The sequence below is a fragment of the Arvicola amphibius genome, chromosome 1 (genome assembly GCF_903992535.2).
Source record: "Arvicola amphibius chromosome 1, mArvAmp1.2, whole genome shotgun sequence".
NCBI classification, from domain to species: domain Eukaryota; kingdom Metazoa; phylum Chordata; class Mammalia; order Rodentia; family Cricetidae; genus Arvicola; species Arvicola amphibius.
Window position 1 is genome coordinate 110309582 of NC_052047.1, and position 68637 is coordinate 110378218.

Genomic DNA, 68637 nt, shown 5'->3' on the forward strand with positions numbered 1-68637 from the left:
GGGTAGGTGTTTCAAGGTCATTTGAACTTAAGCTTCTAATATTTCATATTGTAATTGACTAATTGTCGGGCCTTAACTATTAATCAGTTGTGAGTTTTATCAGGGTATTTTGGAATGCCTGAATCAACAGCTCTGAGATCAAGACTAAAACTGTCTCTGCATGAAAGACTGAAAACCAGATTGCTGGGAAATGATGAACTCACAGACTGGCTCCTTGAGCCACTATGTCCATTGTCCCAGTGTTCTCTTTTGCCCTTTCCATGGCTCCTAACTAGACAATCAATAAATATGGTTGAAATAGATTTCTGACTTTAAGAATCACGAAGAAGAATACACAAACCCTATGTTCTATGAGGAACAATGTGCTCACCTGTAGTTCCAGTTTCCCTCCTGCTCATGGTGTCTACCATTCGAAAGCTCTAGCATTTCTTCAGGTCCCTTGAACGTGATGAAAGCTCCATGCTTATGAATGAGTTCTAGTACATTTTAAAGTGACATTACTATTATGTTATTCTTTATTGACAGTTTAGGGAGAAAATCAGTTATAGATAAAAAAATATATATATCTTCCTCGGAAATGTGAAAGCATTGTCCTACGATGTTCCAGAGGCTACTGTCCCATTGTTTTGGTATCTTTGTTTCTTTGATTTTATTATTTTTAACTGTGTGTGTGTTTGGAGGGGGGGTATCTGTGGGTCTGTGGCCATGATTCCTGTAGAGCCTGGAAGAGGATGTGGGATCACCTGGAGCTAGAATTACAAATGGTTGTGAGCCAACCAACTGAGGTCCTCTGCAAGAGTGGAGTGCTACTCTTAACCATTGATCCATCCCTCCAGCACTGTTTATTTGCTTTTGAGACAGGAGCTTACTTGTAGACAAGTATGGCTTCAATCTCATGGTTATTCTCTGTCAGCCTCCAGAGTGCTGGGATCACAGACATGAAGTACTATACCAGGCAATGCATGTTCTTTTAAAACATGGGTTTTTTTTCTGTCTATAAATGCAAAATTTTGTTCTATCCTTTGTGTGCTGAAGTTCTATGATTTTATTTTAAAGTGATATATTTAACCTACAAAGATACTTTTAGTTTTCTTTTTAATCTGTAAAGACATTTGCCTAGTATTCCCTCACCACCAGTTCATTTCTAGCATTTGTTTGAAATGACTCCCCTAGTAAACAACTTACGATTGCATTTTGCTTTTGGTGAAACTATAGAATATTTAACTTTAATAATGAAAATCATTCACATACATTTTGATAATTATAGAATTTGGACAACATTATTTTTTTCTGGCGGTATGTTTTTATTTCCATAATTTCATACTTTTCCTTTTCCATTGTTTTACACTAGTGATCAAATTACAAGCACACACAATAAGTAAATAATAAATAGCAGTAGCAAGGTGGCTCAGCTACCTGGTGATGCATCAGATGAACTAAGTTTGATCCCCTAACCTATATTAGAGTGGGAAGAGAGAACCAACTCCACAAAGTCGTCTTTTAACCTCCATCCACATTCCATAGCATGCATGCCCCTCACACACATACATCATATTCTCATATTCTCATATTCTCATATTCTCATATTCTCTCTCTCTCCCTCCCCCCCCTCTCTCTCTCTCTCACACACACACACACACACACACACTTACACACACATCTCCAAGGCTCAGAACATGTCTACTACTGTTTTATTGCTGTGAAAAGACACCATAACAAAACAAATTTTAAAAAAAGCAAAGCACATAATTTTAGTCTTGTTTACAGTTTCAGAGGGTTAGTCCATGACCATCATGGTAGAAAATATAACAAGCAGGCAGGTATGGCACTGGAGCAATACCAAAGAGCTCACATCTGATCTACAAATGACAGACAGAGACAGAGGGAAAGGTTAGGCCTCGCATGGACTTTTGAGAACTCAAAGCCCACCCCAAGTGACACATTTCCTCCAACAAGGCCACGTCTACTCTAACAAGGCCACACCTCCTAATTCTTTCCAAAAAGTTCTACTGACTGGGGACCAAATGTTCAAATGCATAAGCCTGTGTTATCTGTTTCCATTCAGTCCTCCAAAGCACGCGCTAGAGAATAAGAAGAGTGAAGCAATTAAGAGCTGGAGGAAGAAGTGCTTGTGGAGTATGCTCTTCAAGGCTTAACAAGGCTACCACACTCTTTTTAGTCATTTATTTATTTGCTTGTTTATTTATTTATTTATTAAAAATTTCCACCTCCTCCCATCCTCCCATTTCCCTCGCACTTCCCCCACTCCCCCTCCCCCTCGCTCTCCAGTCCTAAGAGATGTCAGGGTGCCCTGCCCTGTGGGAAGTCCAAGGCCCCATCCCCATGCAGGTCTAGGAAGGTGTATATCCAAACAGACTAGGCTCCCAAAAAGCCAGTACATGCAGTAGGATCAAAACCCGGTGTCATTATCATTGGCTTCTCAGTCCATCCTCATTGTCAGCCACATTCAGAGAGTCCTGTTTGATCACATGCTCATTCAGTCCCAGTCCAGCTGGCCTTGGTGAGCTCCCATTAGATAAGTCCCACCGTTCAAGGCCACCCTGGACTACACATAAGTGATCCAATCTAAAAGAGAAAACAGAGCTCACACCAAGGTGATCCCAGCACTCAGAAGTCACAGGCCTTTAATCCCAGCACTAGGGAGGTGGAGACAGGAGTGACGTGGCTGGGCAGAGAAGGAAATATAAGGCAGGAGGCGACAAGAGCTCACTGCAGTCTGAGCAGCAGTCAGTCTGAAGATACAGTCTAGGAAGTCAGTCTGAGAAGGCAGTCTGCAGACAGGATCTTTTGGTCTGAGTATTGGCAGGGTAAAAACCCTAGTGCCTGGCCATTCTGCTTCTTTGACCCTTCAGCTTTCATCCTTTGATAGCTGACTCCAAGTTTTTATTATTAAGAACAACTAGAATTCATGCTACAGTTGATTTGTTATTCTTTGTTTAGTTTCTTTGTACTTGTGAAAAGTAAAGATTGTGGAAAAATAGATACATATAGTTTCCAAATTCCATGCGCTATAATGTAATCGTGCAGATGTTTACTGTCTAGGTGATCATAGTATGTTTAAATACTATTGGCCATGGGACATCTGGTTAGCTCAATCAGTACAGCATGAGATTCTTAAATACAGTATTCAAATCCAGGTTTCCCAACTGATTCCTACATGCTTAAGCTGTTACTATCAGATTCTGTTCATCATCAAAAGAAATATGCTTTGGATATCTTTTATATTTGCTTATTTACTGGGAAGCCATGCATCCACAGGAAGCATACGGGTCAGAGGACAACCCTAGAATAGAGTCTCTCCTTCCGCCATGTGAGTTACAACAATTGAACTTGAGTATGAGGCTTGACAGCAAACATCTTTTCCCACTGAGCTATCTAAGTGGCCCTGTCCTGCATAATTTTTAATGAAAGTGTGTATGAGAGCATATCTCTTCTCTATCGTTCGAGTCTTTGCTCATGAACACTTCCTAGAAAGTTATCTAAACTTCTTGGAACGACAATTTTTATCTCTTGGGATATTGTATAAATTCACACTCTGTTTCCTTGTGAGTCTCTTCTCACAAATTTTCTGGAAAGCAGGAAACAGTCAATTCTGCACAATTATATTATTTCAGTTTGTAGCTTTTCTTTCTTGTCATTGTTGCCATTAGCTGTTTGTGGGGTTGTTTGTTAGTGTGTTTGTTGTGCTAAGGATTGAACCTACAGCCCAAGTGCTCCACAGCTGAGCTCTGTACCAGTCCTCAGGATTTTCCTAAATCTCTAAGACAGGGTTCAGATTTCTCAGAAGATGACTGCTTCCTCGAAGCCACTCCTGAGTGTGCTGGGTCGCGGAACTCTGTGCTCCTCACCTTTCCTCACCTCTGTCTCTCGTTGCTTTTACTTCCTTGTTACATTCTGTTGTATGGAAGAGTCTCATATGTTTGCATAGCCAGCACTTTTTATCCTTCACTTTCTTGAATACAAAATAAATGTTTAAATTTTAGATTATTTTACTGACACTTTTCTATTTGTCTTTTGTCATTTACTTAGCAGGGTTTTTTTTTCAGATTTTTAGACTAAATGTCACATTTTGCTGGTGGGATTTTTATTTTCTTATAAAAAAGATCAGCATTCATGTTAGTTCATCTTCAATGGTGGACACAGAAATAGACTGTGTGAATCTGTTTCTGTTCTTGCAGCTCTACTCAATGGGTCACGCTAGATATTACTGTCCAATCCAGACTTCCTTTGAAAATCCCTGGGAGCCTTGTCAGTTTGGTTGCTCACCTTCCTGGACTTAGGGGGAGCTGGGAGGACCTTGGACTTAATATAGTGAAGGGAACCCTGATGGCTCTTTGGCTTGGAGAGGGGCAGAGTGGGGGTATGGGTGGAAGGGAGGGGAGGAAGAGGGGAGGAGATGGAAATTTTTAATAAAAAAAATTTAAAAAAAAATTCCTTGGAACAGGTGAGCAAGCTATGAGGCAGGTAAGGCTACAATAATACTAACGGCAGTCACCATGTGTCCAAAGTGTTCCAGGTAGAAGCATATAAGGAGAAGAGAAGAAAGTTATGTTAGCTCAAAGTATATGTTTAAGAAATACGCAAAACTCCAATTCCTCTTTCTCCATGCCTACTGCTGTTTTTCAAAATGGGATGTTACTACACATAGAATAGAATAATTCCACCATGAATACAAAAGTCAAGCAAGTTGCATTTGAACCTTTCTGCCCTTGCTAGTCCCTACTGGAGTAAAGACAGCCATATTATAGAAATGGGAAACAAACAAACATCTCTAACCAGAAGTGTCATTGGGAAAACCTCATGATTGTTAATGCCATTATTATTATACATATTTATTTCAAAACCTATAAAATTAAAAAGCCTTATACATTCCACCAGAAAATTTAGAAAACACAATTAAATATGGGATGTTATAGCCAGGTGTGGTGCATACCTGTACCTAGCACTTGGGAAGCTGAGGCAAAAGAACTGCCATGAGTTCAAGGCTACATACGGAGTAGCAGGCCAGCTATTCCAGAAAGACTCAGTCTCAAAGGAGAAAAATACATGTAGGAAGTTAAACTACAAGAAAGCAGCTAGCTAGAAAATAGGAAATGGTGGAACATATAAATAATCATAAAGTCTTTGATGTGTTTTATTATTCAATAAATAGGAAATTTACCAAAAATTCTAACGGAGGAAAACAACATCTAAAAGCACAATGTTAGGCATAGAAAAGGGATACAGTAGACAGTGACCTTGAAGTTCATAACCTCAATTATGAACACATAGACAAAAGTTTCCAATTTGTTTTGTGTCATTTGAATTCAGTAATTATTCAACAGCCCAGTCCACACCAAATAAGATCAGATATGCATAAGAATGTTCATATGGCTAATTAATTAAGGACATAGAAATCACGATAATTTTAGAATTGAAATACAGTCATTCTCAAAGTGTAAGAAACAGGAAGGGCTACCACAGCTGTCAATCAACTCAGTTCAGGTGAGGCCGCTTATTGCCTGGCATGAGAACATTAGCTTTCTCAGTGTTTGTGGAGTTATAACAGGACATATAAAATTATAGCTTTAAATATGAAAAGTAAACAAGCATAAGAGAGTCCTAAAATGGCATCATTCAAGAAATAACAACCACTGATATTTCTTGCACTTTCCTCAAATTTAGTTATCAAATTGTTTCATTTACATTAATAAGTACATTGATACTAAAACTAAAATATCCTAATGCATTTGGTAAAATTTTAAAACTCTCATCCATATCATTTGCTCTATAGAAAAAGTTCTCCAAGTTTTATATTTCTAAAACTCTTCTATACATTGTACATATATATGATATACAATTTAATATATTTTATAACTAATGTAATCTATATAGGTAGATTTATATAGTCATCATATGTATACATGCATATTTTTCTGCTTTTTATAAGTATATTTTTATTAAGAATTTCATATATTGGTACTGCATTTGCTTTATTCCCTCTCTCGCTTTCTTCCCTCCAACTCCTCCTCTGCCGCCCCTGACACTTCTGAAATTCATGGCCTCCTATAACAATAATAATTAATATTTGCCACATACACATACATATGAATTTCTAAGTACAACTGCTAAATTCATTTAGTGTTGTCCATAACTGTCTAGAGCTAAACTCTTGGAATTAGAGGACCTATCAATCAGGGAACTCATCCCTGGAGAAGACTTCTCCCTCTCTCAAAACCATTAATTCCTTGTAGCTCTTCATCGTGGGTGGAGTCTTGTGTAAATTTCACAAGCATATTGACATGTCAGTTGGAGCTGTCATTTTTCAGGGCTTATTTAGGCAGCCACACTGTTGCATTTCCTGGGTGCGGTCACCCATCATGTGTAGAAAACATTATCCCACAGAAGACTCTGGCTCTTAGAATCTTCTTGCCCCCTCTTCCAAGATGTTCCCTCAGCCTCAGGAATTGGGCTTGTGACTTAGTGTTTTCTTTTTTCTGTGGGGATGCAGTGAACTTTATTGATGTATTCAACAGAGTAGGGCTCCCTAAGCCCCTCCCCTTCTTCTGTTAGTCTGGGATGGAAACTGAGGAGAGATGCTCAGTGTCAGTGACTGAGTTGACACAGGGACTCCTCAATAGCCAATGGCCCCTCTCTTGCTTTTTGTTGTTGGGCCTCAGCCTTCTACGTGGTGGTAAAGACACCGGGAGACTCCACAACATACTCAGCACTAGTATCTCATCTCGCTCCTGAAAGACGGTGGTCACCTTCCTATGGGTGACAAGCTTCCAGTTGTCAGCCTTGACTGTGCTGTGGAACCTGCTATGGGTAGAGTCATAGTGAAACATACTGTAGCTGAGGCCAATGAGGAGGTCACTGATGGCAACAGTAGCCACTTTGCCAGAGTGGAAAGAAGCCCTGGTAACCAGGTGCCCAGTACAGCCAATCCGTCCACTCCAACCTTCACCACTGCATCCCAGAGACAAGGCCGGCACAGCATGAGAAGATGTGGCTGTCTCCCCTGGAACTGGGAGGAGCAAAGACATGACTTACCTTTTTCAGTTAAGTATGCATCTAGATTGCTGATAAGACTAGGTTAGAGATAATGTTACTGAGTCAGAAGATTCTTGCAAGTCTCTCCATCATTGAAGCTCTTTCCCTAGACAAGCGAAAGCATAGACCCAGAATACGACTTTGATTAAAGGAATGAAAAAAGATGAGGCCAGCCTTTTCAGCACCCACCAATCAGGTCAGTCATGGCTTCTGTCCTGTCATATCCAGACAATTCATTGGAGAATAAAGTGAAGTATGAAATTTTTTTCATACTTCTAATTTGCTTGTTTTTGTGATGTTAAGGATCAAACCAAGAGCCTTGTGCATTCTATACAAGCAATCTACTATTAAAGCTGCTTTCCTGGCTTTCTTGTGCCTCTAAAAGAGTGTTTCTGTCCCTTGTGCTCAAAAGGTAAATGGAGAGAAGGGAGGAGGGGGTGACATCAGACAGAGCGTGAAAAACCACACTGTTTGAACATTCCCAGACAGCAACCCTTTCATGGGAAATGCTGCAGCAGCAAATAGAAAATGGTGGGACTAGGGTAAAACTGCAACTACTATGTCAAAAAGTATGCTTAGTTTTTGTTTGTACTTTGTTTGCTTTTTTCTTGCTTTATTGCTTTCTTCTTCTACTCTTCACCACCCCTGTGGGGGTGGGGTGCATGCAGTTTTCTGGAAATTAAACTCAGGGGCAGACCTTTGACATGCTAGACAAATACGCTGCATTTGAGCTATCTCCAACCCTAATTGCATACAATTCCACACTCAGACATGCACTTGCTTAAAGAAGTGCCAAACATACAATAGAGAAGAAAATTGTAAGCACCCCCTTGAATATTTCTACTGCCTACCACAACACCTCTAACATTAATTATCATCCTGATTTATTGATATAAGGCCCCAGCTATTGTCTTTCAATTATGAAAACTAGAAAGGCAGTACACTTGCTTTATAATCCATTTTTGCCACACAAACGCCAAAATCTATCCTCTCTGAAATATACCCAGAGATACATGTCACACTGAAAGGGCAAGGATGTGCTCAATGGTCTAGACCAAAACAGAAGTACATCAAGGTTTATCATGCTGTTTCATCCTATACAAGGGACATGATACAGATTTTGTAAAATTCTTAAGAAGTAATGAGAACAGGATTTATTATAATTATCTCACACCTCTCAATAACTCCACAGAAAGCTAGAAAACAAGAAATAATCCAAAACAAAAGCTATTTTCAACCTAAGATTTCATAATTATCCAAACATCAAGGTAGAATGCAGGCATTTTCAAGCAATTAGTACTTGGAAACTTCTAAACTTCTACTATTCACACAACCTTCTTAAGAAAGCCAAATTAAAATGTCCTTTGAAATGAGACAGCAAACCACAATAGGCAAAGGCAGAAGATACAGGAAACATGAATCTAATGGAGAGAACATTCCCAAGATGAAAACAAAGGAGATTATAAAATGTCCAATGTAGCAGACTTTCTTGGACCGCCAGTCCCCAAATCATGACACAGAGACTCATTAATTATAAAAGCTCAGCCTCAGTAATTTAGGCTTGTTTCTAACTAACTCTTACAACTGAAATTAACCCATTTCTGTTCATTTATGATCTGTCACATGGCTTGTGGCTTTTAACTCTCATCCTGCAAGTCCTGCCTCTTCTCCATCTCCTCTGGCATCTCCCCTGTGCCTAGATTCATTTCTTCTTCTTTTCTCTCTTTCTGGAAATCCCACCTAACCTCTCCCTGCCTACCTTTGGGCACTCAGCTCTTTATAAACCAATCAGAAGGAGCCTTAGTGCATCTTCACAGAGTACAATGGGTTGGGCCCTCCCTCATCAATCGCTAATTGTGACAGTTTGAATGTAATTGGCCCCCATAAGCTCATAGAGGGTGACACTATTAAGAGATGTGGCTTTGTTGGAGTAGGCATGGCCTTGTTGGAGGAACTATGTCACTGGGGGTGTGGGTTTGAGGTCTCATATGTGCCCAAGGCACACCCAGTGCTTCTTCACCTCCTGTTGTTTTATGATCAAGATGGAACCAGTACTATGTCAGCCTACACATCGCCATGCTCCCTGCCATGATAATAGACTGAACCTCTGAACTATAAGTGAGCCACCCCAACTAAATGTTTTTCTTATAAGAGTTGCCATGGTCATGGTGTCTCTTCACACCAATAGAAACCCTACTAAGACACTAATTAAGAAAATACATAAAAGGATCTTACAGAGCCATTTTCTCCATTGGGGTTCCCTCGTATTACATAACTCTAGCTTGTGTTGAGTTGATGCAAAACTCGACAGCACACACATCTAATAAATAAATATTTTTGCAAAAGAAAGACAAATATTGCATGTTCTCTGTGAGGAGAGGAGGGGCTCTGAAGATATGGGAGGAAGAAAAATGCATTGTTTGAAGGAAGGCGGTGGCCAGAAGGAAGGAAGCAGCAGGGCTGGTGGAGGGAGTGAGGAAAGGAGACAAGAATAAAGTATGTTGGGAAAACCCATAATGAAACCTATTACTTTGTATACAAGCTTTTTAAACTAAAAAAAAAAAAAAAAAAAGGCAGAGGAGGCCATGTTGGTCCCACAGGCAATGTGTACCGCCTGGAGCACAAAGCCGAGAGCCTCTGCGGCGTTACAGAACCCACCACTCAACCTAGTGTTTGAGTTGCCGCTGAGAGCCGCTGTCTTCTGGGTATGAGAGTGGAGGCTGAACCAGGCCTCCTGCTCCGACTCTATAAAGCTTGGAGCCTGAGGTAGAGTTTCATGCATGTTGGGCAGACAGCTCCAGGGATGCATCTTTTGTGAGTCCTCACCCACGCTGGGTTGGGCTGTTCAGTGTTGCAGCTGCCTTTGGGTTGCCTATGCTCCTATTATGTAAGCCTTTACCCATTGCCCCATAGGTAACCCCAACAAACTCATTCATTTGCAAGTCTAGTCTCACACCCTTGGTCTGCTATGAGTGGCCCATCTTGGCTGAGCAGATATTTGTTCAATCTCTTCCAGAAAATGTCAAAGAAGCCCCCAAATCTTGAGATTTGTGTGAGGTTTTTGTTATAAAGCAGCCTAATCCTTTAAGATACAAACATGAAATGCCTTTAAAACAGCTGCAGATACTTTCCCATCTGCAACTCTCCCATCCACGTCTGTCCTTTCTTGCTAGTTTTCTCCCTCCCTCCCTTCCCCCCCCCCTCTCTCTCTCTCTCTGTGTGTGTGTGTGTGTGTGTGTGTGAATTTGCATGTCAGAATGAAGGTGCCCATAAAGAGAAGGAGGCCCCTGGATCTGGAGTTACCTGCTCTTCTCATCCACCAGACTTAGTTACTAGGATCTGAACTCAGGTCCTCTCAAGAACAGCAAGAGTTATTAAGTGTTGTGCCAACCCAAGACTAATATTTAAGAAGTTTTTCATCAGGATGAGGGTCATGTTTTCTTTTTTATTTAAATTTATTTATTTTTAACTAAAAATTTCCACCTCCTCCCCTCCCCCCATCCCCCTCCCCATCTCGAATTTTGCATGCAAATGGATGGAAATAGAAAACACCATCCTGAGTGAGGTAACCCAGGCCCAAAAAGATGAACATGGGATGTACTCACTCATAATTGGGTTCTAGCCATAAATAAAGGACATCGAGCCTATAATTCGTGATCCTAGAGAAGCTAAATAAGAAGGTGAATCCAAAGAAAAACATAGTTATCCTCCTGGATATTGGAAGTAGACAAGATTGCCGGACAAAAAATGGGAACTTGGAGGTGGGGTGGGATGGGGTGATGGGGGGATGAGGAGAGAAAAGCGTGAAGTGGAGGATGGGGAGAGCTTGGGGGAATAGGATGGTTGGGATATAAGAAGGGTGGATATGGGAACAAGGAATTATATATCTTAATTAAGGGATCCATTCTAGGGTTGGCAGAGACTTGACTCTAGAGGGGTTCCCAGGTGTCCAGGAAGATGCCCCCAGCTAGTTCCTTGGGCAGCTGAGGAGAGAGAGCCAGAAAAAAAATTAAAAAAAAATTTCCACCTCCTCCCCTCCCTCCATTCCCCTCCCCCTCCCTCCATTCCCCTCCCCCTCCCTCTCCAGTCCGAAAATCAGGTTTTCTTCAAAGTATCATCTAGTCATTTATTTAAGTCTGATAGTTTAAATACATTACAGTGGGTGAAATACAGTATAATGTATATTTTAAAACCCAAGTGTACATCAATTAAACAACACATAATCACAATGCATTGTGTCCATATGATGGGTTATTCAAATGTAAAGCAGTATGAAATACTGCCACAACATAGATAACCTTTGAAAACACTACACTAAATGTAAACACACACACATACTGGCTAATCTTACTTTCTCAGAAATCTAAGTCAGGAAGATTACACGTTTGAAGACAGCAAGGACTACACAGCAAGATCTTATCTCAAAACAAACAAAATACATTGTTTGATTCCCTTTATATGAAAATTTGTAGAAGGAGGAAAAGAACCTGAAGTTGGGAAGAGGAACAAATGAAGAGTTGGCTTTCTTTTAGAGTAATTAAAAAAAAATTCCAGACTTGATTGGGGTGATGATTGGTAGCTTGTGGATATACTAACAAAATCACTGAACTGTAAACCATAAAAGCATACTGTAATGGAAGGTAAATTATACTCTAATTGAAAGGAATCCAAATGGTACAGTCTACAATACTTATTATAAAAACATCAATGTAGCAGACAGTTGGGTATTTAAATCTCAACAAATAATGCCTTATTTACAACTAAACAAATAATAATTAACAAGGATTATCCAAATGTATAGTATTATCCTAGATACAGAAAAATGAGTAAATAAAACAAAATAGACCCAATCTACAAACTAATGCATATTTGGGAAATTAATATAAGTAAAGAACATACTTGAAAATATTGCAGAAAATAAGCATTATTTAGAAGTATCACAAGACTAGTGTTTGTTCATTTAGAAAAAATCTCTATCTTAACGATAGCCAAATATGAATGAGTCTATAGAGAAAACTAGAAACTATGTTCAAGAAGCTGTATGTTACAAATATTTCTCTTAAAATGATGCCAAAACTGAAATTTCATATGGAAAAACTACGGCATACACTGTTCAAATACATGAGATGTTGAAAAAACACTAAAAACATACAAAAAGAAATACTTTAAATCTGTGTAACTCTGTATTCATTTTTCGTTAGAATACTCACAAACATACAAAATAGACATCCAACAATATATATTACAAAGAATGTAGATATGTAAATTTTATATTACATTTATGTACTATATGCATAAAATATAAAAATATAATGCATATGTGATAAGGGGCTTATCTTTATTACTAACCAACACAATACAAACAAAATCAAAATAAGGTATTATTTTCACCATTCAAGTTAGCCAATATTTAAATTTTAGACTGGAAAACCACAGGAGCTGTAGATGGCAAAGGGAAGGGTATTGTCAGACACAGGAATTTGAATTTTTTGAAGTTATCTGGCATCCTTTATCAAAGTTAAAATATTATTTCTTTTCACAGAAAAATGAACTTCTTTTTCTGAGGAAATGATTCTACAATTGAAAGGATATTCATTTCACTATTCCTTTAAACAATGGGGGAAAACTAAAAACCACTCATTGCTCATCAAAAGAAAGGTATATAAATAAATGAAGGGATATCATATACAGGAATTTTTCTGTGTTTGTGTGAAAAAGTGTCCAAGGTTTTTTATTAAAGTATAAAGAAAGGATTCAGAGCAGCACGCATGAGAAAATTTTTCAAGCAGAAATCATGCATAAAATTTAATAATAAGGACAAAATAAACATGATCACTACTTGTCTTGGTTGAGGGAAATATGGGTACTACCAATGTGTTTGCTACTAGTCTTTACATCATAGCTTTTAAAAATAATTTACACATATTTCTCTGTTAACTTTACAAGCTACAATTTTAAGCAGAAAAAGGGACAATGGAATAATTCTCATTATTACAATCAGAATACATCATAATAGCAATGAGGCAGTTAAAATAACATATTACAATGATACTACATGAGTGAAAAATATAAACATATGCTTTATATACAAATTATATATATATATAGTTGTATTAGAGTTCTCCAGAGGAACATAACTAATAAAACGAATATATGTATAAATACACACACATCTATGTATGTATGTATGTATGTATGTATGTATGTATGTAGAAAAGAGATTTGTTAGAATGGCTTACAGGCTGTGGGGTCCAGTTAGTCCAACAATGGCTGTCTACGAGTGGAAAGTTCAATAATCCATAGATGTTCAGTCTATGAGCCTGGGTGTCTCAGCTGGTCTTCAGTATATGCCAGAATCCAAACGTAAGCTCTAATGTCAGTGAAGGAATGATTTGTCATTGAGAGTGAGGCAAGCAGGTAAAAAGCAAAAACTTTCTTCTTCCATGTCCTTTATGTAGGCTGTCACCAGAAGGTGTGGCCCAGACTAATAGTGGATCTTCCCACCTCTGAAAATGTGGATAAAAGCTATGTCTTCCCACTTCAAATGATTTAATTAAGAAAATTCCCTCATGGTAATAGGTATACACAGCTATTTGGGTTTTAGTAGCCAAATGATAGCAACGAATAGCCATCAAAAGTCCACTCCTTATCCACCCCAACTTTACACAATCAATTCTCCTTATGTCATGCTTAATTTCAAAGTGAAAAAATAACCAGGACATAATTACCTCTAACATGATATAACTATCACATGTACTATTACAAACACTATAAATTTTGAAATAGATGTGAATGTCCTTTGAGGGACGTTCTTTTAGTGTCTCAAAACTTAAATGATATTCTCCAAATTGATGTTTGGTGTGGGAGGTCCTTCTGTCTATGTGTTTCTTTTATTGGTTAATGAATAAAGAAACTGGCTTGGCCTATAGATGGCCAATCTATATGGGAGGAGGAAGGCAGAGTTAGAGAGAAGCCATGTAACCTTGGGGGAGACAGACACCAGAACTTTAGCCAGTAAGCCACAGTCATGTGGTGATACACAGATTAAGAGAAATGGGTTAAATTATAAGAGTTAGTCAATAAGAAGCTAGAGCTAATGGGCCAAGCAATGATTTAATTAATACAGTTTTGTGTGGTTATTTTGGGGCTAAGTAGCTGGGAACCAACAAGTAGCCCTCCTCCTACAGATTGGCACCCAATATGTACAAAGAGACATTTCATTGTATGAGCTGCTAAGCTAAACCAGCATGTATATTATAAAGGTATCTTGACTTCCAAATTTGGGTCTAAGGATATATTGCTTTGGAAAAAAAAAAAGCTCTTCTTTTGTTTCCACAGAGGATGAGAACCTGTGGATTCATTCCAGGCTAATATGGTTTGATAGACCACGATCTCCCAAGAAGTTGCCATGAACACCCCTCATAAAAACTACTTCACCCAATAAACAGTAGGAAAAAGTCTAAACAAAACTATGTCCATTTATCAAATATTGTTTGTAAATGATTATTTACATTTAAAGTGGGATGTGCTATAGAGATTTGCATTGGTATAGATTTTGGTTTATTGATACAAATTTAAGATCAATCTTGTTATATATGTATTTCTGCTCTTGATTAAGGTATTGTGATTGTGTAGTTCCCTTAAATATATAATGTATGATTAAGAAATATAAGTTAATAGATCTATAATAGTTAAGCTTGTAGTCATGTTAGTTTTTCTAGATGTATAGAGATATATTTCAGTTAGGTATTCTTCAAAGCTTTTAGAGACCTTCACAATATGGGATTTAAAATGTTTCAAAACTTAAGACTTTTCATGACAGTGAAACACATCTGCTCCTGGCAGCACCAAGCTACTTCAAGAGGATGATGGGCACTGAAGAGGCTCCTTATGGAGTTGGTTGACCATTTGGCAAGAAACTGCTCTTTCCTAGACTGCTTGATAAACTGGACATGCAGCGGGACCCACAGAGAAATGACTGCTAAACTAGCCTAAAGGTGAGACAATCCTTTGGGGTTCCTGTTTCATGAAAGAGTCTGCTAGACATTCTGCAGGACACAGAAAAATGTGACAGACAAACTGCCAGTATAGATAGAACTGTCTTTGAAATTTCTTGCTTTTGTGGAAAAGTCTGCTAGATACTATGGGCATATGGGCTGAAGATGGATGCTCCAACGATGCAAAAGAACTTTGGGTGACTTTCCAGGTAACAAGATGTCTCTATCAATTCAAGAAATTTGAAAGTTGCTTGCAATGCACTTCCTGTTTACTTAAGTAATATTATATTCTTCTGGATTCTTTGATGGAGTTAAAGAATAGATATAGTTTTTCTTAGTTATGCTAAAAGATAAAGTAGATATAAATATTGTAACTGTAATCCTTGCTTGATAACTGTTTTGTTATATGTAATTTTATGGTGTTAAAGTTAAAGCTTTCCTTTTTGCTTAAACAGAAAAGGAGAAATGGTGTGGGAGGTCCTTCTCTCTATGTGTTGCTTTTATTGGTTAATGAATAAAGAAACTAGCTTGGCCTATAGCATGGGAGAAGGAAGGCAGAGTTAGAGAGAAGTCATGTAGCCCTGCCGGAGACAGACGCCAGAACTTTAGACGGTAAGCCTCAGCCACAAGGCAATACACAGATTAATAGAAATGGGTTAAATTAATATGTAAGAGTTAGCCAATAAGAAGCTAGAGCTAATGGGCCAAGCAATGATTTAATTAATAAGTTTCTGTGGATTATTTCGGGGCTAAGTGGCTGGGAAGCAACAAGAGGCCCTCCTCAAGAAAAGAAAACACAAATATCTGCATAAACAAATTCTTAAGAAAATAATGACAGAAACGCTCATAGCAATTATAATCTTAATATCTGCAACTCATCATGTGGCCTTAGCTGATATTCATAACTACCTTCCTCTGCAACCCATTCTATATTTCCTCCAGGCTCAGCAAGCACCTCAGCAGGGTGGGAAAATTGTCCATCTGAATTAGGTTGTTGTAGTTTCCCATTGACTTTAATCACAGGACACAGTAGCGCCAAGAGATGTCCTAAAGGATTTCCTGCACTCCAGACATAACCTTTCTTATCTCCATGGTGGAGAAACAATCCTTGGTAATCTGGACACATCACACTTTCTAACACCTATTTTTTTTTTTCTTACCTTGCTGCCTTAAGGACATCAGAAGGTCAGGGAGACATCTGAGCTTCCATTTCATTGAAATGTTTGTTGTGTACACACAGAGAGAAATACATAGTTATTTCAATAAATAGTGCAGTAAATGTTTTCTTAGAAAAGTCATATAGTACGAGATCACTGGTGAAAACTTAAATCATTAAAGCCAAGAAAATATTTTTGATCATGGCTTCAAGGGAAGAATCAAGAAAGAAAAATTTTACAGATTTAGTACCAAAGTTTAAAAAAATCCATATGCTAAGGAATGAAAAGTGTAAATGCACTCAAACACAGAGTCTTCACAAAATATCAGTACAACTATGATTATACTTCCATTGCCCAGTGTCATTCTTACCCATGGTCCCCATCAGACCAGCTATCTGGTTGATTCGACTGCTTTGACTTTAAAACTCACCTTACACCTGGCTTCAGTTGTGTTGTGTGCTCCTTATTCTCCTGAACTCTAATAAAGCTTTCTTTGCCCTTCCGCCCTCCACTAACCAACTCTACTCTGTCTCAGTGGTTTATGGGAAACACATGCACATACATTCATACGACTCTCACACACATGCATACACACAATGTCACTGAAGCTCCTAAGCCTCTGCTTGCTGGTTGTATCCATCACACTTATAGTACCTACAGAAAATTAGAGGGAAGCAAAGCCTGGGTCAAGGTAGGTGTTCTCTGGCTTCCTGCCTGTCCTTGCACCGTGGTTCTGGCACAGACTGGCTTCTCTACCACTGCTGATCCTGCCAGGCAAGCCCCTGCATTGACCCCAGTGCTCTCAAGAAGCACTTGTTCCTCTTTTCCATGTCAGATCAGATGGATTAGCATTCACTTTTGGTTAACGGCATTTCTAGTTTCTGAGTGCCTCAGTCTCCACTATAGATCCCCCATAGATGAGGGAGGTACCTGTGCCCTGGTAGAAAAGACTTTCTAATATTGTCTCCAAAAGTCCTTCCAGTGTTCCTTCTGTTCCCTGCAGTTCCTGGTTGAGAAGAGTGGAGAAACTGGAAGCTAACAAACATTGAGAAGAGACTGTGCCCTCCCAGGAAGCTTAGCAAGAAATTCTACCTATTCATGGTGATCTTTCTGGGAGGCACCTGTCTGTCTCCCATTTGCATCTCTTTAGAAGTGGTCACTGTACATTAGCCACATCTGGATAATAATGAACAATTTTATTTTCCACAGTCCCAGTGTACAGGAAACTCTAGGACCCAGAAGGGCTAAAATGCCCATAGGGTGCACCCACCCACTGAGACAGTGGGGCTGATCTACTGGGAGCTCACCAAGGCCAGCTGGACCGGGACTGATATAGCATGTGATCAAACCAGACTCTGAACGTGGCAGACAAGGAGGGCTGACTGAGAAGCCAAGGACAACGGCACTGGGTTTTGATCCTACTGCATGTACTGGCTTTGTGGGAACCTAGTCTGTTTGGATGCTCACCTTCCTGGACCTGGATGGAGGGGGGAGGACCTTGGACTTCCCACAGGGCAGGGAACCTTGACTGCTCTTTGGACTGGAGAAGGAGGGGGAGGGGAGGAAAATGGGAGGAGGGAGGAGGTGGAAATTTTTAATTAAAAATAAATAATAAATAACCTCTAGAAATAATATTTTCATGGGTTGTCAGGTTCCATAATAATTGTAAATCATGTATTATCTTTTATTCTTCCCCCCTTCTGAAAGTTCTGTTGCCTACCAAGTACTAAGTCTTAGCAATTTCAATCATGCTTGAATATTTCTATATGACATTTGTTTGTCTGTTTTCAGTAACCAATAACCCAAACTATCCAGGTTCCAGAAACAACCAGACCTCTCTGAGGTGTAAGCAGCCAAAGACAACATCCTGGAATCAGCCAGGAAGAGCAGACAAACTGGATGTCAGCAGCCAACAGAAGCTGGTCGAATGATCAAATGCATTGATTGATTGACACTGTAATAAAACAGAAAGTAGATAAATGAATGAATGCTTCTGTGTGTGCATGTGCTCAGCTTAAGGTACCACACTTGTAGAAATGAATCACATATTGGACTACAGAGGAAAGTACAGTAAATTTCAGATGACAGATCAGTGCTTGCTTAGACGCCAGAGGTTTGTGTGGCCTCTACAGCACAAAGGCTGACACAAAACTTTATGAGGCATCCCATGTTTCTGTGAGATGTAACTACAGGAGGAAACCCCACCCAGAGGTCCTATGCTGAATAGTAACCTTCTGCCAAAAGGAATTCAATTAGGGACCAAACCTGAGAAACATTCCAGGTAGAGAGCAAGCAAAAGAAAAACACCTCACTTTTTTTAAATATTTATTTATTTATTATGTATACAATATTCTGCATGTATGCCTGCACACCAGAAGAGGGCCCCAGACCCCATTACAGATGGTTGTGAGCCACCATGTGGTTGCCGGGAATTGAACTCAGGACCTTTGGAAGAGCAGGCAATGCTCTTAACCTCTGAGCCATCTCTCCAGCCCCGCACCTCACTTTTTTGATGGCACCTTCTTGGTGGTCAGTCACATCAAGATGAAGCTGAATATCTCCTTCCCAGACACCAGCTCTCAAAAATTCATTGAAGTAGACAATGAATGCAAGATTCCTGCTTTCTATGATAAGTCATGCCACAGAAGTAGTTGCTGAAGCTGAGCCATGGTCTATCATGCTTTCTGTTGAATAAGACACCAAGGTAAACTTCTGAGAAAGGAGAAGCGCCAGTCTGTTTGAGGATGCCCTATAGCTGCCCATTTGAATTCTGCCAATCAACTTGGTTGCTGTGGGGAGAAAGAAGAGAACAGTCCTGGACTGACAGAAACTACTGTGTCTCAGCAGTTGGAGCCCAGAAGAGCTAGCAGAATTGAAAGTTTTTCCAGTCTCTTAAGTTGATGTCTGCCAATATGCTGTCAGAATGCCCTTAAACAGAAAAGGTAAGCCCAGAACCAAAACACCCAAGTTTCAGCACCATGTTACTCTCTGTGTTCTGCAACACAAATGCCAAGGAGATGCTCTGAAGAAACAATACATTAAGAAAAACAAGAAGAATGCTGCAGAATATGCTGAATTTTGGTTCAAAAGATTGAAGGAAGCCAAAGAAAAATGACAGAAGATTGCCTAAAGATGTTGCCAGTTCTCTCCATAAACTTCTCGTTCTAAGTCTGGGTTCAATCAAAACTGTTTTAAAGAGTAAAGAACAATCAGACCTTGAGAAATTAGAAAGACAGCCTATTTTCAAATTTTCAAATGAAGAGGTGGCAGAGTATACACACACTTGCCCAAAAAGTAATATCCAAACTTGAAAAAAATAGAAATCACATAGAGTAGTTTTTTACTGAAGTAAATAAAACTGTAAATTAAAATAACAGAAAATAGAAAGAAAAGTGTCTTATCACTTGAAAATCAATATTTCTAAAAAAAAGAAAATCAATTTCTTATGAATATCTTAACTTTATAATATGACCTCCTTTCATGACATAATTGGAAATGAATTAATGTCATCAAAAAGGGCATGTTGAAATGATCTGACTGAAGAGATAAATTAAAAATTTGTAGTCTTGATATTTATTTTTAAATGAGAATTATTTATGTAATTAAACATTTAATCAAAAGTGTAAAATCACCTCCAGTAACAATAGGGTATAACTAGATTAACATAAAAATTATGAATTATAAATGACAGAATATACAGAAATTTAGTCTTTTTTCAAAAGATTTTGTGTGTGTGTGTGTGTGTGTGTGTGTGTGTGTGTGCACACACACGTGCATGTAAAATGTAGGCATTAGACATTGGATCCCCTGGAGCTGGAGGAGCTGGAGTTACAAGTGGTTGTGAGCCATCTGACATGGGTGCTGAGAATTAAACCCCAATCATCTGCAAGAGCGGTACATGCTCTTAACCACTGAGTCATCTCTCCAGGCTCTCAGTGGAACCTTTCCTGTAATTCCCTTAGTGACATACTAAGATCTGATGCATCTGGTTGTAATGTTTCTCTGGTGCCACACACCTATCAAGTTGTTTGCCTGGGGTTTCTTTCTTTTCATTATGGAGCCTTTTGCTTTTTTCCAAGATTCTGATATCTACTCTCCATGAACGTCCTACTCAAACTTTAGATGTTTATATAAATATCACTTTCTTATACATACCTTTCTTAACCTATAAATCATTGGTCAAGATAGATTATACAGATTAGATAGATGGATAGATGATAGATAGATAGATAGATAGATAGATAGATAGATAGATAGATAGATAGATAGATAGATAGGAATACACACAGATGGTACTTAGGGTATATATGTACATAGATAGATCCATTGGTTTGTGATATACCTTCCAACACTTATGCTGCCTTGCGTGCATCTTACAAGGTTGTTTATGTTTTTGCTTTTTAACATAAGAACCATGTTGATTCTGGGACCCTTCTTTTAGGGTGTAACATGAAGCCTTGGCATATGTTAGTTGACTGAAGATGAAAATGAGCCCTGGTGGGCATTGGCTGTGGGGTATAGTTAGTGCCCAGACTATAACACTTAAACAAGCACTGAGTTGGGGCACAAAGTGCTCAATCAAGTGCTCCCTCATAATAGGCACTCAGATATCCAGCTCTTTTATTTCTGTGCTTTTGCATTTTTCTCTTTCTCTTACAGAATTTTCATACTTAAGCGTTTCCTGCACCTGCCTGTGTTCTTCTGGATATAAGCTATTTACCCTTTGGATAGAACTTAAGCTGTTTGTCATTTGAAGTATATAGAAGATGGTGTCATTGCCACCTGTCTGACAGACCCACTACTTTGCAAGGGTTGGGCTTATTCTGCTATGGTTCTGGGGTCCACAGACTACAGCCCTGGGCAGAGAGACCGCCTGTGGCCTGTGTGGATGTCAACATAGTAGAAACTTCTGACTTGACCAATTACTCATTCCTTACTCTATAAGTCCTCGGCATTTCTATTTTAAGAAAAAAATAATACATGATGTGCTTGATTATAGAATTTTTTGTTTTGTATTACTTTAGATTCACATGTTTATATTGGTCAAGTCTTAGAGCAAAATCTATTGCTTTTATTGAATTGAGGCTGATCAAGGTATTAGACATTTCCACCTGGCTGAGACTATGGTAAATCTGGCCCACTTTTCCAGGCTTGACCAAAGACTATGGCCAAAGAAACTCAGTGAAGAAGAACATCTGATTTAACATGGATCTTAATTACACCTCTTGCTCTTATTCTACACCCATGTGAGCCCCAGGGAGAAACTAAGAGTGTGCCTTTGTTAAAAAGTCAGGCATCGTTTTGAGTTAATTGCTCCCACACCATAACTTAAAGATGATGTCTAAACCTTCAAGAATTAACTACTAGTTCCTAATTCCTGACACTATTTGCTTTGGGTAAGTGTTCCCAGAAGACTTGAACACTATTGCTAATTCCAGTAAGTGCTTTCACGATCCTGGTTGTGGAGTTAATATTTAACAAGCTCCAGAGGAACCAATTTCCTGCCTGAGGAAATTTCCTTACCAACTTCCCTAATTACTCCCAGATGCTCATTGCCCTGAGGAATGGCTGGAGCTAAGGAAGATTGTTAATAGGCCACAGGTGTCATCTAAGTTTAGTTACCAAGGAAACAGATGTGCAGGAGCAGTATTCAACACCAGGAGACCAGGGGCCTCATACATATGAACTTCTAGTGTACCTGTTTTCTTTCCCCTATTTTCCTTTGGACAAATATGACCAGGGACACAGGCAAATCAAGATATATACCCTTCCCCTTAAACTCATTGAGAAGCTGTCTACAGTGATTTCTCTAAACCACCATTCTCAAACATGTTGGCCTCAGGACTCCATTATATTTTTATCATTTCTAAGAAACCCAAAGAAGCTTTTTATGCAGATTATAGTAATTAATAATTTTTATGTTAAGAATTTAAATCAGTACTTTTGTAAGTCATTTATTTAATTCACGTGAAAATATCAACATGATTATTTGTTAATAGAAATAACCATTTTAGTAAAAATTAGTTATATTTTTAAAAAGCTTAGAATACTGTTATTGTCACATTTCCATGAATTTATTTAATGGCTTAGTAGATAACTAAATTCTCATCTCTGCTTATGAATTAAATCCCTAATGACATAAGATAGTATGTAGTTTCTGGGAAATTTTACTGTACATTCCTGAAAGAATACAATACATGAATCAGATAATATTTTGATATATAAAATTAATGTTAATATTATAGAACTCCAAAGAGACTCAGGGTCTCCAATGGTATCACCAAAACACAACAGTGAGGAAGGCTAACCATTAAAAAAAAAAAAAACTTAATCTTAATGAAACAAGAAATGGTGCCAAAGACTAAGAGAAAGGTTTGCAAATATTAAGATAAGAGTATCTGTGTTCCCCAAAGTCCAGTTGAAAAGTGGGAGGAGTAAGAATATGAGCAAAAAGGTCAAGACCATGATGGGGACACCAACTGAAACAGTCTACCTGAGCTAATGGGAGCTCACCAACTCCAGTCAGACAGGGAAGGAACAAGCATAGGTTCAAACTAGTCCTTCTGAATGTGGGTGACAGTTGTATGGCTGGGGCGTACTGAGGGTTCACTGGCAGTGGCACCAGGATTTATTCCTATTGATTGTAATTGCTTTTTGGGAACTCTTTCTCTTTGGATGGATACCTTGCTCAGCATAGCAAGCATAGCATGGCCTTGGACCTTCCCCAAAGCAATGTGCCTTACCCTGTCTGAGGAGTGAATGGGGGGTTGAGTGGGGAAGTAAATGGAGGGAATAAGAGGAGGGAAGAAAGTGAGAACTTGGATTGGTTTGTATAATGAAAATTGATTGTTTTTTTAAAAAAAATGTTAAAAATAAAAAAGAGTGCTGTGCTCTGAACTTCAAGTGTCAACTGCATTAAGGCTTCCTGGCTGACAAAGAGCTTCAGTCTGCTACAGAAACATAATTGTAATGACATCAGGAAGGGTCTGCCCTACTGCTGACTAAAATTAGAAAAACAAGTCAAATATGGCCGCATACACCTTTAATCCCAGTCTTGAGAGGCAGAACCAGGTAGATCTGTGAGTTCAAAGTCAACATGGTCTTTCATACTGAGTTTCAGGCCTACATAGCAAGAACCCATCTCAATAGTAATAATAATAATAATTAATAATAATAATAAATAGAAAAACAGAAATAATACATCTGGAGGGCTTAGAATCAGATCTGCTACTGCTTTATTTTGAAACAGTGATTTAGAACTCTGTAAATTACCAAATATCAAAGTCCACAGAATTTATTAGTAAAGAATTTAATGTTAGAAAAAAATTAAGTCAAATTTGACACCAGTAATACCAAATACAGATTGAATTTCCACTTGTGGTAAGCACCTGTCTTCCCTTCCCTTTATTAGAAGAATTATAATTATTGTTTTCCGGAAGGAACTCTACCTTATGTTCAAACTGCATACATGGACAGATGATCATGACACCAGGAAAAGTACATCAGGACATGATATGCTCACAAGGATAAACTATGCCTCTGTCAGAGGTGTGAATATTAGTATTATCTCATCTTTGTAAGGAGATTCGTAAGGTACATAAGTTTCTATATATATGTATATATATATATATATATTGGATATATATAAACTGTTGTTAATGTAGATGTTGCAGAATATTTGTTTGCACTATGAGGATGTGTCTTTTCCAAGGCACCTTCTGATTGGTTTAGTAAAGAGCTGAATCGCACAAGAAGAGGTTAAGCAGGACTTCTGAAGACAGAGAGGATTCTGGGAAGAAGAAAGGCAGAATCACCAACCAGACACAGAGAGGAGACAGGAGGTGCAAGATGAAAGAGAGGTAATGCCACATGGCAGAATGTAGATTTAAAAATATGAAATGTTATTAGAGTTAGTAGTACAAGCTTAAGCTAAGGCTGAGTTTTCATAATTAATAATAAATCTCTGTATCATTATTTGGGAGCTGGCTTGCAGGACAGAGAAAGATTTGTTACATATGACATTCAATGTAGAGGCTTGAATATCCAAACATAGGTCATGAGAAAGGTAAGAAAAGTTCTGAACAAAGTCAGATGTGAATTTCTAGTTCTATAGTCTCTCAAGCAGTCCAGTACTCAGTGTACAGAGATGCAGCTCCCAGAAGTTGCCTATGGGCTTGAGCCAGTCAGTTCCATGTGCCAGTGCCATACACTAAGCAAAGCCCCACAGTAGTTGGTGCTGCTGTTCAAGGTTTGTCTCACAGTCAGAGAATGCTGCAGATGTTCAGAAAGTCAGGTACAGGCAAAGAAAACATCTGAACAGGTAGAGTATGCTTTTAAATGTACTTACATGCTAAAAAAAGAAAAAATGGATATAGACAATAAATAGAAAAATAAATGTTTAAAGATAATAACATCTTTAAAGAGAGAGTAAAGTAATATAAAAATAAGCCACGTAAAGACGGTAAATACACAGGACATCTGGATCCTGTATAGTGCTTTGTTGACTTTGAATTTTTAAATGCTAATAAACAAGACAGTAGCTGCTGAGAGACACTGAATTATGGAAACTGCTCAATTAAACCAATATATCTATTTTTAAGATGTCTTAACTTCAGAATGGAAATCAGAAAAGGTGTTGCACTGGGGGAGAAGTTATCCAATTTTTCCACAGGAAACAAAAACTATAAATTTCTTCAAAATTAATGAAGATCAGTTTGATTAGGGGAAACCTAAAAATCTTAGCTTCAGACATAAAGGAAAAAAACAAGAAAGTCTACAGGACAGGAGACACATATGCTGATCCCTCTACCATGGGAACAGCTCTGAAACTAGATGAAACATGATAAATCTTGTTGGCTACAGAATCCTTATGACATATTATTACATGTCATCCTTTTATATGGAATTGATACAGATTTATATTACAATTTGGATATGAAGTCTGATGTGAACATATAAGGTTGGAAGATGTCTTTTACCTGCTCAAACATAGAACAAAAAAATAATCTTTATCTGGCTTGTACACACCCCACATTCCATATTTGTGTTAGTTAATACAGATACATAGATATAGATATAGAGAAATAGAGATAGAGATGATGATAGAGATAGAGATAGAGATATATATTAAAAGTTTGTGTTTTCAGGAAAAAAAATGACCAGATACCAATAAAGACAAGGTGATCCAGTCTCTCAGAATGCCTCTGTCACAGTTTTCTCAAAATTCAGCACCCAGAACAACTTCAAATCTCCTAGATGAGATGATCTAACCTCACAGACTATCCAGCCAAGACTTCAGATAAACACTATACTTTCCCTTAACACGGAGACTAAACAAAAAATAATACAGCTAGCTCTCCCAGGACTTAATCATTACCCCAATGTTTTCATGGTCTCCTAAAGATGCTGTCACCACAAACAACAGGAATCAATCTAGAAAACATGATGTCCACATTCTCAAGAGATGGAGTGAAAGGTTTTTGGTCATTCGGTAGGTTATGGCTGTTTGTTATTGTTAAGGGGGTTGGTTACAAGTTGTTACTAGTCATGGTAAAGGAAGAAACTAAGCAAGGGAGGTTGGATTCAAGGATCTCTTTCTGAAAAGAGAAGGGATATAGAAATAATATGATAAAAGATTATTAAGCCTACTTTTAACTAAAAAGCAAGTATTAGTCTCAAATATTTTATGTTGGTATGGATTTTTGTTTATTAATATAAATTTAAGGTTATTTTTGTTAGAACATTCTCTATATATGTTTCTTGCTGCAGTCGATAGGAATCATGCAGTGAGATTTCAGATGATAGAGCCGAAGGCTGACCCACCGGAATGAATGCATTCTGATGGAGATAAACCCAGTTCGCAAGGTGCTGGGCCTACCACATTTTTTATATCAGCTGATTCTTACAGTAGATCTCTTATGAAGCCATAAGCACTTTCTCGGTGCAAGATTCAGCAGACTATGGATTATTAGGCACAATTTTTCCCATGTGCTGGTATATTGGGTCATTCCCCAACTCTGTGGGACCTCCAGTGAGAAATTTAGTCATGCAGTCAATAACCTTGGTTCTCACAGTCTAATCTCTGCTTTGTTCCCTGAGATACATTAGAAGCCACCTCCCTGTAACTACCTTCCGTTTGGCAGGTCATGCAGTCAGGAAAGGAGTTTTTCATATAGATCACATTTGGTACCTTCAAAGATAAAAGAACCAACCAAGATCAGAGAATTGCCTTTGTTTTGCATGTGTGTACAAACTGGAAACTTTGCAGAACAAAGAGAACAGCAGGAGAAGAATAAAGAAAGTGGTGCATACAAGTACACAGTAGAGAGTTTATTTGTGCCCTCAGATCCTTCTATACCCCGTGCTTGCTGTGAGTCCTCTTCTGAACCCTGAGGGGACACTGAGGCTGGCACTCAGGGGTTCCCGATAGTTCCTACTCTTGTTTAACATTTTTGCATATTGATACAAATTTAAGGTTATTTTTGTTATACTGTATATATGTTTCTATTTCTGTTAAGGTGTTGTACCTATGCAGTTCAGTTAAAACTGTAATGCGGAGTTCTAGTCCTTGAAAGCTCTTCAGGATAATTGAGAAATACAGGTTAGTAGGTAGTCATCTATAATAATCAAACTTATAATCATGTTAGATTTGTTTTTAAAGTTAAACAGGGATGTATTTTAGATAGATAAGTGGTCATCAAACACTTCAGAGATTTATAGAATATGGTATGTGGCTGTTCTTAGCAGACATTTTACCATCTAGAGTCTCTAACATGCTGAGGTCTTCATTAAAGGTTAGACTTCATCCTCATAGGTTGGCTTATTTCCTTTCAGGGATGACAACCTGGTCCTGTCACTTATTACTGGTTTCTCAATTCTTTCTTTTAAATCTTAAAGAAAGCCTGAATGCATGGCATTAACAATAGCATTATATGGGCAATATCAAGATCTGCCAGCATCTTATGAAGTATCCTAGCTCCCATAGCTATAGCAGCATGAGTGCCTAGATAGCCAAACACATTTTAAAAAATCTTCCTAGATGATCTTCTATAAACAGGAGGCCCCAAATCTCTCTTCTCAAAGTAAAATATTTTAAAAGAATTAAAACCTTTATATTCTTGCTTTTGTTATAAATGAAGTCTGCCAGTTTCTAAGATTCATTCAAAACTTTTCCTTATTGTTGAAAATTTATAGGTGCATTATCCCTGTAATGTCTAGAGGACATAGCAAACCAACAAACATCCTGAACATCTGGCTCTTATAACCTGTCCAGCCATTCTTCCATGACTTTTCCTGAACCTGAGATACAGAAGTTGCATTGCATATGTACAGTTGGAGTTGGTCTCCACACGGCCAATTATTTTCTTCATTTTAGCCAATTGTGAATCTCTGTATTTTTAAACAAGGTCAGTAAAATCTCAATACCAATTGACAAACCAATGCAGGCAGAGGAAATTCTACATGGTTCCACCCCTAGATGAAGAGCTATAAGTGGCTAATGGCTGTTGAGAGAGAAATAGTTGTTCTCTCCAAGGATAAACACACACATAGGTATCCAACCCAAAGTGGGCAACCCTAGACACGTGCACATATAAGCCAAACTAAATGGACTCAGTGGATTACATACTAATATGTGTGTGCACGTGTGTATATGTATAGGTATATACATGTAGCAACAATTAAAGAAGAGATGATGACGTGACGTAGGAGTGAGAGGAAGAGAGAGGAGGGTAGCAATAGCGCAATGATGTGGATGTAGTGCTCACGTGTGAAATTATCAAAAATAAAATAAAACTATCTAAGACGTTTTTAAACTTTCGTATTGTCCCAGTACTTGGTTTGTTTTTTTATTTTCTATAACTTCTGTTGTATCTTTTCGGTATAAATCACACTTTTCAAGTCTCTTTACACTGCTTTTTGCTCTTGATTCTCACTGCAAACCTGTCTTAAAGTAACCAATAGCCATGCCATGTGTTGAAAGGTGAGGGTGAGGTGCACTGAAATTCCTCTGTCAGATTATCTGGTCTTGCACCTCTAAAATCAGCCTGCCATGAAGTCTCAGGTGTGGCTAGAATGCAGCCAGGTTCTTTGTAGGAATGTAATATACACAGGGGGCTTAGTTGCATCAGTAACCTTTCCACCGTCCACATTTCTACACACATGACCTTCTGAGTTTGCACAAGAACATCCTAATGGGAAAGGAGATATCACAATGATGATTACTTTCGCCGTTCTGAATACCTACTAAGATTAACATCTAAATAAATAAATGTTCCTCTAATGTAAGCGGAAACTGCATGTTTGCTTGCCACATTTGTATTAATTAGGGTTCTCTAGAGTCTCAGAACTTGTGGAATTTATTGGAATGACTTACAGGCTACCATCCAGTAGCAGCTGGTTGTTAATGGAAAGTTAAAGAATCTAGTATCTGCTCAGTCCCACAAGACTGGGTGTTTCATCTGGTCTTCTGTATATGCTGGAATCCCAAAAAAAAAAAAAAGTAGGCTTTAGTATCGGTGAACGAATGGATGTGCTGACATGGTCAGGACAAGCAGACAAAGAATGAACCCTTCCTTCTTCTATTACCCTTATATAGGCTTACAGAAGAAGGTATGATCCAGATTAAAGGCAAGTGTCTTCCAGCCTCAAGGTCTGGATTAAAGGCATGTTGTCTTCTTGCCTCAAGATCAAGATCACAAGTGTGCCCTCATTTCTGAATTATAGTTAATTCCAGATATAGTGAAGTTGACAACCAAGAACAGCCATCACACCTGCCAAAATTTGTTGTGCCTAGAGTTAATTCTCTGGACTTTCAACATTTATGTAAAATAGTACGTCAATTACATACTCGGACCACTAGGTGGCAGTAAGAATTCAATCCATCTTTTGCCAAGCCAGATTGGATTGAAACTTTTTCAGTTTTGTTTGTTGTTGGGGATTGCTTGTTTTTTAAACAAAGTCTCTAGTTGCAGTCTTGGCTGGCCTGGAACTCACAAATACCTTCCTGGAGCCAGCATCCCTCCCCAGATTTTGCCCTATAGTTTTGTGCCCCAGAATTCAGATCATGACTCTGAGCCTGACTTATAAATCTCAGACGTCTTGTTTAGCTGGTTTAACACAGGCATCTTAAGTATTGCTCACTCAGAACTGAATTCCAACTCCCCACAAATAGTCTTTTCTGCTAATATTTCATATTTCAATAATTAGAGCTTCCACCTGTTGACCTGAAATATAATCTTGTTCCCGAAACTGCTTTCTCTCCAATCTGATCATACCATACGATTCAGTCAGTTTGATTTCTTATACATAGAAACGTTCTCATTTCTGTTACCTCTCCCACCCTCTTAGCCTGGGCCATCGTCGTTCTTGCCTGGGTGGCAGACATTGCCTCTTCCTTACCTATTACCACCCTCCTCTTTCCTATCAGTTATTCAGCAGCCAGAATGAAATTTCAGAAGTGCAAATATGATCATGTCTCTCCTTGGCATGAAGCCTTCCATTATCCAACTATAGTTACTAGGTGACAAGCAGAGACTTCTCAGTGTCCCTGAGACCTCATGTGTTCTCTTCTGCTCAGGTCTCTGCCCAACTCCTTCCCCTCACCCTTTACAGATCTTTCTTCTTTGCAATGATTCACACGGAGACCTTTAAATGCTCTGTCCCTTCCTCCCAAATCGTTCTGCTCTCATCGTCCCAGCTATCTTCCTAGCTATTCTATTGGCTTTTAAGGCCCCCTGCAAAGGTTTAAAAGCTAACTTTCTCAACAAATCTTTCATTTTCTTGTTAATCCCTCTTCTGTCGTATCCCCCTTCCGCCATGCCTTCCCAGGAGCCAAGTAGACATGACCTTCTCGTTATTGAATCATGGTATCCTCTGCTTCCTTTATATATCATCATCATTGTGAAAATGCTTAAGCACATGTTTAATTTGCTTAAAACAAGTTTCTCTTACTAGACTATCTTTCTTTTCTAGTTATTCCCATTCCTGGCACATGCCTATCCATAGGTGTCATTTTACAAACACTAAAATCTTCCCTTCACAGGACAACCCCATTGTGTTTAGTTTGTTAATCCCAGTGAGTTAATAGTTACTAGAACTCAACAGATACATAGAGATGAAACTTTAGCTGGATGACTTAACGAGTGTTATTTAAGGCACACCACCAATAATGTGATTGCTTCAAGCCTCTACTACTCAGTTAATAGGCTGTAATGGTATAAACATGAGCTAAGATCGGTGGCAAAACCAGCGCATGCTGTATGAGGGATCCTCCCCAAGAAACAGCGCCAATGGGGTGGGAGGCTTGTCGCCATTCTAGAGCAGCAAGGAAGCCGCACTTGTAAGAGGCATTGCATTGTGTCAAAATAATCAGAACAGAAACAGTGATGACAGACACATTCAAAGATGCTTTCCACATAACAGAAAAAGATCACAGTTTCAAATTGTAAAAGCTTGTATTCTCAACTAACTAAGTAGAGATCAAACCTAGACAGATCATATTTTCAATATATATGTTTACAGATTACAAAATAGCAATTGGTCAGTTGACTTTAGGTCATAGATTTTTTTCAATAAGCCTTCTTTAACAAACATTATATATAGTGAGGAATAGAACTGAATACCTCTAAAAATATCTTCACTCTGGCTTCCATGGACTAATGTATTAACACATAGCAGACTGGATGACTTAAAAGAAGTTTTTATTTTATTTTTCTGGAAGTTGGAAACACAAGCATGGGTGCAAAGCATCTATTCATTCTAGGAAAGGTGGCAGGCAGCCATGATTCAAGAATAAAAGAAAATGGATATAATTAAAATCACATTTGCATGCAACAGTGGGGGATGGGGACTACATGCTTTTTTACTACCACATGGATATATTTTCTCTATAAAAGAAATTCAACCAGGTTCTAAAAATTAAAGTCAAAGGATCAGAGACTTAACTGTGAGAGTGTGTCCCTCCCCTATAACCCAAACAGCCTGATAATACAGCTGTTGGGAGATTTAGATGCCCTTATTCAAAATATTAATTGCATTCAAAATTGATAGAGTGGTCCGTGACAATTAAAGGGGACAACGATGACTCCAGAATTGGCTTTTCCTTAAATACCTGTAGCCATCGTCGTAGAAATTGAAAAGTATAAAATCAGGTGAACACAGCCCACAGGACTAACTAAGCAGGGCCAACAGGGGCTCACAGAGACTGAAGCAGCAACCACAGAGCCTTCCTGGGTCTACTCCAGGTCCTCTGCATACATGCCTAGCTTGGGAGTTTTGTTGAACTATCAATGGGAGTGGGGGATGTCTCTGACTCTTTTTGCCTGCTCATGGGACCTATTTCCTACTACGGAATTACCTCTTCCAGCCTTGATTAGAGCATATATGCCTAGCCACTGCATTTCGTTATGTCAAGTTCAGTTGATACTACTGGGAGGCCTGCTTCTTTCTGAAGGGAAACAGAGGAGCAGTGGATCTCGAGAAGGAGGGAGGAGAGAGATGGGAGGAAGGGGGTGCTGCAGTTGGGATATAGTGCATAAGAGAAAATAAATAAAAAAAAATTTTTTTTAAAAAAAGCATGACACCGCCGGGCGGTGGTGGCGCACGCCTTTAATCCCAGCACTCGGGAGGCAGAGGCAGGCGGATCTCTGTGAGTTCGAGACCAGCCTGGTCTACAAGAGCTAGTTCCAGGACAGGCTCTAAAGCTGCAGAGAAACCCTGTCTCAAAAAAAAAAAAAAGCATGACACCAAATAGTTTACTGATTTAGATGCTTCTGCTGTTCTTTTTACAGCACCCTGGTCATCACTAAAGGTTGGAGGAGGAAAATAGACATACTCAAGTCAGAAGGTCACGCTTGGCATCATGGGACTAGAGTAGAGCCTTCTAGTGTTTCTGTGATATTCTGAGAAGAAAAAAAATGACCAGGAAAGATTAGAGAGCCAAGCAGACACACAGACACAGCAAGCTGAAGGTGTATATTATCCATGGTGCAGATCTGCAAAATATCAACAGACAGCAGAGAGTTGAATTCTTATGCACCATGGTCATGTATCCAAGTTCATTGACTTTGTCTAGTCTAATGCATATACATATTTTGGATGCCAAAATATCTCAAAATAGATTAAAATACACACACGCTATTGGACCAAATATTCAAACTAGCTTCTAATGAGAAGAAAAAGAAACAATATGAACTCCATTCTAAGCATATGAATGTGATCAGATTGCACATCCATAGGTGTTTCTCTTGCATAGCCTTAAGTGCACCACATGTGTGCAGTGGCCACAGAAGCCCGGCAGATCCCCTAGAGCTGTATTTACAAATGGTTGTGAGCTACCATGTGGGTGCTGGGAATTGAAGCTAGGTTTTGGAAGAACAATCAATTCTTTTAACCGCTAAGACATCTCTCGAGACTTTTACTGAACATTTTTGTTGTTACTGTAGATATATACATATATATATATACATATTGCATGCATTATATGTTTTTATTATGATGTAAATGATATTTCTTATCATGTATGCATTGTTTAATGACAACAATACAATTAGTATTTCTACTACCTTAGACATTTATTGTTTTGGGTTGGAGGCATTCAAAATCTTATCTATAACTAATTTTGCAGAGTATAATAAGTTGTCAGCAATGACAGTCTACTGTGCTGTTAAAATATACTTTTATGACATTCAAAGTCAGTGGCAAACAACAGCTGTAGAATTGGACTTAAGGCCCAATCAACAAGAAAGAAGTCGTGACTGGTACTGGACGCTTAGTCAACTCCCTGGGACTAGTGAGGTCATGGACCTTAGAAAAGAATCTACTTCTGAAACTTTGCTGGAGCAGCATAATTTCTTACTACATTCCAAAACTCACACACAGAGAAAAGGATAGTTAGCAACCCTCACCAAAGAAGACTATCTTTAAGCAAATAGAAACCGTCAAAGAAATGAGGACTAGTCTGGCCCTCTCCAATAAACTGATTGTTTTTTAACTTGTAGACTTTCATTCCAGAAACAATAAATGTCATCAATACATTTGTTATTTTCTGACATCCTGGGTGTCAGTGAATCTCGGTGGGCCTTCTAAAGCATTTATAATCATTTTTAAAAGTAATTCTGCAATAGTTATTCAAATTGATGAATCCTGGCTGGGGTAGTAGCACAAAAGTAGAGCAACTCCTTAACCAGCATATGACCAGGAACTGAATTCCCAGAAATGGACAACCAAACAAGCAAACACAGAGACACATTCCAGATCAAACTAGATGGAATGGTAAGTAATAGATGATATGTAGATAGATAGATAGATAGATAGATAGATAGATAGATGATAGATAGATGATAGATAGATAGATAGATAGATAGATAGATAGATAGATGATAGATAGATAGATAGATAGATGATAGATAGATAGATGATAGATAGATAGATAGATAGATAGATAGATAGATAGATAGATAGATAGATGATAGATAGATAGATAGATAGATAGATAGATAGATAGAGATAGATAATAGATAGATAGATAGGTAGATAGATAGATAGATAGATAGATAGATAGATAGATAGATAGATAGATAGATAGATAGATAGATAGATAGATAGATGGATGGATAGAGAGAGAGAGAGAGAGAGAGATGATAGATAAACAGATGTGAAACATAGAAAGACACCATCCATTCCATCAGATGCCCAGAAAACAAAGACTCAAACATGAAAATGTGAAATTAGCTTTTATTGAAGCATCATCTCAATGATAACATGGTAAAAAAAAATAACCTGAATATCTAGAATTCACAAATATCTGAAGAGTGTTACATCATAGTATAAAATGTACATATTTTGTAAAAAATAAATGACTAATGAAAGTATTAAGAAAGGGATCCTTTTTCTATGATTTGCTAATCTAAGGTAAAATTCCTTTCGGTGATTTTCAAATACTCAGGGCTTCTCAACAACTCACATGGTATGTAAAGCCACTTTTCTTTGCCATAATTTCACCACGGCCTTTTTCATCTCCTTGTTCCTCAGGCTGTAGATGAGTGGATTCAGCAGAGGTGTGAGCAGAGAGTAAGCCAATGACATCAGTTTCTTGGTGTCTGGTGAGTACCTGGATTTGGGCTGCAAATAGGTCATGCAGGCTGTGCCATAGAAGAGAGTGACAGACGTGAGATGAGAGGCACACGTGGAAAAGGCCTTCTGCCTCCCTGTAGAGGACGGCATCTTCAGGATGGCGAAGAGAATTCGGATGTAAGACAAGAGAATCAACAGGAAAGGGACCATGACAATCAAAATGGTGCCTGTGAAGGCATAAATTTCAAACAGGAATGTGTCTGCACATGCAAGCTCCAGCACGGCTGGGGTTTCACATGATATATGATTAATTTTACTAGGACCACAAAAAGGGAAGCTAAGCACCCATGTGGTCTGCACAGTTGCTACCATGATGCCCAAGACCCATGAGCATATCAGTAGTTTCATGAAGACCCTTTTGTTCATAATGACTGGGTAGGACAGAGGATGGCAGATTGCAACAAATCGGTCATAAGCCATTGCCCCCAGGAGAAAACACTCAGTCCCACCAAAGAGAAGAATGAAATACATCTGTGCAAAACAGTCCCCAAAGGAAATGGTGGCTTTCTCAGCGGTCAGGACTACCAGCATTTTGGGCATAATGGCTGTGCTGAAGCTCGCTTCCACCACTGACAAGTTCTGCAGGAACCGGTACATGGGGATGTGCAGGCTCTGGTCCAGGAAAATGACAGTGACAATAATAGCATTTCCTGTCAGAGTCATCAGATAAATAACCAAGAAAGCTCTAAACAGGTGTGCTTGGAGCCCAGGAAGGTGAGAAAAGCCCAAGAGGATGAACTCAACCACAGAGCTATCATTCTGCCTCCTCATTGCAGGAGTGGAGTCCTCTATTTTCTCAGGAACATAATGTACAACAGATGAAGTCCCAGGCAGATAACTTCCACCTGTCTTGTCTCTAGCGCAGAACGTGAAAACCTGGGACCAACATCACAGTTAGCAACCTGGAGGGTGACTAACCACTTCAATTAATGAGTCCTTGAAATATAAATGAAGAAACTGATAATTCTTTCTAAAAAATATGGTCTGAAATATAAAATCCTGTATTGCAAGTTGTATGTTGTGTGGTTTGAAAGTTAAGCACCATTTTAAAGCTAATAGAAATGATTTCTGATGTCTAGTCTAACTCTATACCATCATTGTAGGAATTGCTTGCTTTATACAATAGTAGGTAAGTATAAAATTTAAGACCATAAAAAACAAACTCAATAAACAAATACTTATGAACTTAACAAAAATTTCATAATAACCTAATAATTCAGTTATAGAAATGTTACATACCTTTTAATTACTTCATGGCCTCTTTTATTATTGATATATATTACATGCATGTGTATATGCATATACATATTATTCTTAAATACAACCTGCTCAGTCTGTATAATGTTGCATATATCTATGTTAGATACATTTTAAAAATTCATTGCATTAAAGAATAACAGAATTGGATGTAATTGTTAAAAGTAAGAACATTGTATATGAACACATCGAGGAGGTTGTATTTTAAATGTGCTTATGTTAGGTGATACCTATAACTTGTTTCAGTTGACTTCAAATTTACTAAATGCTGCCTAGACTGGAACTAGCCACTTCTATTAGAATTTACACAGATGTGACATGCCTCTCCTTGTGACCATGATGGCTTAAGAAAAACCCCTCCACTCTCCTCTCTCTGCCTCTCTCTTCCCTTTCTCGAGCCCCCTCCTAGTCCTCAAGTTCATGAAATCATTAATTACTCAGCAAATTCTGTCAGCAACCAATTATTTATTTTCTAATCTCTGTATGGTCCCAAACACACTGGAGTACAGAAACCGATAAAAACTTCGCATGCTACAAGAGATAAGCATGACTTTTTAACAGGCTACTACTCCAACATGCTTCAGAACTCTGGCTCTCACCCCTTCTTTTTGTTTTAAAAAATTTATTTTCATATGCTAAAATGTAATCCATCATAAGAACATAACTATGAAAAGCAAAAGTTTTGTTTGCTTCTTGGAGACATGCACAATGCCTACAACAGTCCTTGGCCTGTAAGACACAGTAAAACAATATTCCTAGCACAACAGGAGGGCTCACTCACAACAACCTGCTGTTTATTCCAAAACAGGGTTGTAAAAGTTTAGAAAGTCCCCAACACAAAGAAATGAACACCTCAAGTAATAGAAATGCTGTTTTATCTGACCATGCACACTTTATAAGTAAATTGAGATGTAGCACTATAGCTCATAAATATATGTAATTATTATGTGTTAATATACATAGAGAAAGAATAAGCACATATATATTTAAATTCTAAACAAAAATGAAAATATTACCATGAGTGATAAAGAACAACTGAACAACTGTTCTTTCAATAAGTTAAAGATGCTAATGTCTTCGATAACTCAGACAATAGTGCTACAGTGGGCACTTCATTCTGTAGGCTTTGGCCTCCAACTGAAAAGGGTAAGCACTGGACTCAGTAACCAAGTGTTCTGATAAGAAATTCTAAGCTTTGGTTAGTGCACCAAAGTATTAATTTATGAAATTATATCCATTCTTCTCTCTGAAAAAGAAAACAAATGAAATTATCAAATACAAATCTAAAGAGTCAAATGATGCCGGGTGGTGGTGGCGCACGCCTTTAATCCCAGCACTCGGGAGGCAGAGGCAGGCGGATCTCTGAGTTCGAAGCCAGCCTAGTCTACAAGAGCTAGTTCCAGGACAGGCTCTAGGAACTACAGGGAAACCCTGTCTCGAAAAACCAAAAAAAAAAAAAAAAAAGAGTCAAATGATTTGGCTGTGCCTAATGATCACTGAACAAAAAGGTGTCTCTTGCAGAAGGTGTCCTTAGTCAGTGAGAAAAACTTTGAAGAAAAAACATACAACACAACACAAGCAGAGGCTGCTCTTCCTTGCGTTGCTCTTCCATCTCAGTAATTCCCATGCCCTGAAGCCACCTGTTAATAAATATGACTTAGGGCACTGATTTTGTAAAGTTACATGACAATTGTGTGCATTCGTTATTCTCTCTGTAAAGAACTTAAAATCACAGCATGTGGATATTTTTCTACTCTGGGATAACTAAACAGTCTTGAACTTGGTCCCTCAGGTAAGCGAGTTCCAGGGAAGGAGCTCAGAGTAACACTCCTCCCTGTTGCCACTGGGGCCAAGCCTCTTTTACACAAGAGACTTTACTGTAACATATCCCTATGGAAATCAAAACAGAGGCAGAAAGAACATTGTAAGCAGGAAAGTGAGATGTATGGGGTGAGAACGTGATGAAGAGGATTTCATTAGGCAGTATACAGTCTATGAAATGACGGGAAACAACTTTAAAGCAAATAGGTCTAAGCCTGTGCAGTAGAAAGCATAGACATCCCTGACCCGAGAATGTCTACATTTTCCAAAATGCAAATGCAAAATTTGAGGGGAAAAAAATCCTTATAGTTGATCTCATGTATAAAGAGGCTGGAGTCAGAAGCATAGACTTGGCTTTGAGAACCTCACTGAGCAATGCTTCTTTTACTTTCTCTGTAAAATAAAAGTAAGCCCCATATTCTATATAATCGGTATCCAACAGGAATTATACCACATAACCTCAAGGAAAATATTTTCCCTCTTAGACTTCAATCCAATCCTGAATCACACTTGAATGGGACGACATGTCTAGGCATGCAGCGGTAATATGCCTCAGGATGGTATGTGCTGCCACACATGAATTTTCATTTCCTTCCCCAACATGTCTCACAAGGTCCTGTCTCATCCTGTTATAATCTGTGTCACATTGTCGTTGGTGATGTTTGCCACATACAAGCAATCTGTGAGAAGTCATCAAGATGCAGAATGATTTATGCCCTTTCTATGTGTATATAATAAATTTTAATGACGAGGTGCATAAGTTGAATGCATGTAATAGCGGATAAAAAGAAAACAGCAACAATATCAAGACCAAAATATTATTTAGCAGTAGTTCTAAAATGTACTACATTATAATCTAAGTTATTTTGTTAGTTATAACATGGACCTTACATCTAGATTCTATCCCACGGCCTATTCCATGTCTAACCCTGCTGCAGCTCTCTCTGGGACAGAGTTAAGGAGTAATCTGTAGTGTGACTTGACAGCTCTTGCTTGTTCCTGGCTTCTCAATGTTCTTTTCATATAAGCTGTGTTTAACTAAATCACATGGTGAGAAACTTCTCACTACCCATAAAACTTTATACAGAGCAGACTTTTCTTTGGTCTGGAGATTGGTCTAGAGCAATGGCTCTCAACCTTCCCAGTGCTGTGACCCTTTAATACAGCTCCTCACATTGTGATGACCACCAACAGTAAGTTACTTTTGTTGCTACTTCACAACTGTAATTTTGCTAGCGCTGTGAATCATAATATAAATATCTGATATATAGGATATTGGATATGCGACCCTGTGAAAGGATCATTTGACCCCAGCCCCAAAGGGGTCAAGACCCACAAGTAGAGAACCACTGGTCTAGAGACTCCTTGGGGCAGGGGTGAGGGTTGCTTTGGGAAGTGTGCTAAAGGCTTCTTTCTGAAGAGGCCAGATTAGTTAAACTACCTATCATCTATCTATCTATATCTTATTTTCACGTTTAATGCAGTTCCTTTCAAGATTCTAAAGGTTAAGCCTCTCTTTCGTTTTAAGAGCCCATCATGTTTATGTCTCCATAGAGTGCACTGCTTCTTTCTGTCTAATACAAGTCTCCCACTCCAAAGCCCCAGTCCCCAGTCATGGCCCTGAGACCTGTTTATTATAATAAACCTCATTCCTACAGGGAATTATGTGTTAGCTTCCTTTCCAGAGCAGCAGTTCTAATGCTTCTTTCTATTTAACAGGTACCAGAGTTTAGAATCAGACCTTGACAAACCAAAAACCCAGGCTCGTCCATTCACCCTCAATAAGCCACTGTAAATAGTGAAAAGCAGAGAAAGAAAATTAATCCAGCATAGCTACATGAGCAAAATAAAAATAAGTCAAATGAATTCTCAAATCCACCACTCACTGGAGTCTTTACCTGAAGTTTAGAGTTAAAGAGAGAGCAAGAGGTGTGCAAACTCATCTGGGCTGGCATGGATGTGACCTTGTCCATCATCATTATCTACACTGTAGTCTACCCTGCAAAATAAATTCCAAAAGTGTAAGAAGTGATAGAAGTTCTATGAGACAAGTTTCCTTTCTGGCTACCACTATCCTTTTTATTCCCCCAGAATTTTGGGAAATTCAGACTCCTGGAATCCTGTGTTTTGGTAGTCCTGACAACTAGAAAGAGGAATGATATGTGTCTTTTTAAAACAGTCTTAGCTCTTGCTGGGACAGTTACAAGTTCACATTATATAAAATATGTGCCTTGCCTTGGCTCAAACAGCAGTTGACTCCATTTTGAGTGCAAGCAAGGCCCTCTTAGTCCATCTATATGCAATGATGGGCTCCAAGTTGGCATTAGAAGAGGAAGCAAAACAGCTCATAGAGAATAACTATAAATAATAAAGAACTGCATAAAGCCATATCCTTCATCCACAGCTCTGTATCCATGTTGTGCTAACTTTTCTTGGTGAGACATGAAGGAATTTCTACTCACCACAGACAGGGAACTGACAATTAGCCAAGATAACAATTCTACCAAAGTCCAACTTAGTAAATCAATGGGTTTCTTAAGGTTTCTTACTGGTAAGGGTTACTACAGGAGCAGGAATGACTCAAAGGCAGATGCAACAGAATGGGAAACAACAATGAAAACTGAAATCTAGAGATTCTTTGGACAGTGGTTTACAGGCAGCTAACAGGTCAGACAGTCTCCCTCAGCAAGTGCTCCTGTTTATGTGAACCTTATAGGAAGGAGTCTTATGAATCTTGTAACTTCCTGAGACTACTGAGTCGTTGACTTTCTGAGCCTTATAAGTTTCCTTTATTATTGAGCCCTTTCCAAGATGGAGTGTTTCAATTCACAGGAAACGTGGCAAAGTTACCCAACCAATCTCTTCTGAATACAACTGATACAACTAGTAAGATCTCTTCTTACTATTTAGGACGTTGCAAATTTTCATTTACATACCCTTGGCTGCTGAGTTGGAGACCAACTACCATTTGCTTGGAATAAAAGATAGTGAGCATTATAAACAAAAAAAAATCATACAGGGATGATCTCTGAATGTTTTACAGATATGTCTTCTATGAAGATAGGAAAACAAACATAAAGGAACAAAGAATAAAAATGTTCCCACATAGGATGCCCAGGGGCCTAGGAAATACTGTTATGAGACATTCAGACAAAAAAAGAATTCAACCAGGAACTCGGAGAAACCACAGAACTTTATCTGTGTATGGCAGGGCCCTAGCTAATGCTTAAGGGGTATGTCCAGGACTATAAGTATTTCATAGCTTCTGTAGGGTGGGCAGCATTGTAATAATCTTATCTGTACTGATATTTTATTTGTGATTTAACAAATAAAGCTGGCCAGAAGATCAGAATGTGGAACTAAGACATGAATTAGCCATAGAGGCCAGGCATTGGCAGCACACACTTTTAATCCCAGCACGTAGGAGGCAGAGGCAGATGGATCTCTGTGAGTTCAAGGCCACCCTGGGCTACACAAGATTAAGGCGGTCTAAAAGAGAAACTGAGCCAGGTAGTGATCGCTTACACTTTTAATTCCTATATTTGGAAGTTACATGCCTTTAATCCAATCACTAGGAAAGTGAAGACAAGAAGGAATATAGCTGGGCAGAGGAGAGAGGAATGTAAATTGGGAGGAGACAGGAGGTCAGGCATTCAGTCTGAGTACTTGTAGAGACAGGATACCCCATTGGGTCTGATGATTTCGTAGAGGTGAGAACTAGTGACTGGCTGCTTTGCTTCTCTGATCTTCCAGCTTTCACCGCATATTATCTGACTCCGGGTTTTTATTATTAAAATCAATTAGAATTTGAGCTTCACTTATCAATGTGGCCATCCTAAAATGATCTTTCTGTCCCCGCCTAGGAATTTGCCCTGGAGATAAGCAGATCTCACCCAAGCAGTGACTGTGGCTTCTGGTTAGAACAGGTTTTATCTTTAGCCCATAGAATGCTCTGACTAAGCTGTTACCAATGCTGGTCACTTCTCAAGGGAGAGGAGCAGGCATTCGCATCTTTAGGAGAGAGGAAGAGGCTTCAGCAAGCAGGCTTACAAAAGCAGGGTTCAAAAGTTAATGTATTTAAAGAATTTTATTTAAATACTTAAACAAATTATATAACTATGTTAGAAACAAAGCTTTGACTTATATTACTTCTATATAATTGTATATTCTCTAAGAGTAACTTATTAGTTGTTGGTGTCTTATATTAGAGGCAGAGTACCTTAATTTGTTTTCTCATTCCTACATACCTTAATGTTTCCTAAGTAAGCTTGTTAATAAAAATCATCCTGTTTTTATTTTGTTAAAATAATAAATTTTATATTGTTAAAGACTTAATTTAATGGTTTAAAAAAATAATATTTCTTCTCCACATCAATACCTGACAAGGGGGTTGAGAAAATACTATGAAAGTCTGTGCCCAGCTGAGCAGTGGTGGTGCACACCTTTCTTTAATCCCAGAACTCAGGAGGCAGAGACAGGCCAGATATCTGTGAGTTCGAGGCCAGCCATGACAGGCTCCAAAGCTACAGAGAGAGCTTGTCTCAGGAAAAATAAAAAGTCTGTGCCCATAAACATAAAAAGTTAGGGCATTTACACAAGGTAGACCCCCTGCCGGAGTGACAGAAGGCACTCCCAGAGATCGCTAAATGAAAAGTCTGGAACCAGGAGTGGATCACCACTCTATGGAAATTGTGGCCAGGAAGGCCTTTAAGACCTTCTCACACACAGACATCGGAGCCAGGCCTACTTGACCCTCACAGGGCTCCTCCGACACTGCTTCATCCTAGGTGTTTCCAAACCTCATTGCCCCTCTGTGTATGCTTCCTGGAGATAGACTAGCACAGGTGCTGCTGAGAACAGGCGGTGGAAGTGAGCCTGAAATGGGGTTTGGAGCCGGGATATTTAGAATCCTGCAGGTCATGAGAATTTAATCCCAATGGGATGTAAACTCAGCTCCTGGAACAACAGGATAGTTAGGGAATTTCAGGAATGGTAATCTGGAATTGCGTTCCACTGAGGAAAATTATTTGTGTAGATCCGTGAAGAAGCAGTACTCTGCCCCTGCCCAAGAAAATGCTTTTTTTTTTTAACCCTTTTGACAAAACAAATCATCTCTCTAGAAATAAAAATAACCCTGTTGATACCCTGAAACTATCTAGACACATGACTCGCCAGGGCCCAGGACACTGTAGTACCTACAAAGAACAACAGCTCTTCTGAAACGGCACGGCGTATTTGTTGCTTGACCGCTTTGTGATGCTGGGTATTAAACCCAGGACTTTGAGTATGCCAACAAGTTCTCTATATTCAAGCACCATGCTCTGCCCTTGTGTTTTGTCTTATTCTGGAGAAAGCTTGTTTGAGATTACAGTTGTTGAGGGATGAGTCTGTCGTGGTGGGGAAACACGGCAGCAAGGCCGATGTACTGGCAGGAGCAGGGAGCTGAGCATCCACATCGTCAACCACAAGCACAAAGCTAGGATGCTGAACTGGATGTGGTGGTCAGGGGCTTTATACTCTCAAAACCTGTTCCCAGGGACACACCTCCTCAGCAATTCCACATCTCCTGAGCTCCCGCCAAACAAGGCCACCAACTAGGTGAAGTATTCAAACAGTGGAAACTGAGGGGAGCAACTCTCATTGAAACCACCACATGCCACTCCGTGGGGAGCCTATATTATAATGCAAAATGAATTTAGTCCAAATTCATAAGTCCCCACAGTCTCTCACAGCCTCAGCATTGTTTAAAAGTCTAAAGTCTCTTCTAAGACCCAAGGCAATATCTTAATTGTAACTCCTTTAAAATCAAAATGCATGCCACATACTTACAACATAAAATTACACAGAATATACATTTCCATTCCAAAGAGAGGAATGGAGTGTAGTAAGAAATACCGCACTAAAAAGTTGAACCAAGCTGTTAAATTGGGAGCACAGCCCCCAGCCCCTGGCATCCATCCCAGCCAACCTGGCCTGGGAGTTGCATTGCTCTGGACTCCAAACCCCAGCATGCCAGGACCACTTCCACAGGGTGTTTAAATGGGCTTCCAGAGGAGAAACACGTGGTTTTCAGGTCTGCATGGGCTCCCTGCGGTCCAGTCTCCCCGCCATGCGCTCAGCCACCCAAGAGCGTCATTCTTAATAAAACGATGGTCATTTTCATTTGGTTTGGTTTGGCCTAAATGGATTGCCTGCACCAGCAGAGCTGCCCTTTTCTTATTTTTACTTAACACAAGCAAGGAAAACAGCTCCTATCTCTTCATGTCCAATGAATGTCAAGGGGCTTAGGTGGCTCAACCACCCCAGCTTTGCTGCTGACACAGACATCTCTCTCTTGAACTGGTACCATTCTCTTTATTTCTGACTCTGGCATCTCCAGCATCTTGGAATCCCCACTGCAGCCCAGGTTTTATTTTCATAGCTTCACACAAGGGCTTCTCAGGGCTTTCATGCATGACTCTCCTGACACATGCTGCATGAGATCAGTAGCTCTTGGAAATTGTGGAAGAATAATTCTCAACTGCTTCACTCCTGAATCCTCCATGCAGTTCTCCATGAGCCTAGATGGACCCTCATCCTTCTTGCCTCTAAAGCCGGCACCATGGGGATAACACTATCAAGTTCTCTCTGAGCCTAGATGGACCTTAGTCTTTGAATCACATTAGCAAAAGCTTTTGTTTGTTTTTGGTTCCTTGGAGCAGAAGACCCCTGGGCTGTTTTTCACAAATTAGCTTAGTTGGATGAGGTCTTGCCCAGAGGGCGCCTTCCCTTTTATTCCAGTGCACAGAAAGCCTCATCCTATGGCACTAATCTTAATCATTACAACCTCTCTTCCAACACACATCTTGGCTGTAACATTAAGCTTCTTAGTGTTAGTTTTCTTTCCAAGATGTACATTTTGTATTTCTTTCTACCCCACTTGTCCATTGTTATCAATAACAATCGTACTAGAGATTCAGTGTTATACTGTCTTGATAGTAATCCATTATTTTCTAATTTAGCCTCGGGCAAGTTCTTAAGAAAGTGGTCAGATTCTTTACCAAAATATCACAGGAACTTCCCATATAGTTGCTGTTAATTCTTTCCTTCCTTTTGAAATCTACTGAGAAAAAAAAGGTAATTTCTTGAAAACAAATGACTAACATATTAAAATAAGAATCTCTTTTCCATGATTTGCTAAACTAGAGTTTCTATCAGTAATTTCCAAATAGCATATGTGATGTAGGTGTGTCTTCTATCTATCTAATGATTTCATTGGTTAATTAATAAAGAAACTGCTTGGCCTGATAGGTTAGAACATAGGTGGGTGGAATAGACAGAACAGAATGCTGGGAGTGAGGCAGATGCCTCGGGCAATCTCTATGCCTCTCCTCTCTGGGTCAGATGCGATGGAGCCAGCCACCAGGTCAGACATGCTGAATCTTTCCCAGTAAGACACTACTCGTAGTGTTACAGAGATTATTAGATATGGGTTAGTCAAGATGTGAGTAAGAGGCTGAAACTAATTGGCCAAGCAGTGTCTAAATGAATACAGTTTGTGTGTTCTTATTTCGGGGCATAAGCTAGCCAGGTGGCCAGGAGCCCGGCAGGATGAAAAACAGGCCTGCCCGCAGCTCATCACTACACACATGGCCTCTCTGCAACTTAGATGCTGTGTAAAACCTCGGCAACTGAGATGGTGTACAAAACCTCAGCAACTCAGATGGTGTGTAAAACTTCGTCAACTTTTCTTTGCCATAATTTCACCATGGCCCTTTTATCGACTTGTTCCTCAGGCTGTAGATGAGTGGATTCAGCAAAGGGGTGAGCAGTGTGTAAGCCAATGACAACAGTTTCTTGGTATCCGGTGAGTACCTGGATTTGGGCTGTAGGTAAGTTATACTGGCCGTGCCATAGAAGAGGGTGACAGACGTGAAATGAGAGGCACACATGGAAAAGGCCTTCTGCCTCCCTGTGGTGGATGGCATCCTAAGGATGGCAAAGAGAATCCGAGTATAAGACAAGAGAATCAACAGGAAGGGGACCATGACAATCAAAATGGTGCCTGTGAAGGCATAGACTTCAAACAGGAACATTTGAAGCAGGCTCCAGCACTGGAGGAGTCTCACAGAAGAGATAGTCGTTTTCCTGTGGCCACAGTAGGGGAAGCTAAGTTGTTGCTCGCAGGAAATGGCCCTTTAACCTCTGCTTGCAGCAGAATCCAACCACTTTTCTAGCCCAAAGTTCCAAAGTGGTCTGCATTTCATCATACAGCAATACGGTCAAGTTCTTCATAGCGCCCCACTCTCTGGTGCCAACTTCTATATTAGATATTTTTCCGTGGCTATGCTAAAACACAATGGCCAAGGCAAATTATAGAAGAATTTATCTGCGCTTACAGATCCAGAGGGATGAGTCCATTGTGGCAAGCGAGCATGGCAGTCAGCCCCAGTCAGGACAACAGGAAGCTGAGCGCTTACATCCTCAACCAAAAGCACAAAGCAGAGAGAGAGTTTCACTGTGAAATTCAAGCTACCCTTAAGCTTATGAAAGCAAGCAAGCCTTGAGCTCTAGAGCTTTCTGCCATGAATTTCCAGGTGCCAGGTGGGCAACCTCACAATGATGGTGAAAATATATAACCACATCCCATCGGCTGTCATTTCAGGAATCTGCCATAGAATAAAGAGTAAGATCACGAAGCAGATGAAGATTCAGACCTACATGTTTATTGAAGTATTGCCTTAATGGCAACATTCTGCAATGACTGTATCTGTCAACAGTACAGAAATAAATCAATAAACTGTTTTATTGTGTGTTTTATAAACATGTACATCATAAAAACAATAGACTATAGGGTTAAAAGAGAGGGAATACTTGATTATGTTTTAAAATATGATATGAACAACTTTAAAACAAACTCAGGGAATTTTAAAATGTTAAAAAATGTTTTAGAAATAAAGAATTAAAAATTTTATATTAAATTTTCAGACTAGATTATAAAATATTGTATAAAACCAAAATTAAAAGGACTTAAAAGCATAAAATAGTTACTTGAGAATGAATGAATTAAACATATTCTCAGAAAGAAATGTGGTTTTCATTGTCTTAATTTATTCACAATTATGGTATATCTGAATGTCACATGACTCCTCAGCAAATCAAGTTGTATTGAAAACCACTTTTCTTTCCCATAATTTCACCACGGCCTTTTTCATCTCCTTGTTCCTCAGGCTGTAGATGAGTGGATTCAGCAGAGGGGTGAGCAGAGAGTATGCCAATGACATCAGTTTCTTGGTGTCTGGTGAGTACCTGGATTTGGGCTGCAAATAGGTCATGCAGGCTGTGCCATAGAAGAGGGTGACAGACGTGAGATGAGAGGCACACGTGGAAAAGGCCTTCTGCCTCCCTGTAGAGGATGGCATCTTCAGGATGGCGAAGAGAATTCGGATGTAAGACAAGAGAATCAACAGGAAGGGAGTCAAAATGATCAAAATGGTGCCTGTGAAGGCATAGATTTCAAAGAAAAAAATGTCGGCACATGCAAGCTCCAGCACTGCTGGAGTTTCACAGGAGATGTGATTGATCTCATTGGAGCCACAGAAGGGGAAACTAAACACCCATGTGGTCTGCAGAGTAGCCATCATGGTTCCTGAGACCCATGAGAACACAGCCAGTTTCATGAAGACCCTTTTGTTCATAATGACCGGGTAGGACAGAGGATGGCAAATTGCAGCAAATCGGTCATAAGCCATTGCCCCCAGGAGAAAACACTCAGTCCCACCAAAAAGAAGAATGAAATACATCTGCGCAAAACAGCCCCCAAAAGAAATGGTGGCTTTCTTGGAGGTGAGGACCACCAGCATTTCAGGCATGACGGCTGTGCTGAATCCGGTTTCCACTGCTGACAAGTTCTGCAGGAACAGGTACATGGGGATGTGCAGGCTCTGGTCCAGGAAGATGACAGACATAATGATGGCATTTCCCATCAATGTCACAAGATAAATAACCAAGAAAGCCCCAAACATCTGCTGTTGGAGCTCAGGGTAGTTGGAAAATCCCAAGAGGATGAACTGGGTCACAGAGCTGTCATTCCCCCCTCTCATGGCTCGAGTGGAGCCCTGGGCCATTTCTGAATCACAGTTCTGGCTCCAGCTTCCATTCACCTGAGGAACTCTGCCAGAGCGCCACAGAAGACCCTCTTCTCTTCACACAATTATCCATTTCAATTCTAGAATGGCTAAGCACTTAGATTAATAAATCCTTTATACATGAAAAGGGAAAATAAACATTCTGACTTGGAAATTTAGTCCTTAAATAATAAAATGTTGTCAAATTCTTTTGAAGGCTATATGCCTTACACTTTGAATTAAATAATAGCCCTAAAATAAATACAATTAATTTAGACAATACAAATAATACTAAAACTCTATTTCTGATCTCATCCTATTGTAAGATATATCTTTTACTTAACTGTTAAATATAAAATTTTAAAACGTGGAAGATAACATGCAGAAAAGATAGATTAATCATTCAGTTATACCACTGTTATGCACTGATGGAGGACTCTCATTGGTTAATAAAGAAACTGCCTTGGCTTTTTGATAGGGCAGGATTTAGATAGGTAGAGTAGACAGAACAGAATGCTGGGAAGAAGGGAAGTTAGACAATGGGCTAGTATCTCAGCAGCTATTAGCTGAAGGAGCAGAAGGAGCTCCCGCAACAATGCACACTTGTTTGAAATACCCACTGCATTTGAAATTAGTGTAGTTTGACAGGTAATAGTCAACATTCCATAAAAACTTATAGGTCTGTATATTAAATTTATCTGCATTAGGTGACAATAACATGCTTGAGCAAGTTTCAAGCTTAGTTGTTCCAGCCTAGAATGGAAATGGTCACCTCTCTTGGAATTTATCTAAGTGTGTTTTTTTTTAGGACTAAATACTAGGGTACCTCATTGTGACTATGATAACCAAAGGAAAAGTCCATCTGGGGTCATTAAGAAACGTTTGTCTAAAAGCTTCCACTCTTTACTCCCCCTTATCTCTTGTCCCTCACCCTGACTTCTTCTACATCAGGAAGTTCATGAAATCATTAAGTACTAACTCCGCAAGCCCTGATCAAGTAGCTGCCATTTGCCGGGCACTGGACAGTCACTGCTGTTCTGTTAGCTTCTAAAACTGAGAGTTCAAGGCGCTGCATAAAACAGACTTGAGTCTTGACACGCATGGCACACAAAACATATCTCTGGCACATACCAGGGCTTTATCTCTTATGTCTACCCCTATTTTCCTCCTATTGCCAACTGACATAGTATTTTCTATATAAAAATCCTACCACTGTATTACAACTGGAGTACAACTGGAGACTGAAGACTTTTGTTGGCTTCTTGAATATACACACAATGCCTGCAACAGTCCCTGGATAATAAGAAATACTAAGACAATATTTCTAGAATAAGAGAAAATAGGAAAATGTAGGCTCTATCTTTAATGAAAAGGGTATCTAAAAGAAAGGGGAAGCCAGCCATAACAGAGTGGGGGGAAATTGAGATGTAATAAGATATGGCTTGGGAAATTAAATGAGAGAACCCCTTTGTGTATAGATGGCAAGAAGAGATAACAATAATAACCACAGGCTGTCATGGTAGAAGGACCATGAGGGTGAGGGAAAAAAAAACAGAAGGATGGAGACTGATGTGCTCAGCTCAGAAGGTCCTGTAGTGGTACCACAGGGTTGGAATGGAGCCTTCTGATCTCTCTGTGATGTTCTGAAACACACAGGAAGTTGACCAAGGGAGAAGAGGTAGCCAGGATCACAGAGAGACACAGCCATCTGAAGATGTATAACATGACCTTCAGTGAAGATCTGTAGGACATTAGTGAAGAGTAGAGAAATATTGGTTATTCCTGAGTTGGCCTGTGGTCATAAATTCAAGCCAATTGCCTGTATCAAAATCAAATACTTGTGCATTTTTTGATTGTCAGAAAAAAACTCCTAAAGTTGGTGCTGTGGCTGGGGTGACAGCTCCACTGGCAATGCTCTTGCTCTGCAAGCCTGAAGACCTGAAGTTCAATCACTAGAATCCACATGAAGAATGTGACTTGTGCTGCACACTCCTAATCCCGCTTCTAAGCAAGTAAGGACAGGAAGTTTCTTGGGACTCACTGGCGAACCAGAGGATTCTAATCAGCAAGCCCCAAGACTCAGTGTCAGGCCTTGTATAAAAAACCAAGATCCTGAGGAACACAACTTTGAACTCTGGCCACCACATTCATGCAAGCCCTCACATACATACATACATACATACACACACACCCACACACACACCCCACACCTCCTACAACAATAATAATATATATAGTAATATAGTCTCTGAGAAATCCAAAATTCATGTGTACTCAGTTCTAAATGTATAAAATATTGGTTATGAATTTTTAAAGATACTGTTTTATTTATAAAACTTTTATTAAACAAACTAACAATGTACAACAGAATAAAACTGTCTTTAGTAGCATGGTAGGATGGCTAGAATGGACAATTCATTGTGCATTTCAGTATAGCTAATATTGCTAGTAAAGATTGGGAATGTCCCTCAGCTAAAAGGAACGATAAATGTCTGAGGTGACATAAACACAAATTGTTCTAATGTGATCATTATACACTGTACACAAGTACTGATATGAGACTCTGTTCTTCATAAGTGTGTGAAATTATTATGAGAAAATGAAAAACACACTATTTAAAAGGCAAAGAAAAAAAGAGCTGTCATGAGGGTTAAGATGAACTGACCATAATTTAAAACCCTCTTAGATTGTTCTAAACAACACTCACAGGTAGCATTAGGCAGGCTCTCTTCTTTAAGCTTCATCTTGTACGTGAAGAAAGGTAAGAGTAGGACTCACTGACCTAGTACAAGAGTCAGAACCTTCTAGGATTTGATGGTTAATGTATGTGAAGCACTAATTCCTGAAATCATCGTCTTCTCTCCTCTCAAAAGAGAAACAAGAACAAATTAGCAGGCATCAAACCAAAACGCCTCTTGATCCAAATTCCTCGGCCACACCAATGATGCCTGAGTGCAACAGTATCTCTCTTCCACAGTATCTTCAGCCATCAGAACAAGAATTGTGAAGGAAATCCTCTAATGGGCACACAACAAAAGCAGAGGCTGTGTCTCTTCTCTAAGATTTCACACTTCGTTATCAGTAGTTTTAACACGGATCAAAAGTCCCTCAGAATATGATTTAGTGACTCCATGCTGCTTTATAATATTACACAGCATGGAGTCATGGGTCTTGGTGAGTCACCCCTTGAAGAACTTGGAATCACTCACTGCACATAGATCTCATATTTGATATTGTGACTCAGTGGACTATAACTTGGCCTCTCGGGTGAGAAAGCTCAAGAGAACATGCTTAGCACTTACTCCTCAAATGTCCACAGGGAATAAGCAACTCTTAGATGGGAGATTTGACTTCACCATGACATCTCCCAATAGGAACTGATAATCAGAGGCTAAAAGAATACTGCAAAACATGATAGAAGGGAGGGTGGATGAAAGCATGGCCTAGAGAGAGAGGGGATTTGGTTGAACAGAATGCATAGTCTATACAATGGTGGGAAGCAAGGCAGGTGGATTTAAGACTCTGGGTAGGAAGCCTGCATATCCCCACAAGCAGAACTTTCACCCATTCTAGAAGATAATGGAATCACAGAAATGCTTCATGAAAAAAATACCATTACAACTGATCTCAGGCATAAATTCTTGACTGAGTTGACCGGCTTTGAACTGAACTTCTCTGCCTCTGTTACATTCTCTGTAAAAGGAAAATACCGTTATAAATCTCATAGGGCATATATAAACCAGGAATTCAGGACTCAGTCCACACTGCCTAGAACAGTGGACGAGCATTCACTTCTCCCCAGGAGCCTGAAAGTCTGTAAGAAAGGCCTTACTAGAATTCAAGGGATGTATACCAAGGTTCTCCTCTTCTACTTCACACCTCTGATTTTAGGGAAGAGTTTTCTTTCCAAGAAAGCCTTCCCTTTCTACATCAAAGAGACTGTGAATAATGAGACTCAGAGATGAGGTCTCTCTGATCTGTGTCAAGTGTAAAATGGACCACTTGTCTTACAGGATGAGGTTTTCATCCTCAAAATCCACTCCAAGGGCACACACCATACACACACACACACACACACACACACACACACACACACACTTCTACATCAATAACTGTAGTGAGATGACATGTCCAAGCATACATTAGTTACATACCTTAGGGACAGGAAGTAGCCAAACAGAGACTTCCATCATTCATACTCCAGGAATATCTGTTGAGAACAAGCTAATCTGCTCTAAGTTGCTGGATTCTCAGACTGCGCCTTGCCTTTAGAGACCTTTATCCCTATGAGTTCTGATCAAGATTCCATTTTACAAGCAGTATTTGACTCCATTTTGAGGATGGGGCATGACTATTCACCTGGGTTCTTATGCCAATGGAACCATCTGTCCAGTACCAGCCACACAGCACAGACTGATAAATGACATTCCTGGGAGGAGCAAAGATGCCAATCTAAAAATTTATCTAGGGAAATTGATATTGCAGAATTAAATGAGTGTATTAAGATCATATAAGGAAAGCAGTCCCAATAGATATCAGAGATACAAGATCAAGAAATGGGCATAATTTCCTACCTGGACCCCATAAGGAGATGGACAGTTAAACTGTGATAGAGGAGGCCCCTTCTAACCTGTCATCTGATAGGACCCGCTGACAGAGAGCTCCCAACTGCCCCAGGAGTTTGTTCATCTCAGCTTGTGCTGTGGCAAGAATCTATTCAACTCCTGTATGCCCATCTTCCTGTTTGCTCCTATGACCCATTATCCACCCACCCACCCATTTCTTCTCATTCTGCTCTTCCCCTATCCCCTCTGTAGCTGAATTCAACTCCATAACTCCTCTATTAAGCCTGTGACACTCATGACCTCTGTCACTTCCTATCTGCAGTTGTTCTGGTCTTTATCTTATCAACACAATCTCTACTTAATGTTTCTACCTACTGCTGAAACCTCTTGAACTCTGCTATGGCCTCATAACCCTTTGAAGCCATTCTATAACCTACTGACAACACACTGCTTCACATCACCTGACATGGTCTTCACCACCCAAAAGAGCATGCAACCTCTCTCTCCCCTAATAAGCTGTCACCATAGACAAGACACCACACGCTAAGGCTGGTAAACCAAGGCTATTGGCAGAATGAGTTCCCACAACATCTACCACATCCACACCTCCTGGGTGTGATGCAAACACAGATGTCTTAGTATTGATCTAAACAACTCTCGAAAGGGTTAAAATGAGCTGCTCTCACATTAGAATATTGTGATGAAGGCACTGGAAAGACAGCAGGCACAGGGTCACTCTGACCTTTCTGTTGACCCTCAGATCAGGAGACAGAGTCCTCACGGGAAGGAAGCAGCATCCATCCCTGTTCTTGAGCAGGAGACACTGACACTATGAGGAGTCCACATGCATCCTCTTCAACATCACTCATTCTGGAACCTTCCACATAACCCATTTGCTTCTTCCGAACAAACCATTGCCAGTGCAAACCAGCATGTAAGTGACTAGCTGGGTTTCCTATTTCCTTCTTCTTACTCCTGAAATCCATCTTATGTCAGCTTAACCCTCAGGTCTGGGAAGTCCCTGTGTGTATACAGCAGAGGCTTCTATTCCTACATCTTATGCACACTAAACCACTACAGTGCCATGCCCTGGAGGACAAAAGCCACAGTCCTCTTGTTCCAGCAAGAACTGCATGGGAAGATGGTAATAAAGCTTTCCCTGGGCCTGTTGTGACAGAAGAGAGAAACTGGGTGTGGATGACCACAGATCACTCGACTTAGCTTCAGAAAAGTGTGAATGAGACCTTTTGTTCCATGGGTTCCGACAGCAGGAAAGTAGAGGAGGGGAAAACCCCATCTTCAGCCTGAAGATGTAATCTGTACCATAGAGTGGCAAGTTTCAAGCTTCAAAGTGCACACATGTCACCTGAATGCTTAGTCAATGCAGACTGGAATCGTGAAACCTTGCCTGGCTCAATGCAGTGGGAGTTTGTGGGGAATGTTTCCGTATATCCTGAGTAACTCCTGCTGACAGGGAACATGTGGGGCCCTTTCTCCAAACAAACACCACAGAGAAAAGCCAAGAGAAAAGGTGGGAGCTGACCCAAAGAGATTGCACATCGATATAATTTGAACACTAGATGATAAAAAGAAAGAGAAAAAGCAAAGGATGTGTGAAGGGTATTTTTTTAAGTTACAGAGAGCAGATATACTTATCACCAAAAAATAGAGCTAAGTATATATTTTCATGTGTGTGTGCATGTGTGTGTATGTACATACAAGCCTAAGCATGCAAGTGTGTCTGTCTGTATGTGAGTGTGTGAATGTGTGTGTGCGTGCACATAGTACCACTTTGCACATAATGGAGTCAAGAAACCACTTACCAGAATAAGTTCTTTTTTGGATCCTGGTGATCAAACTTGGTTATCAAGTTTGGTAGTCAGTGCCGTTTATACCCTGAACACTCTTGCTGGCCCAAGAACTAAGAATTATAAAAGTAGAATTTATCAAATAAAATCACAAAACCAAAACTTATAAATGCTCAAAGACTATTACAGAACAATAAAATCAGATAAGACAGTAACTAATGGGGTTCAAAGGGGATTAATTTTTAAAAATCAAAATACAGTGTCCAGAGTACAGAGTAGGAGCATAGATTTGAAAAGACGGAGCTAGAGAGAGAACAGAACAATCAGGCAAAGTAAAATGAGAATCAAAAGACGAGTGAAAAATGCATTTAGCCAAGAGTGATGGAGGTGGAGGAGGAAGGGTCAGAACCAGCCACTGATCACATCTACGGCCAGCCAGGACATCCAACAACAAAAAGAAGAGAAAATATGGACTTCAGGGTAGAAAGTTATTGTTCCTCTGTTTTTAGCTCGGCCATGGATTTTTCCTTTTGGTGGTGGGTAATGAGTGAAGATACCTTTGGTACTAAAACTGTAAAATGCCATGTTCAGCTAGCTCTGCAGCTTCAGAATGGCTGTTCTGACCGTGTAGAACTTCATTGAGCTCTATAAATGGTGGGTCTTGTGGATTTCACCAAGTAAAATTTTTTTCTCATTTTTTATTAAAAATTTCCATCTCCTCCCTTCTCCTTCCCCTCCCCTCCCCTCCCCTCAACCAATACCCCCACTCCCTCCCTCTCAAGGCCAAAGAGCCATCAGGGTTCCCTACACTATGTTAAGTCCAAGGTCCTCCCAACTCTCTCCAGGTACAGGAAGGGGAGCAACCAAACTGACAAGGCTCACACACAGAGCCCATCCATGCCATAGAATCAAAGCCTATCACCATTGTCCTTGGCTTCTCAGTCAGCCTTCACCGTCAGCCACATTCAGAGAGTCCTGTTTGGTCACATGTTCCATCAGTCCCATTCCAACTGGTCTTGGTGATCTCCCGTTAGTTCTGTCCCACCATCTCAGTGGGTGAACGCACCCCTCACGGTTCTGACTTTCTTTCTCATGTTCTCCCTCCTTCTGCTCCTCATCAGGACCTTGGGAGCTCAGTCCAGTGCTCCAATGTAGGGCTCTGTCTCTATCTCCATCCATCGCCAAGTGAAGGCTCTATGGTGATATGCAAGAAATTCATCAGTATGGCTATAAGATCTGGCCTTTTCTGGTTCCCTCTTCTCAGCTGCCCAAGGAAGTAGCTGGGGGCATCTCCCTGGATACCTGGGAACCCCTCTAGAGTCAAGTCTCTTGACAACCCTAAGATGGCTCCCTAAATTAGGGTATATGCTTCCATGCTCCCATATCCACCCTTCCTATATCCCAAGCACCCCATTCCCCTAAGCTCTCCCCATCCTCCCCTTCAAGCTTTTCTCTCCCCATCTCTGCTTGCCCCCATACCACCCCACCTCCAAGTTCCCAATTTTTGCCTGGTAATCTTGTCTACTTCCAATATCCAGGAGGATAACTCTATGTTTTTCTTCACCAAGTAAAATTTTAATTTGCAAATTCTTTATAATAAAGTTGCAATTATAAATTACAGACTTAAAGAACTAGAAAAAGAATCCAGTACCTACCTAGGAAAGGGAAACTATCAATGGACTGACACATGAGGTATCTGAGCAGTGTCTCTCATAGTATACAGAGGATGAAAGAGAGAGGTCAAGTGCTGAACAGTGCCCGGCACAGAAGGGTTCCTGACAGTTTTCCATCTTTTTATTAACCGCCCTGGGATGGCTGTACTGTGACTTTTTTCTTTTTCATTTTCTTTTTCTTTAACAAGAGCAGTGTCTCCTTAGGTCTTTCATCACACACACCCCCAACTCCTGAGCTCAAGGCAACCTCCTTCCTCATCTTGAGGAAGCCTAGACTGACAGTCAACAAGCACTGTACTAGCTCACTAACACTGTCAATTTGTCTGATCCTCGCAGTGTTGTTCATCTCCACCACACTTACCATCATCATCACTCTACCCTCTTATATAGAACAACCTCATTCTCTCTAAGGACGAGTAAAATTCCAAAAACATGAAGACATCAGAATCAGCATTAAAATTAGGGTTTTCTTATTTATACTTTCTTTTGTCTTGCTTTTAGAGTTTGTGTATTTGATTGTATCTATTTTGGGGTGTTTTGAGGTCTGGGCATTTAGCTTTGCGAAGGATTTAGTTTTTAAGAGGAGATTTGGTTTTTATGGAGTCCAGGCTAGCCTAGAACATATGGTTTCTCCTATTTTGGCTTCCAAGTGATAGGATTATTAACTTCCACAATGACCAGCTAGTTTTATTTTATTCTTTCCTTTAATTTATTTTAGTGTATTTTTTTAACATTTTTTCAAATTAGAGATTTCAATTTAGTTCCTTTCTTAAAATCTACAACTTGTGTTTTTGTATTAGAAATCCAATAGTTATCACCTTCACCCACTGGAGAAGGAAACCCACACTCACAAACACAAAGATCAGACATGAGCAGTTTTCAGAGAAGGCAGGGATGAAGAAAAGGGGGAAAGAGGAAAAGAGGGACATAAGGTCTGACTTGGTGGTCCTGATTACTCCCAGGCTGATAAAACAAATAAAATAACAAATTCTTTAAGAGTTGTCTGTGCTTTCTGTATGGCATCCTAGGAGACACCCCCACAGAATGACCACAGCCCAGCCCAGGATACAGCAAACAGAACCAGATTTGGATAAGTCAGTCAAGGAAGGTTAATCATGGCAGGCCTCCAGCCTCCATGGCTTCTTCCCAATGGTAATGTGTCTGAGTGTGCCTTTGTGATCGTGGTGTGTCATGGGAAACGTGGTTCTTAAGAGAAGAAGCCTTTCACATCACTAGGAGATGACCTCAGGGCAGATACTGCAAAGCAGCCGGCCAGGAGCCCAAATGTAAATACGGCCATAACCTCTGGTGCTCAAGCAGGCTCTAGGGAGTGGAATCTGGGTCCTGTGAACTGTCCTGGATATCAGTGCCATCCTTGCTGCCCATCACTGTCCTTTCTGGTCAGGTTCTCCTGCAGACAAGCCTCTTCAGAACCAAGAAACATGCTGCCCTGAACCTTCCACTCTCCGGGAAGCCCAAAACCACAATATCTACTCTTTCTCATATTGGCTGCCATCTCAACTCATCACCTTTGAGAGACGTGCCGCTTGGCAGCACATGTACTTTTCCATCTGCATGGTTAGTGGGTTCTGCCTAACCAAACTAGAAACTAAGGGTATCAGAATAAATGTGTAAAGGGCCCTGGTTGATATTTCTGCCATACAGGGACATACACTTGGCACTGAAGTTCTCATTAATGGCCCATAAGGCCTAGTCTATCAGCTTCTGGGTCAAGCTGAGGCCTTGGTATGAGCATTTCCGTCCATCAGGGTCCTCCTCCATTTTGGTGGGAATATGACCCACCATACCCCTTTCCTTACCCTCAGGGGTGTGAGAGAGCTAGAAACAGGAAATGCTCTGGCAAGGGTTGTATTTTAATCTGATAATTCTCTGGAATTCAGAGGAGGTTACAGTCATGCATGATCATCAGGTCATCCAGCCTAGCATGGAAAATATTCATCTTGATGATGTATAGCAATCCCATCAGGCTGTGGAAAAGCAGACAGGATACCATGAAGCACAAACCACACAAACCAACACCAATAACCTTTGTTTTAAAACAGCTAAGACCTCCAAATAGAATTCTTGCAAGATGAGCAAGATCTCCCACTATGTTCCATTTATGATCAATTGTAAAACCTGCTTCCTAGATAGCAGCCTGTGGCCTTCACCTCTACCATGGCATGCCCACAAGCCTGCATGTTCACAAATAATAAATAAATGCAACTCTAAAATTTTAACTATATAAGAACAATATGACTCATTCCATCAGTCACTTTTTGAAGAATCTAGCACACAAAAATGAAATCACCAAGCATATGAACATAAAGAATTATATGTTTATTCAAGAATCTACTTTTAAAAAAACACACATTTTTCTTTTTGTTTTTACCTTTATCAGAAAATAAAGAAAACTAAAATAATAAATGAAAAAAAGAATCTACTTAATAGCAACACTCTAGCAATGATCTGTATGTCAATAATAGATATGGATCAACAAACTGTTCGTCATTTGTTACAGAAGCATATACTTCTTAAAACAATTGACGGCAGTACTAAAAGAGAAGGTTAATGTGATATGCCTTCAAGCATGGAGATATTAAGAAAAGAAACATTCTCTAACCAAAAAGGGTACTCTGTTTTTACCTTCTTCAAAATCCATATAGAGCTCAATAACATAACAGAAAAACACCAAGGTCCTCAACTAAACAAGCTGTGTGTAAAGCCACTTTTCTTTGCCATAATTTCACCACGGCCTTTTTCATCTCCTTGTTCCTCAGGCTGTAGATGAGTGGATTCAGCAAAGGGGTGAGCAGTGTGTAAGCCAATGACATCAGTTTCTTGGTGTCCGGTGAGTACCTGGATTTGGGCTGTAGGTAAGTTATACTGGCCGTGCCATAGAAGAGGGTGACAGACGTGAGATGAGAGGCACACGTGGAAAAGGCCTTCTGCCTTCCTGTGGTGGATGGCATCCTCAGGATGGCGAAGAGAATTCGGATGTAAGACAAGAGAATCAACAGGAAGGGGACCATGACAATCAAAATGGTGCCTGTGAAGGCATAGATTTCAAACAGGAACGTGTCTGCACATGCAAGCTCCAACACTGGAGGAGTCTCACAGAAGAGATGGTTAATTTCCCTGTGGCCACAGTAGGGAAAGCTAAACACCCATGTGGTCTGCACAGTTGCTACCATGATCCCTGATATCCATGAGAATATCACTAGTTTCACGAAGACTCTTTTGTTCATAATGACCGGGTAGGACAGAGGATGGCAGATTGCAGCAAATCGGTCATAAGCCATTGCCCCTAGGAGAAAACACTCAGTCCCACCAAAGAGAAGAATGAAATACATCTGTGCAAAACAGCCCCCAAAGGAAATGGTGGCTTTCTCAGCGGTCAGAACCACCAGCATTTCGGGTGTGATGGCTGCACTGAAACTTATTTCTACCACAGATAAATTCTGCAGGAACAGGTACATGGGGATGTGCAGGCTCTGGTCCAGGAAGATGATGGTGATGATGAGGGCATTTCCTATCAGAGTCACCAGATAAATAATCAAGAAAGCCCCAAACATTCGCCCTTGGAGTTCAGGAAAGGCAGAAAAGCCCAAGAGGATGAACTCAGCTGCAGAGCTGTCATTCTGCACCCTTGTTGCAGTAGTGGAGCCCTGAATTGTTCTTAGGGGCATAAAATATAAGAAAGAAGTCATGATCTAAGCTCCAGCTAGCATTTGCCCCAGGAATTCTGCCAGACTATAATAAAAGAGACCGTCCCCACAAAAACACCCATTGTTAATTTGGAGAGTAGCTACACACTTGCAATAATCAATCATTCAAATACAAAAGGAGAAATGAAGAATTCTAGATGAAAAATGTATTCTTAAATATATAAAATACTGTCAGTTTTCTATTGCAAGTGATAAATAGTGCAAAATGAAATATAATTTAAAGTAAACATAAATTACATGATTCTAGCTGTTCCTTCAGTATGTATTATTTATTAAATATAGGTAAATATCAATTTTAAGGCCTCTAAAATTATAACAGGAAAAAGCAAATAGATTTAAAAAGCTAGCCACAAAAGAGTGATGTCTTCAAAAAAAGAAGTTTTCACCATATAGAGACAGGTTTTTAATTTATAAACCCAAAAGTCACAATACTTAGCTCAGAAACAAGGGGGGAAAGCTAGCCACAAAAATGTTTGTAATCTGGTATTTATATTTTAAATATATATGCTTATTGACAATATTTATTATATTCAAATGAAAATTAAAGGGCTATTTTTGACAGTTAAAAGCTCTTCAAACCATTTTATAGGAACACACAAAGGGAGTGTGTTTCAAATTTACCTTTATTTGGTGACACACGTAAAAATATTTAAATTGGTTTCAGATCTCTGCCCATACCTGAAGCTACTGGATCCTATTAGAATGAACCCAAATGTGGCATTTTTAGGGATGCCCAAGTATCTTCCTTATGACCTTAGTGCTTTTTTCAAAGCCCATTTGAAAGTCACTGTGGATTTGTGGTTTGAGAGATTCTTCCCTCTCTCTAGTCCCCTACTCAGAAATCCATGAAAACATCAATTTTTCTGAAAGTTCTGGTTAACTGCCATTCCCTAGGTTCTGTATGGCTACCAATACATTAGAGTCCAGAGAGCAACGGAAGCTAAGTGTGCTGCATGAAATTGGCATGTGTCTTAACCAGTAGGCAACATCAAACAGTCCCTCCAAAAGCCCATAACTCCCCCTTGTACTTCTACCTCTATTTTACCCTGTTAGTACCAGATGACATTTGTTTTTCATACAGAAAAACCTAACCCTCTAGAGCAGCATAGGGAACGAGTATTTTGTTTGCTATGTGCACTATGCCTACAACAGCTCCTGGTTCATCAAAGACATTAATACAATATTTTGAGAATAAAGAACTTATAAACATCTAGATTTTATCTTTACCTATAATATGCATTAAAGTGATGCCAGAACCTTTTACAATGAGAAAACAATTGAGAAGTTTTAAGGTATGGAATGGGGAGGGGGGGGTGAGGGGAAGAACAACTCCAACTTCAAGACGTTGCAGCGGAAGATTCCTTAATTCAGGAAAAGGAAGATGCATGAAGACTGACTTGCTCAGTTTAGAAGAGATCCTGAATCACACGGTAGGACTGGTGTGTGTGTGTGTGATGTTCTGAGATCCAAGGATTGGTGTGTGTGTGATGTTCTGAGATCCAGAGCGAACTCACCAGGAGAGATGAGGATGTCAGGAGGACAGATAGACACAGCCAGTAGCAGACATGCTATGTTATCTTCATGATGATCTGGAGAGCATTAGCAAACAGTGAAAGCAAGTTCACTTATGCTTGATTTGGACCATGTTCACAAATCCAAGCCAATTGCCTGAAGAAGCCCCAGTGCTCACACATACTTGGCTTTGGAGTCTCCAAAATGGGAAAAATGGACTCTTTTGACCTCAAAGTCCTTTCCAACAGCATAAATAGAACAATGTGTACTCAGGTCTGAACTGACTATATTGTAACATTATACAGATTGAGCAGTTATACTTAATGTATTTACACACATTTGTAAATGTGTGTAACAGCAACTAAAGAAAAGGAGACCATGGGTTTTAAAGAAAAAAAGATGGATGGGAAAAGGGAAAAGAGAAATTTTGTGATCATATTATAATTTCAAAAAGTAAAAAAAAAGTTTTAAATAGGAAACTTGTATGGTACTCAGTAAAAATACTTTATGGAATAAAATTATTTTTAATAACAGTAGGAAGCCTATAACTGACAACAACTCACCATACATTTCAAAACAACTAGTAAAGATTTGAATTGTTCCCAGAGAAAAGCAAAAATAAGTGCTGGAGGGCTGGAGAGGTGGCTCCGTGGTTAAGAGTACCTGCTACTCTTACAGAGGACCTGAGTTTAGTTTCCAGCATCCACATCAAGTGGCTCACAGCCACCTATAACTCCAACTCCAGGGAATCAAATGCCTTCTTGCTTTCATGTGCACCTGCACTCACATGCACATATTCTCTCTCTCTTTCTCTCTCTCTCTCTCTCTCTCTCTCTCTCTCTCTCTCTCTCTCTCTCTCTCTCTCTCTCTCTCTCTCTCTCTCTGAGGCAACAGAAATGCCAACTGTCCTAAGCCTTATAGATTGCATATTCTACAAAAATGGGGCTCTGTACCTCATAAATGTGAGATTACTATGACAAATGAAAAACAAACATGCATACTAAAAACCAAATTTCCACAAAAAGAAAAAACCTGTTTTGACTGGGGGAAAATCATGAATGGTCACTCAATGGTTAAAAGACCCTACTGTCTTAAATGAGTCTGCAACAGGGAATCTGAGGCAGGAGGTCCTTTCCTTAAACTTCAGCTGCCCATTGAGAAATGTAAGGGTTGGAACTGACCAAATGACCCAGCCAGAGTTCACAGAGACTGAACTGACAACCAGGGAGCCTGCATGGGACTGACCTAGGCACTCTACATATATGCTACAGTTGTGTAACTTGGTCTTCTTAGGTACTCCTAGCAGAAGGAATAGGAGCTGTCTCCAACTCCTACAGTCTTTGGGGACCCTAGTCCACATACTGGGTCAACCTGTCCAACCTTAATAATGGGGAGGTGCTTAGTCTTACTGTAACTTGGTAAGCTGTGTTGTTGTTTATTATTATTATTATTATTATTATTATTATTATTATTATTATTACAAATTTTCACCTCCTCCCCTGGTAAGCTGTATTTTGTTGATGCTCATGGGAGACCTGCCCCTTCCTAAACAGAAACGGAGGAGAAATGGATTGGGGGGAACAGAGGGGTTGATGAGGGAGGGACTGGGAGGAGAGCAGGGAGGGGGGATAAATTGGTAGATAGATAGATAGATAGATAGATAGATAGATAGATAGATAGATAGATAGATAGATAGATAGGTGGATGGATAGATAGATAGATAGATAGATAGATAGATAGATAGATAGATGATAGATAGATAGATAGATAGATAGATAGATAGATAGATAGATAGATGGATAGATAGATAGATTTTTTTTATAAGAAAAAGAAATGTCTAGGATTTGATAGTTAATGCATGCAAAATACTTCCTGAAATCATTGTCTACTTACCTCTCAGAAAGAAACAAGAAGACATGCACACACATCAAAACAAAACTTTGCTGCTGACCTAAACAACCCTTGAGCAGTGGGGTGTCTCTTCCACAGCATCTCCAGTCATCAGTGGTAAGAACTGTGAAGGCTCCCTCTTACAGGCACACAACAGAAGCAGAGGCTGTGCTTTCTTACCCCATGACTGTCTCCACCATTTTCATACACTGTCAACAGTTTTAACACTGATCAAAACCCACTTATTCATAGTTTGTCTTAGTGATTCCGTGCTGACTTTACAGCATTAGATGGCACCAGCCATGTGCCTTGGAGAGCCGCTCCCCAAAGAACTTGGAATCAACCTCATATTCGGTATGATGACTCAAGGGGCTATCACTCAGCCCCCAGGATGAGAACACTCTAGAGAAAAACTTGGAGCATCACTCCTTTGAATGTCCATGAGGAATAACCTCCCCTTCCACCAGAGATTTGACTTCCAGATAGTGCTCTCAGAAGGAGGCCACAGCCAAGACTGAAGAACATTGTAAACAGGAAGAAAGGAGGGGGTGAGAGCGCCATCTAGAGGGAGAGGGTTTGGGCAACAGTGGGAAACAGGCAGGCAAATTCAAGACTCTGGGTAGAAAGCTTTCAGGCTCCTATGCCCAGAACTTTCCTTTTTCTAGAAGTAAAATAGAATCATTAAAATTAAAAAAGGAACATCATTACAGTGGATCTCAGTCACAGAAATTCTTATCCTGAGACTTCAAAGGTTTGAAGGGTTTGCCTGACTTTGAGCTAACTTCTCTGTTTCACTCACTTTTCTCTGTATAAAGAAAACAGTGTTATTAATTTCATAGAGCAGATATGTAAATCAACAAATCAAGAGTTCGAAGTTTGCCTATACCACCTAGAACAGTGAGGGATCATTCACTCTGCCCAGGAGAGCGCAGGTTCTATAGGCCTGCTAGTAAGGTCTTTACAGAATTCTACCGATGTCCTCACCAAGGCTTTCCTTTTCTACAGATTCCTAAGAGTAAGTTTCTCCTCCAAAATGTTCTTCCTTCCTGCAGCCATAGGCTGGAGATGATACTTAGAGGTGTATTCTCCCTGATCTATCTATGCAGAATAAAGTGGACCACAGGTCCTAAAGGAAAGGGGTTTTCATATTCAAAGTCCAATTCAGACCCCTTCCTAAACCCCTCAGTAGTTAGGATGGCATGCCCAGGCATGCAGCGTGCCCCCATGGTTTTTAGAACTTTCATTATTCATACACCCAATTTTTCCATGGAAACTTCTCTTCCCCAGTACACTCTGTATCTGAAGGTCGTAGATCTATAGAATGGTGGTGTGTGCCCTTTCCACAAGTATGTTTTATCTCAGTGAAAATGAGCTAATTCCAGGAACGTGATAAAACACAGACAGTGGGTAATAATAACATCAGTTGTTAACCAAACAAAAATATTGATATGACAATAGCCAAAGTGTGGAGAATTTATACATCTTCTTCAAGGATAGCAAATAAGCATCATGAAATACATGCAGAGAGATTTAAATAATGACATTTAAATTAATACAGAGCAATAAAAATAAATAAGAATTTAATGTGGGAAGTCCTGTAGATGTGTTGCTTTTATTGGTTAATAAATAAAGAAGCTGCCCAGGCCTGTGATAGGTCAGAGTAGAGCTAGGCAGGGGGAAAGTAAACTGAATTCTGGGAGAAAGAAGGCAGAATCGTAAGAAGTCATGAAGTCACTGCTGGGGACAGACAAAAGAACCCTGCCTGTAAGCAATACACAGCTTAATAGAAATGGGTTAACCAAAGATATAAGAGCTAGCTAGCAATATGCTTAAGTGATTGGCCAAGCAATAACTTAAATAATATAGTTTCTGTGTGATTATTTTGGGAGTCTAGGCATCCAGGAAACAAACAAGCAGTCTCTGCCAACAGGAAGTAAAAAGGACATATCATAGATTTCTGACTATTTATTTTCAGCTCAAAAATGATTCTACAATATTTATAAAAATTGAAATGAAATTCCAATAAATTTCAAAATCATAGAGATTATGCAAGACACATGATTTCACTAAACCTGCACAAAGTCAAAAATCAAAAAGGCAAACTAAAAGTTTAGGAGCAAGGAAAACAAGCCAAACACAGGGTATAAAAGCCCATCTTTGTTTCATGGAAATACTTTGTTACACACACTGTGTTTTCAGACTACAGGAATCAGCAGCAGGAATAAACGTTCATGAATTAACTTAGAATAACTGTTTTTAGGAATTACACTGGAAATGAGAGTGGGTAGAATTTTGAGAGACAGTTGGTATTTGTTTGATATATCTCCTGCTTAATTTTTTTTATTTTTGGAATAAGTATATGGAAGGCTTTTTTAAAGGATTTATTTAATGGGAAAGGAATCCTGGCATGAAGGAACAAATCTATAATCTCAACACTTCCAGGACTGAGATAGAAGGATATCAAGTTCAAGAACAGCCAGGCCTACATGGTGAAACCTTATCTGAAAAATGCCACCCTGTTCTATAACCTCATCTGAAAGACACAGACAAACAAAATGTCAAGGAGGAAGTGGCATGTACTACTAGACACTGTCCAAAATAATGAGAAGCAGGAATCTAAACTTCACTTTTAAAAATCCCAGCATACAACCTACAATATAGGAGAGATCTGGTAAGGTGAAAGAAAGCATTGAGGAGTAGAAGGCACACACCAAGGGTAGCTGAGACCAAGACAAGAGCCTTGGTCTCCAATATGGGTTCTCAGAGGGTTGTCCCTCTGTCATCAGCATCAGAAACCAGAGGGCATTTCTAGACCCCATAACAATCTACCACATCCACACCTCCTGCGTGTGACGCAAACACAGATGTCTTACTATTGGTCTAGACAACTCTCGAAAGAGTTAAAATGAGATGCTCTCACACTAGAATATTGTGATGAAGGCCCTGGAAAGACAGCAGGCACAGGGTCACTCTGACCTTTCTGTTGACCCTTAGATCAGGAGATGGCGCCCTTGGGAAGGAAGCAACATCCCTGTTCTCTAGCAGAAGACACTGAGACTATGAGGAGTCCACATGCATCCTCTTCAACATCACTCATTCTGGAACCTTTCACATAACCCATTTGCTTCTTCAGAACAAACCATTGCCAGTGCAAACCAGCATGTAAGTGACTGGCTGGGTTTCCTATTTCCTTCTTCTTACTCCTGAAATCCATCTTGTGTCAGCTTAACCCTCAGGTCTGGGAAGTCCCTGTGTATATGCAGCAGAGGCTTTAGTCCTACAACTCATGCACACTAAACCACTATAGTGCCATGCCCTGGAGGACAAAAGCCACGGTCCTCTTGTTCCAGCAAGAACTGCATGGGAAGATGATGATAAAGCTTTCCCTGGGTCTGTTGTGACAGAAGAGAGAAACTGGGTGTGGATGACCACAGATCACTCGACTTAGCTTCAGAAAAGTGTGAATGAGACCTTTTGTTCCATGGGTTCTGACAGCAGGAGAATAGAGGAGGGGAAAACCCCATCTTCAGCCTGAAGATGTAATCTGTACCATAGAGTGGCAAGTTTCAAGCTTCAATATGCACGCATGTCACCTGAATGCTTAGTGAAATGTAGACTGGAATCGTGAAATCTGCCAGGCTCATCACAGTGGGAGTTTATGTGGAGTGTTTCTATATAGCCTGAGTTATTCCTGCTGACAGGGAACATGTGAGTCCCTTTCTTCAAACACCACAGAGAAAAGCCGAGAGAAAAGATGGGAGGTGACCCAAACAGATCATACACTTTAGTAACATTCTAGAATCAAACAACCTAAAAGAGATTAGAACAGCATAGGATGTATAAAGAATATCCAAGAAAGAAACGTGAACTAGTAATGAATTGTCACCAGAAAATAAAGCTACAAAATTTTTAAACTCACATAAACACTAATTTTATTGAAGAAAAGCTCAAAACAGAAACATGAATGCCAAGAGAGGAGTTTGTGGAACGACCGGAATAAGTAGAACCTGATCTGCAGTGTTCACAGGAGATGAGTGTGATAGAATGACAAGTCCATGTTGAAAGCAGAGAGTGGGCACATGAGAAGACAGCACTCCAGAGAAGACAGAATCAGCAAGCACAATAAATGCATACAACTTAAAATGAACACAACTTAAAACACTGTTTTTAAAAACTCAGCCGGATTCTGCAGGGCTTTCTCCCCGTGCCTTCTGCCCTTCTCTTCCAATCTCATCCCAGCGTCCCTAAAGCACCGCTCCACTCCTTAGAGGCCACAAAACTGCCCTGCTTGGCCCATATCCGGGCTGGGAGTCAGTGGTGAGAGGGGAGTTCCTTTATCTCACTCAGCTTGCCACTGGCAAGCTGGGCCTTTGTCTGAGATACCTGCACAGCAAGGAGCCATTAGCCTGAAACAGAAGAAGCAACAGAGGGAAAGGGGTGAGAGGCTGCCCTCCAGGCAGGTCTGAGGATTCTGGCAAGGGAGTTCCACCTCCTTCAGATTGTGCTGCAAGGTTCGCTGTGTGATACTCCACCCCACCCTGACCCGACCTTTGCTCTTTTGTCCCTGCAGTGTCCCTCGGCTATCAGGAATCCCTGATTCAGTGCTGTGGAGTTCCATCTGGATGGGTGAGTGTGTGTTATCCTGGGGCAACCTGCCCTGGAAGAGAGCACATCCCCCCTCCCCTAGTGCCTGGTGCAAGGGTGTCTTTGGTACACACGTCCCTGCCTCTCCCAAGCCTGCCCTAGTGTATTCAAGTATCCTGCTCCTGTACGAAGGCCACCCACCCAGAGGTGAGAGAGGCTGCCTTACAGGCAAGTCTGAGGATTCCGGCAAGGGAGTGCTGGCTCTTTCAGATTGTGCTGCAAGGAATAGCTCCTGCTCCAGCACTGAAAAGAGACACCCAGATTCAGTCACAGCAAAGATTGGACCAAGACACCAAGTCTCTCCTAGCTTCATTTGAAGAAAGAGATGGGCAGGCGCCAATGCAAGAACTACTCCAACAACCCGAAAGGCAACATGACATCACCAGAATCCAGGCATCCTGAAACAACAAGAATTGTACACCCTACTCCAGAGGAAATAGAAGAAATTGACCTTAAACAGTACTTTATGAAAATAATAGAGGACCTTAAACAGGAGGTAAAAAACTGCCATAAAGAAATGGAGATGACAAACAAAAAGGTAGACGAAATAAATAAATCTCTCAAAGATACCCAAGAAAAACAAGAAAAAGCAATCAAACAGGTAAGGGAAACAGTACAAGACCTGAAAAATGAAATGGAGGTAATGAAGAAAACACAATCCCAGGGAAGACTAGAAATGGAAATTCTGAGTAAACGAACAGAAACTATAGAGACAAGTATTACCAACAGAATACAAGAGATGGAAGAAAGAATCTCGGACTCTGAAGATACTATAGAGGAAATAAACTCACAGATTAAAGAACAAAAAAAATCCAACAAATTCTTAACACAAAACATCCAGGAAATCTGGGACACCATGAAAAGACCAAACCTAAGAATAATTGGGGTAGAAGAAGGAGAAGAATTACAACTCAAAGTCCAAGAAAATATATTCAACAAAATTTTAGAAGAAAACTTCCCCAACCTAATGAAGGATATTCCTATGAAGGTACAAGAAGCCTACAGAACACCAAATAGACTGGATCAAAAGAAAGCATCCCCATGCCATATAATAATCAAAACACAAAACATACAGAATAAAGAACAGATATTAAGAGCTGCAAAGGAAAAAGGTCAAGTAACATATAAAGGGAAACCTATCAGAATTACACCTGACTTCTCACTGCAAACCATGAGAGCCAGAAGGTCTTGTAGAGATGTGCTACAGACACTAAGGGAACATGGATGCAAGTCCAGACTACTATACCCAGCAATGCTTGCATTCATCATCGATGGAGAAAACAAGATATTCCAG

The 68637-nt window shown here is 39.8% G+C and overlaps 3 protein-coding genes across 3 annotated transcripts; all 3 read right to left on the reverse strand.

Annotated features, from left to right (window-relative positions):
* Positions 1-34165: 34165 nt before the first annotated feature.
* LOC119801026 (olfactory receptor 10A3-like) lies at positions 34166-35116 on the reverse strand. The gene has a single exon (XM_038311457.1). The coding sequence runs from the start codon at positions 35108-35110 to the stop codon at positions 34166-34168; it is 945 nt and encodes a 314-aa protein (XP_038167385.1). The 5' UTR covers positions 35111-35116.
* An 11438-nt stretch (positions 35117-46554) lies between these two features.
* Positions 46555-47514, reverse strand: LOC119801665 (olfactory receptor 10A3-like). Its single transcript, XM_038312265.1, has one exon. The coding sequence runs from the start codon at positions 47497-47499 to the stop codon at positions 46555-46557; it is 945 nt and encodes a 314-aa protein (XP_038168193.1). The 5' UTR covers positions 47500-47514.
* Positions 47515-58238: 10724 nt separating this feature from the next.
* Positions 58239-59279, reverse strand: LOC119823813 (olfactory receptor 10A3-like). Its single transcript, XM_038343908.1, has one exon. The coding sequence runs from the start codon at positions 59277-59279 to the stop codon at positions 58239-58241; it is 1041 nt and encodes a 346-aa protein (XP_038199836.1).
* Positions 59280-68637: the final 9358 nt, after the last annotated feature.

What these genes read in the sequence shown, in the direction of transcription:
- LOC119801026 (XM_038311457.1), bottom strand. Translation starts at nt 35,110, where the DNA reads ATGAGGAGGCAGAATGATAGCTCTGTGGTTGAGTTCATCCTCTTGGGC.
- LOC119801665 (XM_038312265.1), bottom strand. Translation starts at nt 47,499, where the DNA reads ATGAGAGGGGGGAATGACAGCTCTGTGACCCAGTTCATCCTCTTGGGA.
- LOC119823813 (XM_038343908.1), bottom strand. Translation starts at nt 59,279, where the DNA reads ATGACTTCTTTCTTATATTTTATGCCCCTAAGAACAATTCAGGGCTCC.